A 72089-nucleotide genomic window follows, 5' to 3' on the forward strand; every position below is an offset into this window, starting at 1 on the left:
TTTCCTGTATCAGCTCAATCCTCTCATCATATTTTGTTAAACTTTGCAGCAGTGGGACCAAAATCTCTATAAAAAAGTGAATTTAAAATCTCATTTTATATCCTTTAGGAGGTTCTGAGAATGAAGCCAGGGAAACCCTCCTCAACACAGTACAAGTGGCATCCTTAATGAACGTAGTCTCTCCAGTCATAAACACACTTTAAATGAGTAATGACCTGATAAATAAAAGAAACCAAATCACACAAAGCAAAGTTTTCCTCACAGGAAGGAAATGCAGATAAAGCATACCTCATAGTCTCACAATTAGTCAGAATAAACCAACATATGAGCCTGACAATTCAAAATTCTAAAAATCAAAGTTGCAGAAGCAAACACTTTTTTCCACAAAAGTAAAAGTTGTTTTACAATCCTCATCAGAAGGAGAACGATTATAGTTAAATATTCAGCAGCAGCTGGATTAACTAAAGGAATAACTACTGGGTCATGTTTAGGAAGAGTGTGTAAAAACGTAAAAGACTGAGCAACTTTATACTTTCTATTTGCCTTTTTGGGGACGGCAGGCTGGGTATCAGGAAAAATGCAGGCCATGACACACCCTTCCACCATATCTGACAGAACTCGGGAAATTGGTGAAGGTTCTGGAAATTCCTTCTGTAACAGCTGACATTATTGCTGGGGGGGGGGCTGTGTTCTCCCACTGAACACACTTGCACATTCTGGAAATAGTCTAGGAGATAGGAAATTATTGATGGGGAAATTCAGGTGACATGCTGTCTTCTGAGTAAGAATCAGAATTCTGAGGGTAAAAAATATATCAGTTCCATCACATTCCTATCCTGCTTCAGTTTCTTGAATTTCTTCAGGAGACGAGGAATCCCTTTTCCATCTTACCAGAAACCACCTAATAAGAAAGATCAATAGGCTGTACAAGACCCTGAGCCAGACTTAATAAACTAATCCTGTCCAATGAAACTGGAGCAGGAGGAGTAGAAACTAAGTTTACTTTTCTGTTTCTTTTTAACACAAAAATTAAGACAAAGACATTTTTAATGGCAACAATTGCTTCTTTGTGAATAGGCACAACATTCTGGTTAAGCAGGGGCACCATCCTCTCCCTTTCTTGCAATACCAACAAAAGTAGCTCTCCCTTGTCCACTATGGGGATCCCAACAGCGACAGAGGATATTGCTAACCCACAAAACTTACTGTGCTCCATTATTCCTAGAAATATTTTATCCAGTTGTAACACTTGAGTGGCAGAGGTGATTAAAAGATATGCCTCAGCCCGGTAAGCTGCTAAAATGAGACAATAGTCTACTCCAGGAAGTTAATATCTTCAGGAATTTCAGTCCTTTCTAATTGTTTGGATTTCTTAGTTTTTATTTTGCTTGTGTTCCATACTTTGGTGTGTGTGTGTCTCAGTGGGCTGCCTTGGATTTCTTAGTTTTTGTTTTGCTTGTGTTCCATACTTTGGTGTGTGTGTCTCAGTGGGCTGCCTTGGATTTCTTAGTTTTTGTTTTGCTTGTGTTCCATACTTTGGTGTGTGTGTCTCAGTGGGCTGCCTTGGATTTCTTAGTTTTTGTTTTGCTTGTGTTCCATACTTTGGTGTGTGTGTGTCTCAGTGGGCTGCCTTGGATTTCTTAGTTTTTGTTTTGCTTGTGTTCCATACTTTGGTGTGTGTGTGTCTCAGTGGGCTGCCTTGGATTTCTTAGTTTTGTTTTGCTTGTGTTCCATACTTTGGTGTGTGTGTCTCAGTGGGCTGCCTTGGATTTCTTAGTTTTTGTTTTGCTTGTGTTCCATACTTTGGTGTGTGTGTGTCTCAGTGGGCTACCTTCAAATAATTTTGTAAATTTGCTAAACTTGGTGCAGTTAGATCTCCAGCCACTTGACATTACTAGTAAGAATCCATCTGAAATATTTGATGTCAGCATATACCCTGCTGGGTGTGTTTTATAGCTTGATTACTGAAACTCTTTGAAAGACTAAGATGGAGTACATGCCTGAATACAACTGAAACAGAAAAGTAGATTTCTGCTAAGGAGTGGGATGGACAAACCACTTAAACTAGTGAATCATTGTGAGTGCTGCTTTAAAACCCATATGAACACAGGGAGGACATGCAGACTCCACACAGAAGGCACTCCAGCCAAGAATTGAACCTCTTGCTGTGAGGGGACAATGCTACCGCTGCACCACTGCACCATCCTCCTGTGCATGATTCTGGGCACATGATGATCAAAAGTTAGGTAACTGTACACACAGGTTCCCAAATTCCAAACAACTGGTTCAGTTCTCAGGGGGTATTGTCAATTTGGCAGTTCCCTGGAGTAGATGACTTCCCTAAAGGATACAATAATGTATTTTTTGGAGTTTAGTTTCAATTCATGATTCTGGCAACAGTTATTCTTTGGGACAAACCTTCCTGCATGATGGTTCAGTAATTTGGGGATTCAATAACTGCTCCTAGCTTGCAGTCATCTCAGACATAGTCTGCCAAAGCCCTTTGGTATTTCCTTTTGCTTTTGAGATGTATATGCCAAACATAAAAAGTCTCAGCACTGAACCCTGGGGGACTCCATTGGTGACTGGTCTCTTTCTAGAGTTAACTTTCCCTATTTTGATTTCCTGCTTCCTGTGAGCAAGCTGGCAATCCATCTAGTGATGTAAGTGTTTGTTCCTACATTATTCATCTTTTGTACTATACCTGAGTAAGGGATTGTGTCAAAAGGCTTGACCAGGTCAAGGTAATATGGTATGAACTGTTTTACCTTCATCCATTGCTTTGGTGATGAGTAAAGCTTAAAATTTGCCCATGATTTTGAGCCTTTCACACTTTCCCCCGATTCTTGCCATAAGAGGTTGAGAGATCAGAGCATATGTTTGACTGACCCTGATTTTGTGTCTAATTTTTGGTCTGTTCCTCATAATATGTGTGATTTTCTGGCAACTTTATGAGGATTGCAAAACTTAAAATAATGATAGACTCTCGAGTCTCTGACTTCTAGACTTCATATCCTTCAGAAAATGCAGGCTAATGCAAAACCTGTTATTCTAGCAGCAAAGCATATAAGAACAATGTTATATTTAAAATATGTCCCTGATTCTGGACCTTTGATCTGTATCCTAACCCATTAAGTTTTTGGCTTTATCCCTTGAGCTATGAGGTTTTGAAGTTTAAATAGGAACTGTGAGCAAAAGCTGTTCACCACTTTCAAGCTCAATCTGTTGCATTTTTTTTATTTGTTCAATTAAATAAAAAAAGTCCAACAAAAACTGGGCAACTTGAAAAATAACAATAATAATAAATAACCTAACTAAAGGCTTAAAGTCAGGCAAGAAGCTTTAATAACTTTTTATAAGCAGAATAAAAATCACACAGTTTTTTTTTATTGTTCTTTTAAATAAATTAATGTTTCTGTCATGACTTTAAAAATTTAACAAAACTGGGGCCAACTTGCATTAATAAAAAAATGAGTTAAGGTAAGGAAGAAACTGTATTAACTTCTGAAAACACAGTATCAGCAAAGTTATTCCAGTTTCTTGCCTGCATTGTCTTATTTTATTATCACCAACGTCATCATTATTTTTACTGCTGGTTCTTCATAAATGACTGCCCAGAATGTACCTGGGTGGACTGCTGCCACTTCAGCTGAGGTTCACAATCCACAGAACTGCACTGACATGCTCAGCAATATGACTGTTATTAATTATTAATTATTAAATAACAGTGAAAACCATAAACTATCAGAAGTTGGAATGAAACAACGAGGTGTCAGTTGTAAAAAATAAGCGCTTTCTTTCCTTTATTGCCAAGCACAGAATGAAAGTGCTTATTATTTTTTACAACTGACACTTTGTTGTTTTATTCCAACTTCTGATCATTTATGGTAAATAACAGTGCAAAATACCAGAGCTGGATCATGGTTAAATTGGGCCCTAGGCAGGGTAATAGATGGGTTCCTATTATATACTCGAAGAGGCGTTTCTTCGAATGCCTCTTCATCGACTGTTAAATAACGAAAACATAAAACAGTGAATGGTCATATAAGCAATTTCTTTCCCTGGGAAAGAAATCGCTTGCCCACCTCTGTTACTTTGTCATTTTCCTCACTGTAGTGTGATCTCGGAGTTGGTATATTTATTAAGGGGGTGGGGTGGGGGGTGATGCCTCCCCCCCCCCACTTTGTATTGTTTTTAGTGATTTTTTTTTGTTTAGGGTAAGTGATTTCTTTCCCAGGGAAAGAAATCGCTTATATGCTCGTTCACTATTTTGTGTTTTCGTGGTTTACAGGTCGATGAAGAGGCATGCAATGAAATGCCTCTTCGAGTATCTAATATAGATCCTAATAGACTTGGTCCCCCAGAGCAGCCCTTCCTGCAGCAACCCCTACTTCTCTAGCAGCAGCCCCCTCCCCAGCTACTCCAGTGTTCCATTACTTGGCTATTTCTCCTCAGTTACCATAAACACTGTTCAAACTTGTCAGCGTGCATACTGTTTTCTTGTTTACTTTTACGATGATTACAGATATTGAAATGAAATAGCACAAGCACTGAGCCATTTGTTAAACAAACAAATACAGTCTTGCAATGAAAACAGACTCAGCATGAGCAGTAAACTTCTCTGCCCTTGAAAATCAGATTCATTGAAACAGCATGAAAACCCACATTCATTTTGCATCTGGCCAGTGGAGGCCTGAGCTTACCTTTGGGCTGTTTTCAAACCATAGGCTCCTTACACATTTTTAGGGCCATGCATGCATGTACACGTTCTTTGATTCACCTTCCTGACTGTATTAAATTATATTCCTTGTATAATACAGCACCACTTGTTAGAATATGTTTTAAATTTGTAGTTTTGAACAGTCTTCTAGTAAGCAATGAAACAAAATGTATGAACCAATAATGACAAAACTACCCATTTCAGAAAATTTCAACCGTAAAAGGCCACTGAAACTTCTGTCATTACGATCCACCAATATTAGTAACTATGCAAAATCTCTGCAGAAGTAAAAGTCACATAATAATTCCACATTAAAGGGATCTGCAACTAATGAAGAAGTTGCTGCTAGCAAACAGCTTTTTATTTCATTGTTTCATCTACAAATAAAGTGCCTGTTACCCTTGAAGAATAAATTGCCATTACATTAAAAAAATGTAATATTGCAATAGGGAATGGATGGCAAACTGATAACAGGTTCATAGTTACTAGGTAACTCCTCCAAAGGAGGACATTCTCAGGACTGCAGCATCTACTCCCTTTAAAGTACAACACAGTACAGTTACAGCAATCCATTTACATACTGTGGGAGTAGAACCCACAGCCTTCTGCTTCAAAAGTAAGTACACTACCTGTTGTGCTACTAGCAATGCAAACAGACTCAACATAAGCAGCACTAAACTTCTCTTCCCCTGAAGCTCTCAGCTCCTTGTAAAATCCACGTGACACTCAACTAAATCTCTCAACTTTGCAGCACAAGAAATCTGGAAAAAGCCAAAATTTATTTGGGGGGGACAAAGTCCCAAAACCAGGGACACATTTTAAACATTGCTTGTATAATCTTAGAAAGTTGCTAGAATAAAGTGTTTTGTGTTAACGTGTTTCCTGAAAGATAGGAAAACTGAAACTTAAAGGGCTAGCATTATTTAGTGAATTCATTTCTTACTGATTTGCCAGAAAACCACAAATTTTAAGAGGAACAGACCAAAAGTATGATCCAAATATTCTGTGAAAATCTTGACAGTTGAGAGCTATGGACACAACTCCTTGAATCACAAGTGGTGGTATGGATGGAAAATTCAGGCTCTTGTTTCTTGTACCTAAAGTACAGGGTTTGAGCCTGAGTAACACTAACCACCAGGTATACTTAACTGGGGCAGTTTACACATATGCACACACACACACACACACACACACACACACACACACACACACACACACACACACACACACACACACACACACACACACACACCTTCCAAACTCCACACATACACAACAAACTCTCCTTGAAAGTTGTACCTGAAACATTTGGGGAACAACAAATGTGATCAGCAGCCCCCCCCGGCAATTGCCTACGTCACTTAGTGCTGGATCAGGCTAGCCATTCATTTTTAGTTTTTTTCCCCCAATAGACAAGATGGTCTTGCAGCTGTAAATGTGTGGGGGGTGTGCCCCCTCGTCCTGTGTTTACAGCACCCTTGACTTAATTTTATCTTGTTTTATCAGTCTTTTTGTCTTATTTCTAAGCTCATGGTAGGCCTGTCTGTCAGGTATATTTGTGATATTGAGGGACTGAACCCAGGCTTTATCTCTTGATGTTAGTCGTGCTCTGGTTCCCATGCTTAGCCTTGAGGCCTTGTTAACTTTTATTCCTATAGTTCTGGGTGGAGCATGGATGTTCAAGATATTTATGAAGGTTAAGTTAAAGTATTTACCTGCTTCTTCTAGAGGAAGGTGCTTAAGTGGACACCAGTTGTAAAGTTTACAGGTGGAGATGAAATGTTGGGGGTTAAAGTTTTTCTTGCTCCCTATTTGATGTCAAGTTTGCTGTTTAGCTGGATTGATTCGATGTCTAAGTAGAGAGATTGGGAGACGGTCACTCAGGCTATCATGCAGGCAGCCTCAGTGATAGGAGAGGGTAGGTCTGTTTGTTAAAATCCAGTTGAGGATAGAGTATCTGTTAGAAGAGTTATCCATTATGGTTGGTATTTGAATTATTTGGGTATAGCCATGAAGGTTAATGTGATTTTTGGGGTATGAGAGTTACAAGTTGACCAGCCTATGTTAAAATCACCCAGGATTTACTGTTTCTTGAGGTAGGGCTTTTGAGGTCCAGTGTAATATGTTTTCCATTGTTGAAAGGTTGTTTCCAGGTGGCATACATATCTGTTTAACTTTTGTTTAGTTTTTGCTATTTTGTATGTAAAATTTGCTTAGTTTGTTTCTGTTTCCACTATGTATTGTACTTCATATTATGGAGCTTGTACTATGTATTATTGGAGCTTTTCCCCCCGGGCCTCCACTGAAAATGGGCTGTTTGAGCCCAGTGGACCTCCCCGGTCATCAAACTGGAAATAAATAAATAAATAAATAAATACAGGTTCCTATAAATACACTCTGTCCTCCTGATCTAATCTCTGGGCAGCTGTCAGACAAATTCCTTTTTCTCATGAAGTGTAGGGAGAAGTGCCCTCTCCCAAAGAGTACATAATTAGGATTGACAAAGAAAAAAACAAATGGTTAGATACTGAAATAAATATTCAGAAATAGCCTGAATCAACAAAGAAAGAAACAGTTCTCATTATTACACTATAAATAACCTGTTTTCATTGAAAATGTATTGCTTGATGTTGCTTACTGCTGCAGAATGCTAAATAATCGCACCAGCTTCGGCTATATCAAGCAAGCGAATACAGAGATGATGTGAGCCAGAAAGCAGGTATAAATAATAAACTTTCATTTGACCCCCATATACAGTAAAATATAAAGAAAACTCATCAAAAACTGGCACTCTTATATAGAAACAAACATTTGTTTTACTGCAGCAATCAAAACTACCGTGCAAAAACATTTTTACTTCCCTCTCTTCTTTATGATGCCCCTATCTTAACTAACTTACAAAATTCTACCCTAAGCAAGTTGGAACAGTGCTACAACAAAGTTGCAAAGTTTGCCACAAACTCTAAATATCACACACACCACTGTTAACCACTCCTAGAATTAAACTGGCTTGAACTCCCCAACCAACTTGCCTTTATTCAGCTACCACCTTGCACAACCTTATTTTCAAGTCTACTGCCTGCCCTGCACTAGCCAATCTAGTTGCACCTTACACACCAAATCCATCCCTACGATCAGAAGACAAACATCTTTTAGCTATTTCAAAACCCACAAGAAAACCTGGTCACTCTCTGTATTCATACTCTGTCTGTATACATTGGAATTCGCTACCTCTAGCTACCAGGTTTATTCCTAAATAATATGCCTAACCCATTTCAAAGCCTCTTTAAAAAATCATCTCAAAAGTACATGGCTCTGCTCCTGCATAAAGCTTGCCTAGTGCTCAGGTCTTCCTATTCTGTCACATTTCTAGCTACCAGGTCTATGCCTGGCCTAACCCGTTTCAAAGCTTCTTTAAAAAAATCATCTCAAAAGTACATGGCTCTGCTCATGCATAAAGCCTGCCTAATGCTCAGGTCTTCCTCTTCTCTCACATTTTAACCCCTCACAGACTGCAAAATCCTAAAGCTCTTCTAACTCCTTCTCTGCTTCTATACTATATCCTTAACCTGCTGCTCAGGCTGTATTGCTTCTCTTCTTCTTAACTCTCTCTCACTATCTATCTGCATCACTACCTTTCCGGCTGCTATCTCTACATCATGTATGATGAGAGTGACTATTATCGTCTGTAATGTTTTAACTGTATAGAACTGTTTAGATGTGCAGTAATATATTACACCTTGTAGCAGTTTGTTCTTTTGGGCCTATATTAAATTATTGAATGCTTAGAAAAGCGAACGAAGATTTATCGACCCCCATGTAAGCGAAAGCTTACAAACTCGAATGCTTAGAACAGCCTGTTCCAAAAAACCCCCCCAAAAAACACTTATAACATAAACTGGGGGTTGGCTTCACCCACACCCCCCAATTTGGGGGGCTGGGCCCCTTACACACCCCCTACTTAAATTTACCAACTGCGAGATCGCACTACATTGACAAAAACGGCAAAGTAACGGACGCGGCCAAGCAATTTCTTTCCCAGGGAAAGAATTTGCTTATATTCCGCTTCATCATTTTACCTTTTCGTCTTTTCAAATTCGACCAAGACGCATTTGAAAGAATGTGTCTTCGGTAATCTAATAGGAACCCGTTCTTTCAACTTATTTTTGTATAGTATTTCTAATGTAATCTTTATTGTATTGGATTTCACTGTATTCGTATTGTACTGTATGTGGAGCTTCTCTCCCCGGGCCTCTGCTGAAAATGGGTTCTGTAGACCCAGTCAGACCACCCCTGTAAACAAATGTCAAATAAATAATAAAATGAATAAATAAATCTGTGTGATTGTTCTCAAATTCTGCCTCTCACATTGTGAAACAAATGGACAATGTATGGAACAGTTGTTAACAACTTCAGCTAGGAAGCCAGGAGAATGTTTATTGACTGAGTTCTTCTGATGAATTAATATAATTCAGTACTATTCGGTATTACTTTATGCGAATATTTGCTTAAGAAATTCTTAGCAATGAGCATGTGCCAAACCCTTTCAATGTGGCACAGTGTGAAACATAGTATTTTTAAGACTCAAAATGAGAAATGTTTCTCATAATGAGGTACAACTGAGAGGTATTTATTTTATTTTATTTATTTACATTTGTTGATTCTGGTGGTGTGTGGATCAAATGTGGCCATTTACAGGCACAACCAGAGAGAAGAAAGGCAATTACAAATGAACAAAGGTGCAGATTTTCATACAAACACAGCAGCAGTTACAAGTATAAAATTTGCATGTAAAGAGTTGATGATAGATTTTACAAAGATAAAAACAGAGCAAGCATATAATATGTACATTAGACCCAAATATATGTCTATCAAGAGCAGGTAGATGAGTTAATGAGAGACTGAACTCAACAAATATGTACAGCTTGTGTAGAAATTGAAATGTATTTAATCATATCGCATTTGGACTCCAAGTCAGACTGACAACCAGTCACAAGTGGAGTCCCACAGGGATAGGTCCTGGGTCTTCTCCTGTTTGGTATCTACTTCTCAGATGTTCAGGCCAACATGGAGGGACTCTGGCTGACCAAGTTCACAGATGACTGCAAGCTGGGAGCTATTATTAACTCCCCAAGTGATGTAGACATCCTACAGAAAGGCCTCACTGAGACCAAGGACTGGTGTCGAAACCATGGCCTTAAGCTTAATGCCAAAAAATGCGTCATCATCCGCTTTGGGAAAAGCTCAGTTCCCACTAATTACCACATCGATGGGAGCCCACTGAACACTGAAGATGTTGTAAGAGATCTGGGGACACAGGCTGACAGCAACCTCTCCTTCAACCACCGCATTGCCACTGTGGTCAGAAAGTCCTTCTATGTGACACATCTCATTACCAAGGGTTTGTATCCAGGAAGAAAGAGGTCAACATCTCTCTCTACTCTTCCCTCATTAGGCCAATCATTGAGTATAATGCCCCATTTGGCATGTACCTCACTAGACACATGCAACAGCTGGAAAGGCCACAAAAGTACCTCACAAAGAGGATCCTAGGCCTTAAACACATGTCCTACATGGACAGACACAAAAAACTCCAGCTACTCTCTGTCTCATATCGTCTACTAAGAGGCAATCTCTGCTTGACTTACAAAGCCATGTCTGACCCAGCTCTGTTAGAAATGTTGCATCTAAAGAAATCCCAATCCCTCTGCACCACAATCAGGAGACTTCAACCTCATTACCACAATCGGAACATGCTGGAGGGACAAGATAATAACCCAAAGACTGCCCATGATCTGGAATAGACTTCCCATACATGTCAAGCAGAGCACCTCACTGGCCCTCTTCAAGAGAAATCATGACACATGGATGGGAAATGGAAAGTTCACCCTGGGGATCACTCCAGAGACTCTATTTGATACAGGCACTGGGAACTAACATTGGGCAGCATGATGCCAGGGCTCTTCTATGGGCTAGGCTTGTAAAGGCTCTAGGGTCATTAGCCTAATATGCACCTATGAACCTATTATAAAATAAAACTCAGACAGAGCCAATCTGCTAATAATCAGTAATATTATGCAGCGGCCATAATAAAAAAAAAATAAATGTTGATACTGCTGCCTTAATTAAGGGCATATATTTCAAATAAATGATATTTTACAGAAGGGTAAAGTCCCCCCCCACACCACATAGTCATGGGTTTGAATCTCTCATCTATCATTTGCCTATTGTATGACTTTGAGCAAGTCAGTTAAGACATGTCTCCTGTGTCACAACTAACAAAAGCACCAAATTTACAGACAAACATGGTTTAACGTGGTTAAACCAATAATAATAATAATAATAATAATAATACTTATTTCTGGACTCTTCCTCAGGACTGCTTCCCAACCATAGATTCTGCTACTCATTATGGGATGGGGAAAGCATTCAAGTACAGTGCTTAACTTTCCACAGAATCCTTAACAGTTTCAATACAATACTCAGCTATTTTGGGACAAATAGTAATAATACATTCAGAAAGGTTTGAGGGTGGGGGGGGGTAGCATACTTCAGAATGAACTAAGATTTATAGCTAAGAAACCTAAGCAAGAGAGCAATGCAGTAAATAAACACTTGCCAGATTTTAAAGATATACCAGAAAAACTAAATCAATTGCTCACAATTGTACAACTGGAAAATTGCCAGTTGCAGTTTACAAGGTTTCCTAATGTAAGAGTCAGTTGACTTAAGTTACAGGGAAAGGAGGCAGCGTTTAACAGCGTAACAAAACTTTGTTCCGTACAGCTGCTCTTCATAAGTATCTGTCATAACCTTAGACTGATGTGGCATCTCATTTATTCTCTCTTTTTCCAGTTCACTGCACGCAACATCCATTCACCCTAACCAAATGTACTGTTATAGAAACGATATCCTAATGTTTCACAAACTGAAATATGATCTGCCCGTGCTGTGTCTCCACTCTGCAGAAAATGCATAAAAACTGCAAGCCCTACAAAACAAAACATGCACATTTGTATTCTTTGCTGACCAAAGAGGTCATCACTTTGACTTATTAAAAGGTGTCATCTGGAATAGAGTACAACAAAAAATTATCCAGCTAACACATATAGTTAGTGTGTAACAACAAAACCGACAAGAGTAAATGCTGCCGTCAAGCAGCCAAGCTAGAGCAAAATGAAAATGAGAAACGGAAAGCCGTTCTTACAACTAAAATAGATTTAATTGTGAGTATGTAAGGACATACATGACAGAAACAGGTTGGTCTGACCCCCCCCCCCTTTCCTTTCACTCCATTCCACTCTGTGGAGAGGAACTAGCATCCTACTGTACTTTATCACATGGTATGGCAAGTATCATGTCAGACAGATGAAGTCATGGCTAGTGTCATGGCAGGCAGATGAAGTCATGGCTAGTATCATGGCAGACAGAAGAAGTCGTGGCTAGTGTCATGGCAGGCAGATGAAGTCATGACTAGTATCATGGCAGACAGGTGAAGTCATGACTAGTATCATGGCAGACAGATGAAGTCATGACTAGTGTCATGGCAGGCAGATAACATCATGGCTAGTATAATAGCAGACAGATGAAGTCATGACTAGTATCATGGTAGGCAGATGAAGTCGTGGCTAGTATCATGGCAGATAGGTAAAGTCATGACTAATGTCATGGCAAGCAGATAAAGTCGTGGCTAGTATAATGGCAGACAGATGAAGTCATGACTAGTATCATGGTAGGCAAGTGAAGTCATAACTAGTGTCATGGCAGACAGGTGAAGTCATGACTAGTATCATGGCAGACAGGTGAAGTCATGACTAGTGTCATGGCAGACAGGTGAAGTCATGACTAGTGTCATGGCAGGCAGATAAAGTCGTGGCTAGTATCATGGCAGGCAGGTGAAGTCATGACTAGTATCATGGCAGACAGGTGAAGTCATGATTAGTATCATGGCATACAGGTGAAGTCATGACTAGTGTCATGGCAGGCAGATGAAGTTGTGGCTAGTGTCATGGCAGGAAGATGAAGCCATTGCTAGTATCATGGCAGACAGGTGAAGTCATGACTAGTATCATGGCAGACAGATGAAGTCATTGCTAGTATCATGGCAGACTGGTGAAGTCATGACTAGTATCATGGTAGGCAGATGAAGTCATGGCTAGTATCATGGCAGACAGGTGAAGTCATGACTAGTATCATGGCAGACAGGTGAAGTCATGACTAGTGTCATGGCAGGTAGATGAAGTCCTGGATCTGATCACAGACTGGCACTTTATAGAGTTCATAAAAACACTGGCTTTCCTTGTCCTGATTTACTACTATTATAGTACATAATTTGGAGCTTTTCTCCCTGGGCCTCTGCTGAAAATGGGCTGCTACCAAGCTGGACTTTCCTGGTAATCAAATGTCAATATATTTTATTTATTTTATTTTTTTATTTTACATTTGTTGACCAGGATAGTCCGACTGGATGCATGTCCATTTTCAGCGGAGGCCTGGGGAGAAAATCTCCAAGGGTAAGCAGATACAGCATTACATAATACCAGCATTACATATTACAAACAGACTATTTACAGTGATTACATAAGTAAGCAAGTTAAACAAGTTCCACAAGTTACAGAAAGCCAGTTTTCTATTGTATTAAAGGTGGTCTGGGTGGCTGGCCATAACTCTATTGGAGACATGGCCGAGCAAATCAGAGTAGAATCATCAGCATATTGGATACAGCTGACTTTTGGGATGACAGTATAAAGGTCGTTAATGAAGATGGAGAACAGCAAGGGCCCTAGTATAGAGCCTTGTGGTACTCCAAGGGTGTTAGGTAGAAGATTAGAGAGTTTGTTTTGCCAGAGGACAGCCTGCTGTTGACCATTCAGGTAGGATTGAAACCTTTGAAGGGCTCTAGTATCTAGACAGAGGGCAGGATTCACGAAGGCTTGCACGGAGTCTAAGAGTAGTGTAAGACTCCATGCAGCCTTCGCGATCCAGGAACAGCCCTAAATCCCATGTAAGAGACCAGCTAAAACGTCTCTTACACGGAGTGGGCGTGGATATGCTAATCACCTCACTTGCAGCCGAAAGGCATGCAAATGAGGTAGATTAGCGATCCAGGAAGCCCAAAGCAGCCCGTGTAAGAGCCGTTTTAGCTGCAGAAATGTACTCAGTTGACAACTGAGTATGTTTCTGCAACAAACACAATGGAGCCATGTCAGCTCCAAATAAAGGGTGCATATGTGTCAGGCAGCATGCCAATGACCAAATATGTGGCCATTGGCAAGGTACGCCGATGAAAATATAAGAAATAAATATTTTTTTTTTCGGTGATCGCCGATGTTTAAACGCAGCGAAGCCCCACGCAAATGGGCTGCACTGTATAAAACATAAAAATAAAGGTTATAAACCCACAAATGTGGGTTTTATGCAATACATGGATTTACAATGCAGGGACCAGCAGACCAAAAACAACATGGCCACCATTTAGTGGTTGCTAAGGGGGGAAGCTGAGTCTAAGATATGTAACTAAGCATTAGTAGGCAATCTGATGTAAATGAGTGTTAGGATACTGAATTCCACTGTCACATAGCAAATGAGCACATTCTGAGTAGTGTAAGTGATACATAAGGGGGAGGAATAGAGTAGGAGATAGGTGACATCACAGGGGGGAATGGTAGAAAGAAATGCAGTTCATTGGAGGTCAGTGTTACATGACAGATGTCAGACACATATCATGGAAAGTGGAGTGCCACAAGATAAGCATGGGAAAGTCAAGAAATGGAAGGTGTACACTGTTGCTTACACCAAAGTTTCTTGCTGGGCGTGCATGCACACGTGTGCGCGCCATGAAGCGCAAGTAGGGCAGTGCGCGTGCGTGTAAGGCAGACTGAGAATGTGGGAGCCTGTTGGCAGACTTGTAAGACTGTTTGCACTAGTGTGCGCACGTTTTAACCCAAATAAGCAGATTCTGAACCGTGTAAGCCTGTGTGCGTGTGTGTAAGCCACTGTGAGCGTGTTTCTGCTGGTATGCGCGTTGCTCCCCCCTGAGGAAACAGAAAGGAAAAAGGAAGCAACAGAATTAGTAGGAAGCTAGCAGGGAATACTGCTGGAGCTAGCAGGTGAAAACAATTAGAAGCAGGCAATTACACAGGCAGAATAGTAGCTCAGCCAAGCACTTAAAAGTCTGCAAACAGCAGTGCAGGATGTTTCTCTCAAGAGACACTGCAAGACAGGAGTAAGCTATTAGAAGTGAAAACTGAAAAAGCTGAACTCAGAGCAGAAATGCTAGGGGCTGCCATAGCTGTCATAAGGAGACATAGGCTACTTGCTGAGGGTGGTGACAATGCAAATGGTGCCAGACAACCCACAGTGAGGAGACGGAGAAGAGTGTACAGGCCCAGGGTCACCTACCACGGGTTACATGAGCTGGAGATAGTAGAGCGCTATAGAGTGGACAGAGACCTCCTGCAGCAAATTGTCGAGCTGTGCAGGCCACGCTGCACACACAGAACCAACAGAGGGGAACCCATCCCAGTGGAAACCAAGGTATGTGTTGGCCTAAGAATACTGGTACCTTCCAGAGACCAACTGGTGATATGATGGGGATATCACAGGCATTAGCCTCCAGGGTACTGCACCAGTTCCTGGATGCCATGTCAGCACATGTCGGTGATCATGTATATTTCCCCAATGCCCGTGAGGTATTGGCCAGCAATATGCGTCTCTTCCAGCAAATAGCGGAATACCCTGAGGTAGTGGGTGCAATAGACTGCATGCACATATGCATCAAAGCACCAGCTGGTGAGCGGGGTAGGGCCTACATTAACAGCAAGGGCTTCCCCTCCATCAACTGCCAGGTCGTGTGTGATGCCCAGGGCATAATAATGAATGTGTGTGCTGGCTGCCCTGGGAGCTACCATAATTCCCATATCTGGCATTTGACGCAGCTGTACCAGACATTTGCCAATGGGGACATCCCACATGGACACCTAGTGGGGGATGCAGGTCATGCACTGGAGCCGTGGCTGATGACACCCATCAGCAACGCACACACACCTGAACAGGAACGCCATAATGAGGCACACGCACAAACACGTAATGTAATAGAGCATGTGTTTGGGCTGCTCAAGTCATGGTTCTGGTGTCTGGACACATCTGGTGGAGCCTTGCAGTACTCACCAACTACATGTACCCAAATTGTCATGGTATGTGCTATGCTACATAATATGATCTTGCAAAAACAGCTGCAGCAGGATCAGCATAGGGCCGGGCCAAACAGCCCCCCACCATTGCCAAGGCCATCACAGGCAGAGCATGACTCGGAGGAGAAACAACCTGAGCCTGCCCCAGTAGGCAGAAGGAGGCGTGCCCAGTATGCCCTGGCCTTGGCAAAGAGGCAATGCATAGCACATACACTTGCTCAGTAGGAACCCTGGGAATGATACCCCCCTCTCTGACTCACTCATATAATAACAGGGATGCCTAAAATGACATAACCTGCTCTCAAACATGTACAGGGAGTGTAGTATGTGCATCTGACAGAGGCAGTCCTGCAGCACCACCTGAGGCATGAATGCCATGTGTTAAGCAATGTAACAACATGTAGTATATGCACACTTGATGACCCTGACTAACATCCTACCCTCACCAAGCATGATGCCACAATATGACGGTGAGATGATCAATTGCAATAAATGGCTGAAATATTGCAGTTAGTCAAAGGGGATCCAATGTGTGCCAGCCTGGGATGACATGCTGAGCATGACATGATGCTCCACCTGCTAGGGGTGGTGTGCACCTATCAGTCCAGGCCTTATGGATACTGGCAAAGGCTGTTGTTACCCACAGTGTGCCCTGAATAGGTAAGGCTCAAAACACAAACCCACCTCCATAGGTATCACAAGGGATAAGAACCTAGATGTAATGCTACCCAATGCCAGAAGTCTAAACAGCAAGATGCATGCAGTCTAAACTCCCCCAGTATGGAGAATGTTGATATCTGTCCTGTAACAGAAAACTGGGTCAAGGCTCACAACAGCACCCTAACACTACCAGGTTACACCTCATACTGTGCTGTACAGCCCCAAAACATGGAACAAGCTACAAAAGGAGGGTGACTAGCAATAATTGTCAAGGATAACCACACCCCATGTTGGTACCACAACAAGAAGCAGCATGGACTAGCCATGGTCAAGTAACAGTGGCTAAAACTGCCTCCCAGTTTATAGCCTGCTACAGACTACTGTCCTAACACCAGGAACTGCACCTGGTCTGTGTTGGAATACATGAATATATCAAGCCCTCCAAACCACATTATATTGTGTGACTGAAAATACCCAGACATAGACTGGGAGCATTATACTAGCTCCAACACTGTAGGACAAAAGTTCCTAGAATCCATAAACCAAAATGCCCAGGAACAACATACCACTCCCACAAGAGGAGTAAGCATACTGGATGTGATAATCAGCAACATGGGTACTGGATGGCAAGATGAGAAGTGTATCCCTCACTGGTAAGACCAGACCATAGAGTAATCACACTGGATATACACATCCTGACCACAGTCCCTGGCCAGAAAACCACAGTGAAAAACATGTGTAAAGCAAAGGTTGCACTCCTCCAAACTGATGTGGAATCCATTAAAGGCCCTGTGCAGGTGTAAAATATGGGCCACACCTCAGAACCTGTTATACAGGCATTCCATGAACACTGCCAGGAATGCTTGGATTATGCAATCCCAAATAAAACCAAGACACAATGCCATACACACAGGCATCTGGCATGGTGGACTCCAGCCATTACCAAAGCATACAAGAGAATAAGGAAGCTACTACATGATAGAGCAAACATAAAAAGGGAAGTAATCACTGATCAGTAGTATGGCAATAAAATATGTCCACACATACAATCCACTAAGGCCATTTACAACAAGTTGAATCTGTGAATCTTGAGGCAATGTTACACCTGCCCCAAGTACACAGACAACCCTGAACTCCCCCCAAGAAATACAAATATATGTGAGAGATGCAACCAATTATCCAAACCGGAGGCTGAGCTCCCTCAACTCAGTACTGTCAAAACTAGTCAGGAGGAGAAGGTAACCACACACACCACAAACCCAGTCCCACATAGACCTATCAAAACTGCAAACCAAAGACATAAACACAGAAAAACATTCCCGGAGGCCCTAATTACAAACACACCACACCAACAGAGGCCTCCAAAGCAGACACCCAAGCAACCACAACCTCCAAACATAGCACATGCAACACATAGTACACAAAGCTGGTGTGCCAAACAGTCACAGGCCAGAAGGAGAAACAACATGCCTGATACAGATGTAATAGGTGACTCCATAGTCAGACACACTGCTGTCCCGCGCACCAGACTGAACAAGGAAAAGGGTACAGTAAGCTGCCTGGAGGCTGCTACAATATGCCACATAACACAAATACGCAGGTCACCCCAAAGCAAGTAGAAATATGATGCAGTCATTGTCCATGCTGGCGTGAATGACCTGAGATGTACCTCCCCGGACTACATGAAAAGAGACATAGATGAGCTCTCCAATTATGTAGTCCAGGCCGGTATGACACTGACCGTTTGCAGCATCCTACCCTCACCAAGAATGATGCCACAGTACAAACACAGAATGATCAGCTTTAACAAGTGGCACAATTACTGGTGTCATTCCAAGGGGATCCAATGTCTGTCTGCTTGGGATGTCATGCTTGACAAGCCATGCTGCTGTTCCAGGGATGGCTTGCACCTGTTACCCCTGGGCGTCTGGATATTGGATAAGGCTTTTGCCACCTCCATAGAGCCTTTCGTAGGCAAGGCCAAAAATACTAACCCATCACCCTAGAAAACATAAGTGGAAAGAAACATAAGGGTAATGCTGACCAATGCCAGACATGTAAACCTCAATATGCATGCTCCTGAGGCCCTCCCCAGTATGGAGAACATTGATGTCCGTGCAGTGACAGAAACTTGCAGCAAGCCTCCTGACAGCACACCAGCACTACTAGGTTATACCTCATATCATGCATTATGGCCCCAAAACCTGAACCAAAACATAAAAGGAGGGGGAGTATCCATATTCAGCACAGACACCCATACGTACAGGTAACTGATAATGCACGAAGCATTGGAGACCACCCATGTGCAACTAACCATAGGCAAAAGTGCTGTACAGTCTGTAGCATGCTACAGACCACACTCTCACACACAGGAACCCCACCCAGCCATCCTGAAGACACTGGACAGTATGCATGTCTCACCAAATACCAAACAAGGTGCTCACAAATTACCACATAGGTGGTAAACCATTATGTATGGAAGGAGTAATCAGGGACCTAGGGACACAAGTGGACAGTAACCTGTTATGTGACACTCACATTGCCAACATGGCTAGGAAGACTGTCTATATTGGACACCGTATCATAAAAGGATTCACATCTACATCAACAGAGGTCATTGTGCCCCTATACTGTTCTCTTATCAGACCCATAATCTAGTACAATGCCTCATTTGGGATGTACCTTACCCGACACCTGCAGCAGTTAGAAAGACCTCAAAGGTACCTCACCAAGAGGATAAAGGGTCTCAAATATACGTCATATGCTGCCTGGCTGTAGACACCCCAGCTGAATGCAGTCATATACTGCCTACACAGAGGCGTTGTATGCCTGTTGTACAAGGCCATGTCCAACACAGGAGTAATGGACATGGTCCACTCCAGAAAACCCAAAGCCATCAGAGCTGTGAGAGTGAGAGATGTCGACCTCAACACATAATGAAATAGGATGTGCTGGAGGGACAGACACATAACCCAGAGGCTCCCTACACCCTGGAACAGAATTCCACTCCATGTTAGGCAGAGTCCCTCACTGACACTCTTCAACAGGAATCTTGCCAAGTGGATGGGTGATCGTAGATGTACACTGGGGGTCTTCACTGTGTCATGTCCAGACAGAGGCACAGTAAAGTAAATCATAAATGGCCATAATATTCACATAGCAAGGGGTGGCGAAAGCCACACACACTCTGGCTAGGCTTATAAATGCCCTAGGGTGGATAGCCTAGTATGAACCTATGAACCTATGAAGATACAAATTGTACAGGACACTAAGGATAATCAAAAGGCTTTCTTAACTGATGATAGGAACCTTGTTGGGAATTCACAGATATGCTCTGAATCACTCAAATATTACAAACAACATACCAAACACACACACATATTGCCAACATCCAACCTGACAGGTGCAGTGCAAACCCCCCCCCCCCAGAATGCAAAATATCTATCCCAGCAGACTGCTGGCCCCGTGACATTGCAGATGCTGAGGTAACAGCCAGCATCTACAAAGCAAAACACACAGCAGCAATGGTATGAGATGGTGTCCTGGGCTGAGTCCAACATGGACTCCAAGAAGAATGGAATGCCAAATCACACTAATGCTCAATGTCAGCCTTACCACATGATATGTACCCAAAGAGCAGTGTACAACAACAGTGGTCCTTATCAACAAAGGTGTTGCCTGAATGGATACTGCAAACTACCACCCCAGAATCCTGACAAGCTTGGTCTGCACAGCTATGGAAAGGATCAGCATGTACCGCAGACATAAAGATATTGGGGACCTACTGACACCGGACCCTACCCAGTGTGGCTTTTTTAAGTGCAGATCCTGCCCCTTAAACATGTTTGACTCATTTGAAACAGTCATTAAGGTCATTGATGAGGGCAATGTGGTCCACACAGCGTAGCTGGACCTTGCAAAGTCTTCGATACAATACCCCACATGTTCATTATAGATAAGCTCACCAGCTTAAATATAAACCCCTATGTCAGTAGAGGGGTTGCAAACCAGACCAAGGACAGAACTGACATTGTCAGACATGTTGCAGCCATGTCAGACTACAAACCAGATATAACTGGCATCCCACAAAGCTTGGTACTGGGACCTCCCTCGTTTGGTATATATGTCTCATAGGTACAGGCCAACATGGAAGGACTGTGTCTGAACATGTTTGCAGAGGACTACAAACTGGCCACCATATCTGACCCTCCAGCTGACACAAGCATCCCACAAAAGGGCCACATAGAAACAGACAACTGGTGCCATAGCCATGTCAACAAGCTAATTGCAGAAAAGTGTGTAGTCAACCCCTGTGGATATACAGTAAGTGGGGGACACAATTTGATAGATATCCTGCATTGGACAAGCATGTGGCTGTAGTGGTTACAGAAACATACCATATACCCACCTAATCATGAAGGTTGTCAGATCTAGATAAGGGGAGGTCATTGTGGCTCTGCAGTCATCCTTCATCAGCATTACAATTGACTACAATAGCCCCTGTGGGATGTACCTCAGCAGACACCTCCATCAACTGTAAAGTCCCCAAAAGTACCTCACCAGGAGTATCAAAGAGCTTGAACAGATGCCATGTGTTGCCTGATTAAACAAACTACAGCTCCACACACTGCCATACTGCCCACCCAGAGGCAAGCTGTGCCTAATGTATAAAGCCATGTCCAAGCTGGAATCAATGAATATGCTGCACCTTGTACAATCTGAATGGCAGTGAGCTATGCACATGAGGGACCTGAACCCCAGCACTGACATACATAGGACAAGCTGTACTGAATGATCCATAACACAGAGGGCACCCCCACTCTTGAGTAAACTCCCAGTACAGGTTAGCCAGAGAGTCACTCATCGACTCTCCTCAAGAGGAATCTTGATGAGTGGATGGGAGATGGTAGGTTTACCCTGGGTATCACTGTTATGTCATGGGTAGACGGAGGCACAGTATACTAACCATGACATATGTCATGGAAAACTCCACTTACAATGTGTGTCGAAGGACAAACACACTCTCCGACTAGCATTAGAAATGGCCTAGGGCACATCGCTAGTGTTTGCCAATGTACACCTATGTTGTGGAATACACTACCAATGTTGGACAAGCCTGGTTTAAGTAGTTCATATCTGAACATAATGCAACATGGTCAGATGTGCACAACTGGCCCCTAACCAGGCTGTTGTGCTCACTGTGAAAATGTAAAGCAGTGATAGGACTAAAGCCCAGGATACTGTCCACCACAGTGAAAGTACTGAACCAGTACACGATACGGTACTACAGTGTTAGGTCAGTATGAAAGGATGTTGACAACTGTATGCAAAGTATCCCATGCAAACCCTGCAGGCACAGTATAATCCCTGTTGTGTTCAGACACAAAGCAGTTGGACAGTAACTACACAACATGACACACAACACACAACCATAAACGTGAGATATTGTTGAAGTTCACACTCATCCACAAATGTGGTGGGCTGCAGAGTTCAACATATGGAAAGTTCACACTGGGCATGCTCGCACACTTTGATAAATGAGACATATGTCAGACAACATGCCATGGAAAGCCTGAACTGGGCATGCTCACACACTTAGGCCAAATCTCAGTTTAGCAGTTGGCCACACATATCCGGTATTTGTACGTGTAATTCCAGGAACCAACCACATTACAGCAATCTGCCCAGTGCACACAGTTAAATGACTACAGTGACATACGTGATATAGTGGATCTCTCTCATATTCAAACATCTTCCACAGATACACAAGTTGTTCATAGAAACAGGGAATGCTATGGCAAACAGTCTATCAGCAACAAATATTGTGCATCTGATAATTAAACATATGGGTGTAGAGGTCAACACTAGGCTGTTTGCCCTAGGGAATGACAGCTTAGCCAGAGTGTGCTTGGCGTCTGCCTCCCCAGTACAGTAGGCTACTGTGCCACTGTAAAGTAGGTCACATAAGTCACCGTGTGAGGCTAGTGTGCTGTGCCTCTGTCAAGCAGGGACACAGTGGAGATTCCAGGGGTTGAATTTGCTAAGCCACATCCATGTTGTTGGTGTGTGCTGGAAGAGGGTTGGTGAGGACCTCTAGCAGTAAGTGGGCATCAATAACAGACTGAGGGGAGCCTTATCTGCATTGTCTGGACAATTTCACTGTCAACACTTTGTCGTGATGATTATGAGGGATTGAAGTGTTGTGCCAGTACTGTTCAGAGATGTCCTCCCTCTGTGGGCTACTGCTCTGCAATGTATTAGCTCACTCCATCTGTTGGACAGCTCATATATGGCTGGTGTACACCTGACAGGTGTCCTGTTGTGCAGCAGTCATGGGTATATTTGGGATAGCATGATCAATGCAAACCTTCCACATGCACATAGAATGCAATTGTCAAGGATTATGCAGAGTGGCCTGTATACTCCCCCAGCATGGGTCCTTTGAAGTCTTCCACCCCAGTCTTCACAAGTGTAAAGTCTGCTTTTGATAAATACACTTTGTTTGCAGTGACAACCTTGCCTGGGGGTGGGGATGGGATATGGATGCCCAGGGAAAGGTGGGTATGGTCAGATATCAACAATGGTGGTCTACCTCAGGTGTGGAACAGTGAGTACCCATGTTGCAGACGGTCAGGTGCAATATGTATTCCCCCTTGTGGCTGTGGTGAGTGGCTCTGCCATAGCACATGGATTCACAAATTGTAGTGGCTGTAGGGTAATGTTGTAGAGACCTGAGTAGTTCCCACACACAATATACCTGTACCTGACGTTAACAACTGGAATGGTGTATGTGAACACCTACATATCTTGGCACTGTTCCCAGGGAAGCAAAGTGTGTGTCCTGGATGTGGGAGGGGTGGTCCGAACTGGTTGTGTTGTGTGTTACAGGTCCTGTGGTCATGAAGCATGGTATAGAACATAACCTGCCAGTGCGATGTGCATATCTGACCCTGAAGTAGGTGGCTGCAAATACATATATATGCTATCCCCCACCTGACAGGTAGTACTAGATGTACATACCGCTGTAGAAATAATCATGTCAGCACCCTATAAATACTGCAGGTGCAGAACAGATGCCCAGTAATTCGGATAGTGTGCTCTGCTAATACGTCTCACTCAAGTGTCATAATATAGTTAGATAGGGGTTTGAATCCTGCAAATGCTCAGTGTGTGTGTGGATGAGCGGGGTTGTTGTGTGTGCAAGTCTGTGTGAGGGAAATGTCCCTTTTGGCAACTGGGAAAACACACTACAGGATACACATTCCCCTTTCTAAACACTGATGATGTCAGCACCCTATAAGTACAGCAGGAGAAGGGAAACCTTCTAGTAATGCAAATTGTGCGCTCTGCTAATGCGTCCGTCTTGAGTGTCATAACATAGTTAAGTAGGGGTTTGAATCCTGCAAATGCTCAGTGTGTGTGTGGAGGGGGGTTAGTGTGTGTGCAATTCTGTATGAAAGAAATGTCCCTTTTGGCAACTAGGAGAACACACTACAGGATGCACATTCCTCTTTCTAAACACTGATGATGTCAGCACCCTATAAGTACAGCAGGAGAAGGAAAACCTCCCAGTAATGCAAATAGCGCGCTCTGCTAATGCGTCCGTCTCAAGTGTCATAACATAGTTAAGTAGGGGTTTGAATCCTGCAAATGCTCAGTGTGTGTGTGGAGGGGGGTTAGTGTGTGTGCAATTCTGTATGAAAGAAATGTCCCTTTTGGCAACTAGGAGAACACACTACAGGATGCACATTCCTCTTTCTAAACACTGATGATGTCAGCACCCTATAAGTACAGCAGGAGAAGGAAAACCTCCCAGTAATGCGAATAGCGTGCTCCACTAATGTGTCCGTCTTGTGTTCCATAACATAGTTAGGTATGGGTTTGAATCCTGCAAGTGTGTGTGTTTGGGTGAGGGGGGTTAGTGTGTGTGCAATTCTGTGTGAGGGAAATGTCCCTTTTGGCAACTAGGAGAACACACTACAGGATGCACATTCCCCTTTCTAAACACTGATGATGTCAGCACCCTATAAGTATAGCAGGAGAAGAGAAACCTCCCAGTAATGCGAATAGCGCGCTCTGCTAATGCGTCTATCTTGAGTGTCATAACGTAGTTAAGTAGGGGTTTGAATCCTGCAAGTGTGTGTGTGGGGGGGTGAAAGTAGGGTGTGAGCAATTACATGTGTGAAAGAACTGACCCTTTTGCCAACCAGTACAACACACCAGCTGCTGCATATTCCAATCTCTACACAGAGATGATGTCAGCACCCTACAAGTACAGCGGAAGAGGGCAAATCTCCCAGTAATGCAAATAGCATGCTCTGCTACTGCGTCTCTCACTACTGTCATAGCACAGTTAGTTATGGCATTGGATTCCAGACATGCCACATGTGTTTTTGTCACACAGAATGCCCATGTGTGTGGGTTGTTGTTCACAATAATGCATGACATCGATTAAACCAGTAATGGCAATGGACACAGATGATGTATGTGTGTGCCAAATACACATATGTACCTGTGACCTTCAATAGTTCCCATGTCTGACGCCTGCCACATGTGAATACATGGTATTTGCACTGGATAACATTATGACTGTGGTCTTCTGTGTGGGTGCTGCATGTGGTATGTGTATATACAGTGTGAGATGTATATGGTATCATCCTAGCAGCGAGGGATACACATCTGGTCTGGGGCATATAGTCTACATGTTGTTGGTGAACAGGTGCTGCATGTTTTCACCTGTTGTGGGAGTGGTAACAAGTTGTTCCATAACAATGCAGTGACTACATGCTAGGAACCTTTCAGCTAGGGTGTTGTAGCTACAGTAATTCATCAGCATTCAGTAATACATCAGCATTCCTGGTGAGGGTATGATGCCAACCAAGGTCAGGGTCATACCAGCCTGTGCCACATGCTCAGAGAGCCCTTCCATGTTCCCTATCATGTAGTCCAGGGAGGTACATCACAGGTAGCCATAGTGGCATGGACAATGACTGAGTCATATGTGTCCATGCCTCTGACTGACCTGTATGCTTGTGTTATGTGGTGGACCATAGTGCCCCACGGGCATATCACTGTGACCTTCACCTTGTCCAGCCTGGTGAGCGGGACCTCACTGTACTGGGCAATAAAGGTACCTAACACAACTGTAGCAGGTGTGTTGTCTAGCCGTACAGGCTGTGACTGTTTGGCACACAGGATTTGTGTGCTATGTGTTGCATGCTGTGTTCCAGCTTAACGTATGCCTGTGTGCCAGCTGCAGAGGTGTCTGCTGCTCAGGCAGGATGCTATTCTGAGGCTCCACGAATGGCCCAGTGTGTTCACGTGTTTGGATTGCTGTCAGTGTAGGTCTACATCAGACTGGTATTGTAGTCACTGTAGTATTTCATGCCACCTGACAGGTTATGCCAGTACTGGGTTCAGAGTGCTTAGTCCCCAGTTTGGCTATGTGGTTGCATCTCATACATGTGTTGTACATCCATGTGTAGGGGAGAGGGTTGACTGTGTACATGTGGCAGCTGTGACATTGCCACATGACCCACATATTCCACAACTGTATCATAGAGGTGACTGACAAGTGACCTTTGCACATGCTACCATAGTATTGTGATTGCCATGGTGATTAACAGCACATAGGGCCAATGGGGAACAAAGTACATAGGTTCATAGGTTCATAGGTTCATCCTAGGCTATCTGCCCTAGGGCATTTATAAGCCTAGCCAGAATGTGTTTGGCTTTCGCCACCCATTTTAAAATTATTTTGCTATGCCCTTTTTCGAGGTTAGTATACTGTGCCTCTATCTAACAGTGACACAGAAGCGATACCCGGGGTAAACCTACGATCTCCCATCCACTCATCAAGATTCCTCTTGAAGAGAGTCAATGAGGGACTCTGCCTAACCTGGACTGGGATTTTATTCCAGAGTGAAGGGAGCCTCTGGGTTATGAATCTGTCCCTCCAGCATGTCCTATTTATTTCAGTGCTGAGGTTAAAGTCTCTCGAGCGTAGCTCGATGGGATTTGGATTTTCTGAGGTGCAGCATGTCCATTAATTCCGGGTTGGACATGGCTTTATACATCAGGCACAGATTGCCTCTGAACAGGCGGTATGCCACTGAGTAGAGATGGAGTTTCTTTAACTGGGCAGCATATGGCATCTGTTTGAGCCCTTTGATCCTCTTGGTGAGGTACTTTTGGGGTCTTTCCAGTTGCTGCAGGTGTCTGGTAAGGTACATCCAAAAAGGGACATTGTACTCAATTATGGGCCTGATGAGGGATGAGTAAAGAGGCACGATGACCTCCCATGATCTAGATGTGAATCCCTTCATGATTAGGTGGGCTATATAAAATGTTTTTCTAGCCACTTTGGCCACGTGGTTGTCAAATGAGAGATTGCTATCAACTTGGGTCCCCAGGTCCCTAATTACTTCTTCTGTACTTAATGGAGTACCACCTATGTGGTAATTTGTGGGCACTTTGTTTTGCCAAAGGGATGACTATACACTTTTGGCATTTAGCTTGAGGCCATGGCTCTGGCACCAGTTGTCTGTTTCTATGAGGCCCTTTTGGAGGATGCTTGTGTCGGCTGGAGAGTCGATTATGGCACCCAGTTTGCAGTCATCTGCGAACTTGGTCAGCCACAGTCCTTCCATGTTGGCCTGTACCTCCAGAAATATATACCAAAAGAGAGGTCCCAGGACTGAGCCTTGTGGGACACCACTTGTAACTGGTTTGGAGTCTGACATGGCTCCAGCAATTCTAACCATGTGGGTTCTGTCCTTGAGCCAGTTTGCAATCCATCTAGTGACATAGGGGTTTATATTTAAGCTGGTGAGCTTATCTATAATGCCCGAGTGGGGTATTGTATCAAAGGCTTTTGCGAGGTCCAGGTAGGCTGTGTGGACCACCTTCCCCTTGTCAATGGCCTTGGTGACTGTTTCAAAAAAATCAACCAGGTTTAAGAGGCAGGATCTGCCCTTAACAAAGCCAAACTGGGTAGGATCCAGTGTCTGTAGGTCCCCAATATCTTTATTTATGAGGTCCATGATGATCCTTTCCATAGCTTTGCAGACCAAGCTAGTCAGGCTTATGGGGCTATAGTTTCCAGGATCCATTGAGGCACCACCTTTATGTAGAGGGACCACTGTTGCTGTAGGCCACTCTTTGGGCACATATCCTGTAGTAAGGCTGAGATTGAACAGTAGTGTTATGTTTGGGTTTAGCTCTTCTTGGAGTTCATGTAGGACACAGCCCGGGACACCATCTGGTCCCATTGATGCTGTGTTTTTTGCTTTGGAGAGGGTGGCTCTTACCTGAGCATCTGAGATGTCAGGGGGGCAGCACTCTTCTGGGATAGATATTTGCCCTTTTGGTGTGGGGGGGGAGTTTGCACTGAACCTGTCAGCTAGGATGTTGGCAATGTCTGTGGGTTCGGTGTATTTTTTGTCATTTTGGACTAATTCTGAGCATATCTGGGAATTCCCACCCAGGTTCCTAACATAACTAAAGAAAGCCTTGTGATTATCCTTAGTGTCCTGTGCAATTTTCTCTCAAGCTGGCCTTAGACAATTTTATGAGTGCCCATAGTTTTTGCTAATACTGATCAATGATGCCTTCCCTTTTGGGATTTTGCTCTATCATTTAGTAGCTTCCTCCTTCTATTGTATAGTTTGTTTATTGCTGGGGTCCACCAGACAGGACGTCTGCTTTTGGAGGATTGGGTCTTGGTTTTATTTGGGATCGCATGATCCATGCATTCCTGAAGGTGTTCATAGAATGCGTTTATAAAGGATTCTGCGGTCTGGGCCGTATTTTCCACAGGCCCAGGGGCTTTGAAGGATTCCACTTCGGTTTCGAGGAGTGTGAAATTTGCTTTAGAGAAGTTTTTCACTGTGGTTTTCTGGGCAGGGGGTGGGGTCGGGGTGTGAATATAGAGTGAGATTAGTTTATGGTCTGATCTTACCAGTGAGGGATACACTTCTGGCCTGGAGCATAGAGTCCCCATGTTGGTGATGATCAGGTCCAGTATGTTTTCCCCTCTTGTGGGAGTGGTAACAAGTTGTTCCATAGCATTTGAGTTTATAAATTCTAGGAACCTTTGGGCTAGGGTGTTGGAGCTAGAGTAATGCTCCCAGTCTATGTTTGGGTAGTTGAAGTCACCCAATATAATGGTGTTTGGAGAGACCTTCATATTTTCCAGTGTTCTCAGGAAGGCCAAGTGGGGTTACTGGGTTTGGGAGGGTGGTCTGTAGCAGGCTATAAACTGGAAGGCAGTTTTACCCACTGTTAGTTGCACATGGATAGTCTCTGATGCTTCGTGCTTTGCCACCAATCTGGAGGTGTGGGTATCTTTGATGAATATCGATACTCCCCCTCCTTTTGTGGTTCGGTCCAAGTTTTGGGGCCAAAAAGCATGGTATGAGGTATAACCTGGTAGTGCTGGGGTGCTCTTGGGAGCCCTGAACCAGGTTTCTGTTACTGCACAGATATCGATGTTCTCCATGCTAAGAAGAGTTTCGAGTGCGTGCATCTTGAGGTTTAGACTTCTGGCATTGAGTAGCATTACTCTTAGTTTCTTATCCCTTGTAATACCTATGGAGGTGGGTTTGTCTTTTGAGCCTTGCCTAAAAAGGCACTATGGGGGTAGCAAGAGCCTTTGCCAATATCCGAAAGCCCAGGGGTGACAGGTGCAAGCCGCCCCTAGCGAAGCAGGTGGTTCAACAGAAGGTGAGTATGTGAGGGTGTAGTGCCTGTGATTAGTTAGCACTGGCATATATGACTGCTTATGTGGACAAATGCCAGGTAAGTCATATGCAATGTGTCACAGGCAATGTACATGTGAACAGGACAAACAGTGACGTTCTGTCAAGTGAGACATGGACATACATATAGTAAGCTATGCAGATGTCACTAGGAGTCCACAGAAGCTCTGTAACTCTGCATTGCAGGTGGGATCAGTGTTCCAGGGTAACTGCAAGCAAACATGCATGCAAACAAAGCTACAATAAGCAGGGCTGCATGTAGTTCATTGTACAACAAACAAGCTGTACAACTTCCAGTAGGTAACAGTGCAAATATGCAGGCACTATACACATGTACATGGAAATACACAGGTCAGATGGCTAGGGTCCAGTCTCAGCACACACACATGTACAGACCATGTACCGTCAGGATGTACAATAACTGGATGGAAACCCAGGTGCTCATACCTGCAGTAATACACATGTCAAATGACAGACACTGAGCCTTCACTCAGTGGTTCCATACTTAGTAGGATGTATGCTACCTGGCCTGCCACCACAGTATCCCTGACATGTATGGGGACTCTCCCTCCTGTGACAGTTAGTTTTGTGTGTTGGGGCTGTCCAGCATGGTATGAGATGTGAGCTTGCAGTGATAGGGTGCTCCTGTGTGTCCTGTACCAGTTGTGTAGTACTGCACACATATCAACATCCTCAAACATCCGCATTGCAGAGTCCAGTGTGGGCAACATGCCACTTGCAGTTTACATGTCCATCATTGCGTATCAATACTTTCATTACCTTATCCCCTGTGCTACCTATGTATGTGGCCTTCTGTTGACATCCTTACCACCAGTATGCCAACATGTGCAGATGATACACTATGGTACTTACCATGGGTGTAGAAAACAGTACAAGACAATCATACCCTTACTGCATCAGGCATGCTGGGATATACCCACAATTATATCAGCACACAGTACTGTTAAAAACATGATACTATTACTACACGTCTATGTAGTCACCCTGTGCATCAGCAACATGTTAACCTGTACCTGCACTGATGTTACAGATTGCAGGAGGTGGCACAGTTTCATCATATGCACAGGGTGTGAACTTGGTATGCCTGAGTCTGCCACTGATACCACCAATTGACATGTATGTGTATGTGTGTTGGTGAGGGACAGCAGTACAAGGTGGGGCAATGTTGATGCAGTGTGTGCGTGTATGCGGTAGCCCTAGGTGTTGTCAATTTGCATGTGTGTATGGATGCATACAGTTCCACCTCATGGCTGCCATATACTGGTGTTTGTGGACAGCCACAGACTGTACCTGCCAGGTCATACAGATCAGTGTCTGTGGCCACGGACACGGACACGGTACCTGTGCCTTGCAGGGGTGCTACGGACCGTATCTGGTACCATTCCAGGCTGGGTACTGTCATCAGAAGCAGGTGTTCATTGACTGGACACAGATCCCTGTCGGGCCTGTCCAGAGCCACGTGCATGTGGTCTCCTGGGGCGGTCTGATGACAGCACAGATCCAGCATTGCTGGGGCTGCTGCTGGCACTATGGGGCGGCCGCGGCCCTGTTGTCATCTGCGATGACTGCCAGCTGCTGCTGTTGCTGGCATACGCCCACATCGACGCCTCAACCGTCCATCACCCTGGCTCATGGACATGTCGTTGTGGAACCGGTCTAATATGTCCCCACAACGTCTGTCTATGACATCGGTGAAATTACGGATGGCAGCTGCAATGTCACGCATACTGTCAGCCATGGCTGTGCGACATGCTGTCAGCTCCCTCAGACCCTGTCTGGTGTACCATTCCATACATGACTGTGCCTGCATGACAGCCTGAAACATAGCTGAGGTTGTAAGACCTCTGTGGGCACATCTGACAGGGGCAATACGCCCACGGATGCTTCCACAAGAACCCCTGGACATCTGTCTGTGTGGTACCATCTCAGGGCCATGCCCATGGCTGCTGTGTGTGGGGAAGCATGTGCCACAGATACCACATTACCCTGGTTAATGCCCACTGTATCCTGTCCATCACCTAGGGACATTGGTGACAAAGGGTGTATTGGCAGGATAACTGTGTGCATTGATGGGGTTGACAGCTGTGTACTGTCAATTGGCTGACCAATGATGGACCCTGGCATACCTTCCTGTGCCATTACACAGATGTCATCATTATCAGTACCCATGGCATCTGATTCAGGTTCCCTGCTGCATGACACCAAAGCAGCACCAGAACCTGTGGGAGGGAAACAGGAAATACAGTTTACAATGTCTACACAATGTTACCAGTGATGCACACATACACACATGCACAGGTGCACACATCCACACATGCACACATGCACAGGTGCACACATCCACACATGCACGCATGCACACATGCACAGGTGCACACATGCACACAGTTGCACACTTGCACACTACTCAGTATGCGAGATATCAACATACAGACACAGACACACCTGCATGCATACACAGAGCACTACTCAGTGAGCCTAATATTACTATTACTATCAAGACTATTAAAGGTATTGTTAATACACACTCACCAGCATGGATAGGCTGCATTGCTGTTACACCAGAGGGACCTGCAGAAGTGAGGAAATTAATGTCAGTGGGCACAACTGTGCCATTGTTACTGAGTATGATACAGGTCAGTAGTACAACAGTCGCCTTGCACATTAAATACTATGATGACAGCTACAAACCAAGGACACACCTCACACATGCATTAACTACCAGTGTACACAATAGTCAACTATACATATGGCATATTACCTGCACGCTCGTAGTCTTGCTGCTGCGTGGCTCCAGCCTCCATCATAATGCAGGTCTGCTGCTGTTGTTGTTGGCGGGCTGGAGCCACAACACTTATGAGTAGTCCCTCCAGTCTGGTGAGTGGGGGATGTGTAGCCACCCCACCACCTGTGGCAACCTGTTGCCTGTGGATATCCGACGCACGCTGATGGACATTTCTGATTAAATCACTGCAGTGATGTCGTACCTGCTCATATGTCCTATTATGCATGCCTATGTCATTTACCCGACAGAACAGGTCTTGCCACAGTGCAGCCCTCTCCTGCTGATTCTGGCTGGAGCAGGAAAAGAGTATTGCATAATCCCGCACCAGGCTCTGATGTATCTCCTCATCCTCAGCTGCAGAGTACGCTGGATTGCGCTGGTGAGCCATGGTCCTGAAAAAGGAAATAACATGATATCAGCAAAATATGTCAGTAGAATTTGGCACACATACTACACATGCTACTTGACTGTTGTGATACAACATATCTCACATATATAGCATCTGTCTGTCTATTGGTGGATACACATGTAAATGGCCAGGTATCAGTGCTCAGCCAACAACTGTGCAACAGTACCTGACACACTCCATACGACATACTACCAAACCCCAGCAGTCAGAACACTGATTCAGGTCCAAAGCACCTCCTCACTCTGGGGTTTGTATTGAGGTACTGTATGGGGTACATCATCAACTACTGTGAGCTGACCACAAACTAATTGCCCTGGATATACATATCCCACCTCCACCACCAGCACAAACGACTACAGTGAATAACATTTCAAATGCAAACTTTACACTTCGTAACACTGACATGGTATCCTTTAAGCCCACTGGGCCAGTGGAAGACACAACCCACAATGCTGACCCCTTCACAAATGATTTCTACGGACATCTCTGAGAATGCATGGATCATGCAATCCCATATAAGACCAAGACACTCTCCACAAAGGGACAGCATCCTGTCTGGTGGACCCCAGCCATAGACAGATTGTATAACAAAAGATGGAAGCTACTGCAAGACAGAGCATAATTCCATAAAGGGAAGGCATGTCTGATCAGCACTAGTAAGGAGCTATTTTCTCTTATACAAACATCCATGGGCAACTTTGAGAGGGAAATCAACAGGGACACTACAGATAACCACAAGGCCTTCTTCAGTTATGTTAGCAACCTGGTCAGAAACCCTCCAATATGCTCATAGTTAGTACACAACAACAAATAATTCACTGAACCCACAGATATTGGCAACATTGTGGCAGACAGGTTCAGTGCAGATTTTCCCCCTCCCTCTCCCCCAAAATAAGACATACTTATCCCAGCTGACTGTAACCTCCCTGTCATCACAGATGTCCAGGTGAGAGCCGCCCTCAGAAAAGCAGAAAACACAACATGAATGGGACCTGATGGTATCCCCGGTTGCATGCTACATGAACTCCAAGAGGAGCTAAACACACATATAGAAGTGCTATGTAACACTAGCCTGACTACAGGATATGTACCTGTACACTGGCGTACAGCAGCAGTGGTTCCACTCCACGAAGGAGGCACCTCTACATACCAATACAATACAACACAATACAATACAATACAATATGCTATTGCCCCTGGGACTATAGCAGCATACTGTTCTGCTACCCTGACCATTGTGACACATGTGATGGTACCTGCTCCTGTCAAACAGTTACACAGGGTGACTCATATGGCATATTACCTATCTGACTAACATTCAGCAGGGGTATGTGTGACATGTACTCATGGGGAGTCTTGCTTCTTAACGCTGTGTGGTTTATTGCAGGGTATGTCTTATCTGTGGGTAGGAACCTGTACCTCTGCCATGTGCTCTCTACTGCAGTGTCATGGATGACACACAGCAGTCATTTAGGTTGTGGATGGTGTGAGGTGTTACTATGGTTGTTGGACATCTGTCATGGGTGTGACTTAAGTATGTAAATCCAGGAGTGGCAACCTCTATGTGGGTAGTATGTGTGTACTCTGTGGTGCTGTCAGTCACTGTGCATTGGTAATGTGTTTGAGTGCATTGTTACAGTGTTGTACATGTCACTGTGTCCTTCTCCATATCTGTAGTTGTCATGTGAGGTACATACCGTGGCAGCCATTGTGTAGTGTGGAGGGGTACACTGACCTACATGTCCATAGCTGACACACCATGTCTGCTGACACATACCATGTGCAGGTATTCCAGGAATAGTGTGCCACTGTGAATATCATTGGGGGACTATTGTACACATTTATGACCCTGTTCACCCCTGACACACGCAGTGATGGGCAGCCAATCACATATCTGGTGGTTACTGGTGTAGGTGATTTGAAATGGGGTATGGTACTCCAGTTTTGACACTGGTGTTCACTCCATGCCTTTGTCACCAGGCACCTGTTGCAATACAGCTGTACACATGTGCCTCACTCAGAATATATATACATCTCTCTCTCTCTATATATATATATATATATATATATACATATATGTATATATATATATATATATATATGTATATATATATATATATATATATATATATATATATATGTCTGTATACATATACACATATATATTGATGTACATATATTGCTATAGATATGGAGGGTGACAGAGAGGGGTGAGAGTGACAGAGGGGTGGGACAGGGGAGTGTGAGATCGTCATATGCAGTCATACCTGTAGATAGTCAGATCTGTCTGTCTATGTATATGTATCTACATATATCCATATCTGTATGTGTGTATTACATATATATGTTTGTACATATTCTATCTATCTACATCTGTCTATGTATTCCTACATCCCTCTCTATGTATGTATACATATATGCATATTATATATATATATATATATATATATATATATATATATATATATATATATATACATACATACATATATTGACATACATACGATCCATATGATAGATAGGTATATCAACATGTTTGTTTACAAAACTGTATACACACACTAACATACTGCTAAACATACATAACTGTGAAACCTACTTTGTACATTGCACTACAACCTACATTCAACCTACATTGATATGTGCACATAGATGCCCTCACATACATGTGTATGTACAGCCTTCACTGATAGTTGCTGTATGTCCCCTGCCCTATGCACATCTTCATATACATATGGATACAGACCAATGACACATATGGAGGGTTCACAGTATGTAGACTTTTATAGTATTACTTTACATTACCTGTGTTTGTCACAGCTGCTTGTGTTGCCGTCTGGTTTCGTGTCCTGCTGCCCCACTTGCCAGATGTCAGCTTTCAAGTGGTTGTTGCTGACTGGTTTTGTTTGTGCATGTTTATTTATTATTTCTCTCTCTCTCTCTCTCTCTCTCTGTCTCTCCCTACTCCACAGGGTGCAATGAAAGTATTGCATGTGTGGACTGGGAGTACAGCATGCTTTTGTAGGTATCTGCATATGTCCATGTGATGGCCTCTGCACCAATTGTTAGCCAGCATTTGCTAATTGCATGCAGCCAGTTGTGTACTGATTGCAGTTCTCACTGTGATTTCAGGACAGTGCTATAAAAAGGTATGTGAGATAGGCGTAGCCCTTTCAGATTTTAAGGTTAGGGACCATGCTGGTATGCTGTGGACACTGTTCTGTGAGTGTAAAGGTTAGTATCTCTCTCATATTTCCGGCTGTGTTGTAGATTAACATTTCTCCATTCATTTCTCCAGTTTCCTGTACTAAGTGTGTATGTACACTGACACCTAAGATTACTAGTACTGTTAATGTGGATGTGTGTGCTTTCCTGTGGGACATGTGGCGTAACTGGTGTATAGCAGTGGCTCTTGCACTTTGTTGCTATGGCTTCAATATTTGCCCTTTACATTCACTACTTGTATGCCTGCTAGGTGTCTTGACTGTAGTGTGTTGCTGTGGCTTTCCTATTTTCCATGTACATTCACACCTCGGAATGCTTGCTATATCTGCTAGGGTGTTACTGCATGCAGTGTGGTCTGGCCATGGTGTGGGCCTTGACATCTGTTAGGGTATTTGAGTATGCTGCTGAGCAGGCCCCAGAGACTCTCAGGTGCATCTTTTATCTGCCTCATGGAATGGTACATATCAGTGGGGTACACCCATTAAATTGTCTGGTATTCTGCAGTTGTGACTGTGGGATAGCATGAGCATATGTATTACTACACTATTTCTGCCGTGCAAGTGGTGCATACTTTCAGTACTTCATAGTTACCATTGCATGTGTTGTAACACCTTTCTGCCTACTGTTTGTACATTTCACAGGGAGTCTGTGGGGCATCCCTGTAACTCAGTCACTGTTGCTATGTCTAGGCTCTTAACTATTCAAATATGGCAGTGTCAGACCTCTCAAGTGTACAGATATTTGCAGGTTGTCCACATTTTTGCCTTATATTTTGGTCAATATCTCATAAACAGCTTTGTCTGGCAAATCACTGTGGGCTCAAGTCAGACTATAGTGACAAACATTTAAATTTCAGACTTCATACCCTTCCAAACATCCAACAAAATGCAGAACCTGTTACTCTCTGAACTGTCTAAGTTTATTTATTTATTTTATTATTTATTTTACATTTGTTAACCGGGATGGTCCGACTGGATACATGTCCTTTTTCAGCGGAGGCCCAGGGAGAAAAGCTCCAACAGAGTTACATTGATAATTAGGTACAGTAAATGAGCTGAAAGAACTTAACAAAAACATAGGCTATTTACATACAAGTACAAGACTGCCATTACTATTTCTGAGATTACTACAAATGTAACATTAATAACATATTAGCAAGGACGGTAGGCAGTATAATGACATAGAGTTAGACAGGATACATATTTCTTTATCACAGTATACAAAGTACTTATCATCTTAGCTAGTGGTTTATGTTTTAGTTAATGGCACAGAACTAGTCTGGGTTTGAGCAAGGACATAGCCAGTGTGACTTGAAGTGGAGTTTTAGACTATTTTTGAATTGACTTAGAGAAGTTGCAAGCGTGATGTTATTTGGGAGAGAGTTCCATATTTTACCAGTGGTGTTGGCAAATAGCGCGTCACCACCTAGGTTGAGAGATTTTGTTGTTTGGACAAGGAGTCTGTTTGCTGAGCGAAGGCAGCTTAGATTGGAGTAGGGAGTCATTAAGTTTTTTAGTGCTGGGGTATTCTCAGGTTGTTTAAGGATTTTGAAGGCCTCTATGAGTTGGGACTGGTGAAGAAGGTGTGGAAATTCTATCCATCCAAGCTTTTTCAGGTTAGTACAGTGGTGTGTTCTGTAGGGTAGGCCTGTAACGAACCTGGCAATGTGACTATAGCAGGATGAGAGCTTGGCCAGATCAGATTTGTTAAGGTGAGTGAGGACAGGAGAGGCATATAGTAGGGTAGAAGGTGTGACGGGCTGTGGCTGCCCTGGCATTCGGGTAAGGAAGGCTTTAATTCTATATAGGGTCCCAAGTTTCTTGTTGACCTAATTTAATGGCTTGGTTGATATGTATATCAAATCTGAGTTTATTGTCAATGTTTACTCCTAATAGCTTTGTATAGGTGTCTGGGGAGATGATGGTCCCATTATTGGATTTTATAGTGAAGTTTTCAGTCGGAGATCTATTGGTTGGGTAGAAGAGAAGTAACTTGGTTTTGTTTGGATTTAAGATCAGGAGATGGTTGGCAAGCCAGTTTTCGACTTTGGTGAAGCTATGTTGGGTGGTAGTTAGTAGATTTGCAAGAGAGGCATTGGAACATATTATAGTCGAGTCATCTGCATATTGAATGCAGGTGGCTTCAGGGATGACTGTTTGGATGTCGTTTATGAAGACTGAAAGAGGAGAGGTCCTAATATGGAACCTTGAGGAACTCCTATGGTATTTGGTAGTAGGCAGGAGAGCTTGTTTTGCCACATTACTGCTTGTTGTCTCCCAGTGAGGTAAGCTTGAAACCAGTCAAGGGCTGGAGTATCTAGATACAGGGTTTTTAAAGTATATAGAAGTAACTGATGGTTTACCATATCGAAGGCTTTCGATAGGTCCAGGAAGAGAGCGGAGGATATTTTTTTATTATTCCGGTTAAGATTAATGTTTTCAGTAAAAGAGAGGAGGGCAGTGGTTGTACTATGATGGGGTCTGAATCCATGTTGAGAGTCTGTGAGTAGTTTATTTTGGGTTAGATAGAGCATTAGTTGGTTGTTGTAGCATTATTTGGAATGTGTCCCTGTTTTTGGCCCTTTGCTCCACATTTTTTATTACTTAGTCCGGATGTGTTCCTGTAAAAGGTTGTGGGGTATGGGCAGTGATTATCCTGCTGTGAGTATGTGTGTGGCTTGCAAGGTGCTACAGTGACATTATTACCTACTAGCTACCAACTAGCATGGCTGTTTCTGTTCACACACTACTATTATAGAAATCCACTACATTTGACAGTAAATATACATGACATGCTTTGTGTACTACACATCCTATATTCCCTTTACATTCATTCCTACTATTACATTAACCTCAGTGTCACTGCTTGACAAAGGCACAGCAAAATAATGGGCATAGTATCCTTCAAACTAAAGGGGTGGCGAAAGCCACAAAACTCTGGGCTAGGCTTATAAATGCCCTAGGGCAGATAGCCTAGTATGAACCTATGAACCTATGATATATTTATTGTAGCATAATGTTCTTATATAACAGTCATGGCTTAGTGGTAAGTCAGGCAGACTACTGTTTGCAAGGTCTCGGGTTTGGGACTGACAGTGGGATTTTATTTTGCTTTTGAGCAGACTATAGGGCTTGTCATTCAGAGTGACTAAGGCACTTTTAAGCAGTTGTAACCGGGTTAGCGCTGGTTTGCACGGAGCTCCCGCATGTGCACTGGCGTTCAGCTCCGCACACAACCTCTTACAACATCTTAAAAGTGCTTACTCTTGCGCACACCCGCGCTATTTTCTTTGAAAGAAATGAAAATGGGGAGACAGGAAAGTGGTGAAAAAGGGGTCACAAAGAGGGTAAGACAGTAGAGAAACAAGCTCAGGATGTAGGTAAGGCCCATAGCTGCCCATTTCTTCATCAGCAACAGCTGTGCATATGTTTGTAATTTGGTGTGACATTTGAAACCTTCCACCCCTGAGAGAGGTGTGAGGACAACAATAATACTTGTTGTACAGCCAATTGTAATTGACAGTTTCCATGTCCAGCAGACATGTGTGCGAAATGGGCAGCTATGTATGGGGCGTAATTTTTTTGTGGGTACAGAGTGCCCTTTTTTTTTTTTTTCAGGTGAGAGTGGTATGTCAGGTACAGGAAGTCGGTGTAGCTGGGGAGGTAGGTTGGGTAGGTCAACAGACAAGACAAACAAGACGCATACAGGGCCGGTGTATGACACATGTGGGGGGGGTTACACAATTGATGGGGATGGATGTTTGGATATCTAGAGCCCATGAGCCCACAGATGGCAACAGTGGAACTGATATCCCCACCCATGGGCAGTTGCCACTGTGCCTTCACAGCCCAGGACGGGGCTGTGCTGGGGGCTGTGTAGGCCGGGCAGCAGGCACGCCCGTTAGTTGTGCCACCTGTGCCTCAAGCTGGTGTAGGGGCCCAAGAACAGCTTCCTGGATCTCCCTACGCACCACAGTCCGGACACTACGGAGGGTGAGTGGTTGTTCTCCTCCAGCCACACTTGCAGAGGGGGGACGAGCCCCATCCCCTGCAGCGCTTCCACCCACAGGTGGCACAGGGCCACCGGAGGAGGGTCCGGACTGGGCACTTCTGCCAGGTGCACTCGCCAGCTGAAGTGGGTCCGCTGGAACCCGCCTTCCCTGTCGTCCTATGTTTTGCATTATGTCATGACAGTTTGGGTTAGTAACGTACAATACCATTCACAATTAGTTGTAACAGCATGCATTAGTATTCCCATTAACCAAACACCCAGATATTCACACCATTGAACAGCGAGCATAACACATGCATATTTTGAACAGCAATACACAGTCCAACAACATGCAGGGTTGATTGATGGCAACAGGCCATCAGGTTTGGATGTATGAACAGGGCAGATGCATCAATGTACATGCAAATATGTATGACCCAACAGGAAACATGTCCATGGGTGTTAATTGTGATTGCACATACCAATTTCACATGGAATGGATTATATGTGGTTATAGGGTGGGGTGAAGAAAATATAATTAACACCTTCCAATACCAATACATATGCTGTACATTTCTAATAGCTGCAGATATATACACACTACTGTTCTAACTACAGTTTCCTATGTGATAACTACTTCAGGTTGGTGATAGGAATGTTACTGCTACATCAATATACATTTTCATTTTTATTCATACACATTCATATCTGGCTCTGTTCAGCTACATCATCCTGCTACATTTGCTTTATATAGCTAGACAACTGTGGATGTTTGGTATTTCAGACAACCATACTATCTGCATATTGCATACTGAGAGCAACATATCCATATTTTGGGATACACATTCCAGCTGCAGTAACATTTTCAACACATTTTGCAGTTTGGTTCTGCTTGTCACATTCATTTCATTCTGTACTGACTGCAGTATACTTTATTCAGGAGTTATTACTACTTTATTGGTGGATTCATAACTCTTTCTTGCACTCTCTCACTTGTTTTATTTTTACAATTCAGGATGGTACTTAATTCTAGGCTTTATTGACATGTTTTACCTGTAGTTATTACAATCCTTTCCAACAGTCTCACTTCTGTCATGTTTCTGTATTTCAACAGGGATATATTTCACACATGTGTTTTACTCAGCTTCTGCAGCTGTACTTTTCAGCCTGCTGCAGGTTATGTACTATTATATTACAGGTGGGACATCTTTATTTCAGACTTTTTCATTTTTCTGTTTGGATTACAGACTGCATCACACTTTTGTAATCAAGCAATACTTGCAAACCCTCTTACACTGTTACTTGCACATTTTATTACTTAGTGACTACACTGCACTCTTTTGCTAACTGTCATATTTTTATAATTATTTACAGTTACAGGGAGAGGATTACTGACCTGCCTGGTGGCGCAACCGCACCAGCCTATCACCATAGGCTCTACGGTTCACAGAACGGACACCTGCAGCTGTAATATAAATAAAGTAATATTGGAATACACATCTCCATAATATCAGCTAGGTTAATTTCTTACATAAATAATTAGATGTAACTTACTCAGTAGTGGGGCGTTGGGCATTTGCCGGGCCTCCTGGATCCAACGGTACAGTTGGTCCTGCTTCCGTCTCTTCAGGTCCGCATGGTGGTGACGGACCTGCTCACCAGTCCTTGGTATCCCTGTGGCACTGGTAAGATCATGAGCCAACCCGTCCCACGCCTCAGCCCTATATGCTCCCCACAGGACCTGGCCCTGCATGAGTTGGGCCTCATGATTGTGGACAAGGAGCCAAACCATATATTTGGACTCCTCAACGCCCCACCTCTGTGCTCGAAAGCAACTACCCTCACCTACACCTGACATTCTGGCTGCAAGTTGGTTCTACAATCGGTTATGCTGTGTATTCCCGCCTATGGGGCTTATATATGCCGTTTTTCCCGCACTTATCTGTGATTGGCCATTTTGGAATTGTATCAGCTTCACAAAACCTGCTTTGTCATGCTCCTCTTTCTATTCATTCCTATATATTTGCTATTACTGCATTTCTAAGTGCAGCTGTCATGGCTTAGTGGTTCAGTACCTTGACTATGTTGCATGGTATCCTGGGTTCGAACCTGGCCACTGCTTTTTATATTTTATGACTGTCTACACAGGCTAGGAGGTGTGTCTGTGTAAAGGCAGTTTTGTTACAGCTTGCTCAACGTTGCCCGTCGGTTAGCTTGTTGGTGCGGCGCGCAGCTCCGCGCAAATGGGTTACGCTGGTTTACGCTTCATTTGGCTGTCAGCACGCATATTACGCTCAGCTCAGCTAGGGGCACAAAGTTCCAGCGTGTTAAACCGCTGCTCACCTACGGGCACTCATTTTACACCTGTTAAACCACTGCTCACCTACGGGCACTCATTTTGCACCTGTTAAACCACTGCTCACCTACGGGCACTCATTTTACACCTGTTAAACTACTGCTCACCTACGGCAGATGCACTCAACTTGTTAAACTCTAGCTCAGCTATAGGTACATCTGGCATTTTTTATTTTGTTATCTCACATTTCTTCAAAATAAATGGCCCATTTCATTACATTTTACATAAAATATAATTTTATATGTGTACATATATGTCAGGGACTTGTTTCCTGCTTATTTCACTAAAAATAAAAATTGATGTTGGGGATGCTCGAACCATGACTGCCTGCTCTTCAGCCGACGTCTCTACCGTTACAGTATTGCTTCTTGGCTTACTTTGCATATGTAGTTCTTATATGCTTTTCCACTGACTGCTAACTGTGGCTAAGCTACAGGCACACCCGCGCAAACGAGCGCACTCACGGGCAAATATCTTTACTATTTAAAAAATATATATAACATGTTCATTTATATATTTTATGTTCATAGTCTGTGGGGGCATGTGTTGTGTTGTGTTTATTCACATTTACACGGACTCTGTCGTGGGGGTTTACTTTCAGGACTTTTACTCTTCTGGGGACGTGTCCATTTGCAGGGCTTGGCCTACGGACACGCCCCCTACTGTCTTCCACGGACCGTGTAAGCCTTAGGTGTGATTCAGCATGCCCTCATGCATATGCATGACATGCTGACGTCACACCGTTTAACTGCAGCCTCCGTGTAAGCCTTGTAACTCTTACACGGAGGCTTCGTGAATCCTGCCCAGAATGTTTTCAGGGTGTGGATTAAAAGTTGGTGATCAACCATATCGAATGCATTGGAAAGATCCAAGAAGATGGCTGAGGATATAGAATTATTGTTGCAATTATGGTTTATGGTGTTGGTAAAGGCTAGGAGGGCTGAAATAGTGCTGTGATGAGGACGGAAGCCATGCTGAATGTCTGCCATAAGGTGATTCTGGATTAGGTGGTGCATGAGTTGTCTATGAATACATTTTTCCATAATCTTTGCAAGTGGAGAGAGTATAGCTATTGGCCTATAATTAGAGAATTCAGAAGAGTTACCTCCTTTGTGAAGTGGGATTACATAGGATATTTTCCAGATGGTGGGAATATTAGCTTCTACTATGGTTCGATTGATTAGTATTGAGATGGGGAAAGCAATAGCATCAGCTGATTTTTGTAGGTACTCGGCAGGGAGTTTATCAACAGAAAGTGTAGTGGGTTTTAATTTTTTGATCAAGGTACGGATAAGTGAAGTGGCGACTGGTTGGAAGCTGAACGCGAGTATGTTTCTAGGGGTGTTACTTTCAGGACCAGGGGAGCTAGGAGGTAGTTGGCTAGCTAGGGCTTGAATTGTCTCAGTAAAGAACTGGTTAAAACTGTCAGAAACATCTTCAGGGGTTTTATCAATAGTAGCAGCAGGGATTGGGTTTGCAGTTTGTCCATGATATTGTAGATTATTTAAACCTGCCCAAAACTTCTGAGGGATATTTTGATTTACTGTCTGTAAATTACAGTAGTATTGCCTTTTGTCTTGTAAAATGGATTTTCACTTTCGTTCCTGGATTGCCTGTATTTAATTTGATCTTGGAGGTCTCTAGAAGAACGCCATAAAGCCCATGCTTTGTTTCTAAGGGTAATTTTGAGTTTAGACTCTTTAGAAAGCCATGGTGAAGTTTTTGCCTTTGTTCTCTTTGAACGAACAGGTGCATGCAAATCAAGGATCTCAAGGAATTTTTTGTTAAAGTATGCTACTGCTTCCTCTAAGGGGAGGTGTTTTAGAATAGACCAATTACATGAGTTTAGTTCTTGTTGGAATTTGGCAGAGTCAAAGTTTTTATTGTTTCTAACCGTTCTGAGTAAGAGTTGTTGGGAATTAATGGCTTTGTGCTTAATTACATATATGAGAAGGTGATCGCTTAGGCCATCAGGGAGGGTACCAGAGGTGTACAGTTAGGGGTGACTATTTATGAGTACCCAGTCAAGTATGCTTTCTTTTTGGTTGGGTTTACCTATCCTGGTAGGGGTGGATATGATTTGTGTAAATGCGTGCAGGTTAATATGGGTGGCTGGGGATTCTGAGGAACAGGTGGTGCCCCAGTCTATGTTAAAGTCTCCAAGTAGTAGGGTTTCTTGGGGGTAGTGACATGATAGCCGGTGCAGGATATCTTCAAGTGTAGATATATTGTTACCTGGGGGAATGTACATATAGATGATATTAATGCATTTATTTTTATTAAGTTGCAATTTGGTGGCAAGAATTTCTGAGTTATTAATCTGAAGTGGTTGTATTGCATCTATGGTGACATTCAACTCATATTTATAGAGTACAGCTACCCCACCCCACTTCCTGGAAGCATGATCCAGCCTGTGTATGTTGTACCCAGGTGGTAACACTTCATTGTCTGTAGTGTTAGGTTTTAACCAGGTTTCAGATAAACAGAGAATCTCAGGGGAGTGGACATTCAGAAGTGCATGCAATTCATGTACCTTGTTATTAATGCTTCTAATATTGAGATGATAGGCTAGGAGAGAGTTTGTTGGCCTATTAATTGTAGGTTTGTAGCTTAGATTGCAAGCAGAGGGGGTATTTGTATCTGAAGTGGGTGGGCCAGGGTTGGGGTGAATATCACCACCAAGTATTAGGTTAAGACTATACTTGGTGATGAACTTCAGGAATTTGTTTATGAGTTTGTGGTAGTGTTTGGATCTAGTGCTAATGTGCCTGGGGTTGAGATGTTGATAGACTGAACAAGATGTTGGCTAGGACCTGGTACTGTAAGTATGGTTGAAGGTGAGAGGATTTACAGCTGGGGTGATAGTATGGCCTTTCGGGACCTGAAATCCTGTGAGAGACTGGTTTTCATACAAGGTAAGGAGGTATGGTGCAAATAAGAGGGGTAGTAAAGAGGAGTATATCATTATTTGTGATTCAGCTAGTGAGTTAAGGAATTGTTTTACCTGGTGATGCAACACCAGAAGATAGAGTGGTGAGGTAAAGGTACTGAAAGAGGGATGGGAGAATGCCAGATGAAAGCTAATAGGTGCTATTAAAATGTAGGTAGAAGAATGGGGGTGGGAGGAATTATCCCAGATGAAAGCAGATAGGATCTAGAAAGTGGGGGAGTGGCTATAGTACTATAAATTTAGAGGTATACCAGAAAAACTGAATCAATTGTTCACAACTGGAAAATTGCCAGTAGCAGTTTACAAAGTTTCCTAAGGTGTCCTAAAGCTATAAGGTTCATAGGTTCATACTAGGCTATCTGCCCAAGGGCATTTATAAGTCTAGCCCAGAGTTTTGTGGCTTTCGCCACCCCTTTAGTTTGAAGGATATAGGTTCATAGGTTCTTTGAAGGATATAGGTTCATAAGGTAGGTATTATAGCTCTTAATGTAAGAGTCAGTTTACTTAAGTTCAGGGGAAGGAGGCAAACACTCAAGTAGAAAAAAGAGCCCTATGGCTGACCAAAATGGTGACCTGCTTAATTACACAGCACTGTAAGTGAAAGCTTAACAAATGCTTTTTGTGTGCAACCTACTCTGCTTAAATGCTGAGAGAAACTGATTTTGTTATGGTGACTAATTGCAGTCCTGTAGACTCTGTTTTGTAGGGAACTGTAGAGTTCAACAAGAAAAAGAGAAAAGCAGAGATTCTACCGTAAGCATGAAGGCAACAACAGGCAGTTATTTTATAATAATACATTCAGAAAGGTTTGAGGGTGTGGGGGGGGGGGGGGAGTAGCACACTTCAGAATGAACTAAGATTTATAGCTAAGAAACCTAAGTAAGAGAGCAACGCAGTAAATAAACACTTGCCAGATTTTAAAGATATACCAGAAAAACTAAATCAATTGTTCACAATTGTACAACTGGAAAATTGCCAGTAAAAGCACTTCAGGTATAGCTAGTCCAAGTTATTCAAGTCATAAAAGCACTTCTTCAATGTGTGTGTGCAATTTAAACATTAAAAACACATGCAGCAAGTAGGAGCTCTGATTATACACTTTCTCTAGGTACAGGTTCAGTTTAAACACAAATATTACCACAAAAATTCAGTAAAATCACTAGCTACTTATAGAGCCTCTGCAAAAAATAGAGCAGTCTGTGCATAATCAGAATTTAGCAGGAGGTCATTCAGTTACACAAAAAAACAGTAAAAGATCTATACAATGAAGAAACTTACACTGAGTCACACCAGGTCACCCAAGGGGGGAAGAGAGAGGGAAATCCTAAGCACCTAGATTTGAAAATGATGCCTGTATTGAATTGTAGCAGTTTAACCTGTTTGATGAAAGAGGGGGTGGGGGAACAGTAGGAGTGGCTACCCTGATTGACTCAAGACACCACACCAGTAAATAAAAGGAAGTGTTTACTACACTTAAGGCTGGAAAACTACATTTCTTCAGTTCTAGGTTTTGTTGTCTATATAAGCTATATATTTTTCTATCTATGTACACACACACACACACACATATATATATATATATATATATATATATATATATATATATATATATATATATATATATATATATATATATTTATACATATACACGCACACATAATACATACATATATATTTATCTACACACACACACACACACATATAAATATAGATATATTACACACACACACACACACACACACACACACACACACACACACACACACACACACGTATATATATATATATATATATATATATATATATATATATATCAGTAAGGGACCTCTATTTTAGTAACGGATTCTGACTACTTCCAAATAAGTTAAATAATGTTGTAGGAGACTCACTCTACTCCCAATATGTTGTTAAACTCTGGAACAGTATCCCCACACAAATAAAACTCTCTGAAAAACTTGACAGTTTTAAACCACCATTTAAACAACATCTTAACCAGTACTGGTCCTGCACACACTCATCACCAGGTTAAGACTTTGTGCTCACCATACAATACTCTCCAGATAATCTCCTTAAACAGACAGTTCTCAACCTCTCAGTGAAATGAAAACATGTTTATACATAACTGTTGCCTAAAGCCGTATGTGGACTTGTTCTACCGCAGTCAGATCTTAGAATGTACAAATGTAAATAGAAATGTAACTACTCTGTTTATACCTGCAACTTACTATAATGCAATGTAAACAAATGCAGCTTTTCTCCTTGGGCCTCCACTGAAAATGTGTATTACCCAGTCGGAATTTCTTAGTAAACAAAATGTTATTTATTTATTTTTAACAGAACTCAAACCTTCTAAAAAAATACAGTTTTAAAAAGTGTTTCCCCACATGGAATCCTGACTAAAAATGAACTTAAAACATTTTCATCACAATCACTAAAACACAGGTCCTAGTGCTTAGCAATAATTTCTGACAGGAAAAAAAATTTTACTTCACAAAAATTTGTAAAGTGGAAAGTATTCCCCAACAGAGTACATGTCTAGCAGCACTAGATGATGTATCACTCGAAAACCAGAGGAAGAGCACACTTTTGACAGCAAGAAAGCTCTGAAGGATTAGTGCCCTGAACACAGACTTTCTACAGCTGTCCTTGAGCTGTTAGCAGTTAGGGTGTGTGGAAGGCGCCTTTAAGCTTTGGAAGATGGAGAACAGTCATATCCTTGGCATACAACTCAAAATGCAGGCTACTGCAATAGTGATCTAATTATGCCCATTTGTTATTTATATCATTTGGTGCAGCAGTTAGCATTGTTGCCTCACAGCAAGAGGTTCTCCCGTTCATATTCTCGGCTGGAGCGCCTTCTGTGTGGAGTCTTCATGTTCTCCCTGTGGTCGAGTGATGTCTAAAGACGTGCAGGTAGATGCGTGCATGAATAGGTGTGCCTTCTTTGAAGGTTGGGCATTGGGCTGGCAACGCGACACCGTAAAAGTCCACTCTCAATCACTAGCAGACCGGAGTTCTGCTGTGGCAACCCCTAACCAAGAAAAGCCGAAAGACAGTCATACACTGAACAAGGCAAATGTTCTGCAACAAAGTTCTACTTATGTTGATAGGTATAACACATTCACCTCCATCCACATCAGAAATATACCTGTCTTCAGGACTCTCCATTCACAGCAGAATGTTATTTACAACAGCAACAAAGTATGAAGTTCAGTCTGCTTCACAGACTGTGGTGAATGACAAAAGCGTATTTCTGAAGAGGTGCAGAAAATGTTAAGATTGCTGCAATACCTTCTTAAAACAGATATTTGTAAATCTGATGGAAAGATTTTCTTTCTCAGACTACCAAGAGCAACAAATCCTGAGAAGTTCATAAGTTCACAGGTTCATAGGTGTTTACTAGGCTAATGACCACAAGGGCCTTTTTAAACCTAGCCATACATCCCAAATCTCTGACAAGTTCTGATACCCTTGATAAGTGTAAACATGGGCCTGGGAGATAAACCATTTACAGGTTACGTGTGTCCATTAGAGATACAGGTGCCAGACCAGGGATGAATTTCCATTTTCCCATCCAATTATCCAAGTTGCACTTGAATTGAGTTAGGGGGGAACTCTGCTTCACATGGTTGGGGAGCCTGTTCCATACACGGGGTAATCTCTGGGATACATACCTATCTCTCCAGCAGGTCCTATTTATATCACAGGCAAGGTTTAAGTCTTTAAAACAGGTAATTCTGGTGCTGTTTGTTTTGTGGATATGCAGGAGGTCCATTAGAGTGGGGTCTGACAGTGCTCTGTATGCCAGACATAGATCTCCCCTCAAAAGCCTGTAGGAGACAGAATACAGGGATAAGGCCTTGAGGTGGTCTGCATAGGACATTTTACCTATGCCCTGCATTCTTTTAGTGAGGAACCTCTGTGGATGTGCCAATTGTTAGATATGCCTGGTTAGGTACATACCAAAGGGGGCATTGTACTCAATAATAGCTCTGATGAATGCAGAATACAGTGGAAAAAGGACTTCCTTGGACTTAGATGCCATACCTTTGTTTATAAGTTGCACAACATAGAATGATTTCCTCACCACGGTAGACATGTGATGGTCAAAGTTTAGATTATTTTTTTATTTTTATTTTATTTATTTTACATTTGTTTACCGGGCTAGTCCAACTGGATATATTTCCATTTTCAGCAGAGGCCCGGGGAGAAAAGCTCCACATTTAAGTTAGTACAAACAAGTCATTTTATAAAGAAAGCAAAAATGGTTAGTAAAAAAAATACATACAGAATTAAGGTGCAAACAAAAATATATAGGAGAAAGTTTATGCTATGCAAAGTTTGAGCAGGAACCTTGGCACTTGCAAAACTAAAAGAAAAAAACATTGTTTTTTTCAGGAGGCAAAGCCCTCCAATGGACCCCACATGCCCTATAATTATATATATATATATATATATATATATATATATATATATATATATATATATATTTATTTATCTATTTTATTTTATTTATTTTATTATTATCTATGTGTGTCCTTAAGTCCCTGACTACTGGGTCATCTCTAAGTGGTTTATTGTCAATATGATAGTTGTGACATTGCCAGCCCAGCTATCTGGAATTTTGTAAATAATCATATGTCATTTGTGAATATCAACATGATTCATATGTTTGTCTTACAATTGTAAGAACTATATGTTATGTGTATATTAAACTACTGCTGCAGAAGTGTGTGTTGAACAGAGTTTGTATAGTACTGAGCTTCAAAGATGTGTCCACAGTGTACCCTACTGGAAAAAAAAAGAAATGTATATAAATTTTATACCTGTGCAAATGTGTTTTAATAGTAGAAACTGGAAGATACAGAGTTAACTTGCAAATCAAGAAAATAAGTTGAAATTAAAGTGTTTAACGATTGTGTTATCTTTCAGTTTCAGTTCAATAGCAGACATAATGTCTAGAGCTAGAAGTTTTTGTATTGTCTTGAAACAGAAATAATTACTAGGTTTCAAATATAAAAGCATTTTATTGTTTTACTACTTCCAAGTTCTGCAAACTTCCAAGAGATACGTACTTCTCACACAGAGATGTTAAAATTCTATTAGTTTCTGCTTTAGCCTGGGAACTGAAATCAGGTGACAAAAAGTGATGTCATCCAGGCTAACCCAGCAGTAATGTTTAATTTTAATTTAAGAACTCTCTCAGAGACAGACTATGTATTTTGTATGCTGTCTTTGACCTGGAAAAATCCATCATCACCATCATCTGCACTTGCCTTGCTAATAGTAAGTAACCAAGGTACAGTAATTTATTTTAGCTATAGAGAGGAATACAGTAAATATTAGTTTAGATATTTTCTGTATTTATTTGAGACTGCCTTGCAGTGTTGTTTTAAAATAGTTTCTGTGATTCTGAACTTGGAATGAACTGTGTTTGTTTTCTGAGTATTGTCTTGTTCTTTTTTTATTTATTATTAAATATATTTAAACCTATCTTTGTGGCTGATATTTGTGAGACTTATTTAAGCTCTTAGAGTACTTGCATATGTATTTGGTGATACTGTACAGGCCACAACAGACTACCATTTGGATTAATAGTAACATTACACAGTAGGATTGGACACCCTTTGTAAGGGTCTTATAGTAGCTGATAAGTAAGAGTGATTGGTGGCAGCTGGTACTACCTTATAGTCTGGGAAGAAGGGGCATAGCTAGTAAACCTATGCCAGCCTTTCCCAGGTGTGTGCTTGTGTTTGTATATCAGTCAAATCTCAGTGTGTGTGTGTGTGTGTGTGTGTGTGTGTGTGTGTGTGTGTGTGTGTGTGTGTGTGTGTGTCAGCCACTTGGACAGGGACACGAAGCACTGGTTGGACAGAGAGGGTGCTGGAGGTTTTAGCTTGGCCATTCAACTGAGATATTAACCCTATAGCTCTGCCAGTGGGGAGTCTTATTGGTTATCTGGAGAAAAATGGAGAAACCACCCCAGACTGACTGTGATCTCTGTGTGCTCTTAAGAGAAATTGTACTGTGTGTGTACTTGTCATCCTCCCATTTTGTATGTCCCCCACTGTTACCAGTGTTGAGGATTGAGGCTCCTTGATTACTGTGTCAGTGCAGGGGCATCACATATTAATTGGTGGACAGTGGTGAGATATCCACATCACATATTAATTGGTTGACAGTGGTGAGATAGCCACATCACATATTAATTGGCTTGTAGTGGTGTGGATATTGAATTCCTGTAGCCTGTGTACAGTGGTCACTGAAGGTATTTGTACTCGCAATCAGCCATGCAGTGAACATTCAGAGTTTATATCACAATTGTTTAGCAATGTCCCAGCAGCTTATTCCCTGCTCAGGTTCAAGAAATCTAAGCAGTGTTATAGAAGTTTGGGGGCATGTTCACTGGGAAACCAGGGTGGACCCACCTGGTGCAGCACCATGTGGATAAAGGACCCCAAAGGCCTATCAAGCAGGCCCCTTTTAGGGTGCCTGAGAGAGTCAAACAGACTCTGAGGGAGGAAATACAGCAAATGTTGGAACTAGGAGTAATTCAGAAGGCAGCAGTCCCTGGGCCTCCCCAGTGGTGCTGGTACTAAAAAGGATGGCAGCACAGGAAATTAAATAGCCACACAGAATCAGATGCTTACCCCATGTCTGGGACAGATTAAGCCCTATTGCAGCTGGGTGCAACTAAGTATCTTACCACTATTGATCTTACCAAGGGTTACTGGCAGGTGCTCTTGACTTCCAGTGCTAGAGAGAGGTCAGCCTTTGTGACTCCTTTTAGCTTGCATGAGTTCACAAAGATGCCCTTTGGGATGTAAAATGCCCCAGTGACTTTCCTGAGCCTGATAGATCATATTCTAGCAGGAGCAGGAGATTTTGCCCTTGCTCACCTAGATGATATTATCATCTACAACCATTCCTGGCAACAGCACCTTCAGCATGTCAGGGAGGTGCTGGGCAGACTACATAGGGCAGGGTTGACCATTAAGCCCAGTAAGTGTCAGGTGGGTATGGCAGAGGTCTCCTACCTGGGACATAGAGTGGGGAGTAGTAAGATCAGGCCATAACCTGACAAAGAGGAAGCCATTCAGGCATGGCATGCTCCTGTTATGAAAAAGCAGGTGAGAGCTTTCTTAGGGACAGCAGGGTACTACAGAAAGTTTGTCTCAGTTATAGCACCATAGCTGCTTCCCTCACAGACCTGACAAGGAAAAACAGGCCAGATAAGGTAGTGCGGTCCCCAGCATGTGAGCAGACATTCCAGAAGCTTAAAGGAGCTTTGGGAGGACCCCATCTGCTAGCAGTCCAGATTAAGGCAAATAATTTGTTGTGCAGGTGGATGCTTTAAACCATGGGGTGGGGGGCATACTTAGCCAGGTTTCCTCAGAGGGAGAAGAACACCCAGTGGTTTATCTTAGTCATATGCTCCAACCCAGGGAGGAATGCTATGCAGCTGTAGAAAAGGAATGCCTAACCATAGTGTGACACTGAAGAAACTTCAGTCTTATCTGTATGGAAGGAAATTTACTGTAGTTACAGACCACAATCCCTTAACTCATTCACTTAAATGGAGCTCAGGAAATGGGAGATTGGAAATTCACCCCAGGGATCACGTCAGTCGCCCTGCTAGACAGGGGTCCAGGGAAGTAAATATTGCGGGAAGAAATAGACAGGGAATTGTTATGGCTAGGCTTCTATAGGTCCTAGGGCTGATAGCCTAGTACCAACCTATGAACCTAAGTATAAATGTCAAACTTTTCAGCACAAACTATTTTTAGAGTGATAGTATTTTTTACATTCTAGGTCTTAAACCGAATTTTATAAGTCACATTCATTTGTAATATTTTATAAACAACTTTAAAATATCTCAGCAACCATTTAAATTACACACATACTGTTAGCAGCATTTTATTCATCTAGCCGAGAGCTTTCATATGAGGCTATAGAGTTCTATTTGTGTTACTTGATTTTTGAGATAATTAAAAAATGTGAACATTTTATATATATATAAATTAATATCATAAAATCAACAGTTAATATCTATTTACCTGCACTAGACATTTGTCAAATATTAATGCAGTTGTCTAGAGCTAGAAGTTTTTGTATTGTCTTGAAATATAAATAATTACTAAGTTCAAATGTAAAACTGTTTTATTGTTTTACGACTTCCAAGTTCTGCAAACTTCTGAGAGATATTTACTTCTCACAAAGAGATGTTAAAATTCTATTACTTTCTGTTTTAGCCTGGGAACTGAAGTCAGGTGAAAAAAGTGATGCTATCCAGGCTAACCCAGCAGTAATGTCTTAATTTAATTGAAGAACTATCTCAGAGAGAGAGAGAGACTATGCATTTTGTATTTTGTCTTTGACCTGGAAACATCCATTATCACCATCATCTGCACTTACCTTGCTAATACTAAGTAACCAGGGTACAGTAATTTCTTTTAGATATAGATAGGAATATAATAAAAATTAGTTTAGATGTTTTCTATATTTATTTGAAACTGTCCTGCAATGTTGTGATAAAATATTTCCTGTGATTCTGAACTCTGAAGTAACTGTGTTTGTTTTCTATGTAATGTCTTCTTTTATTTTTTATTATTAAATATATTTAAACATATCTTTGTGGTTGATATTTGTGAGACTTATTTAAGCTCTGGAGTACTTGCATATGTATTTGGTGACACTGTACAGGCCACTCCAATAGCCTTGCTTGGTCAGACTACCATTTGGATTAATAGCAACATTACACAGTAGGATTGGACACCCTTTGTAAGGGCCTTATAGTAGCTGATAAGTAAGGGTGGCTGGTGGCAGCTGGTACTACCTTATAGTCTGGGCAGAAGGGGGCATAGCTAGTAAACTTGTGCCAGCCTTTTCCAGGTGTGTGGTTGTGTTTCTATAACAATCAAATCTCAAGGTGTGTATGTGTCATCTACTTGGGCAGAGACATGAAGCACTGGTTGGACAGAGAGTGTGCTGGGGGTCTTAGCTTGGCCACTCGACTGAGATCTTAACCCTATAACAGTGCCAGTGGGTTGTCTTATTGGATATCCAGAGAAAGAGGGAGAAACCAGCCCCAGACTGACTGTGATCTCTGTGTTCTTAAGGGAAATTGTACTTTAATGTGTGTGTACTTGTCATCCTTCCATTGTGTACGTCCCCCACTGTTCCCAGTGGTGAGGATTGAAGCTCCTTGATTACTGGGCCAGTGCAGGGCTGTCACAATAGTTAGGAATATACGAACCAGCTGTAGTAAACAATCGGGAACAGTGTTGCAAATTCCAATAGAAAAAAGGCTCACAAAAGTAGAAATGCTTAATTTATTTAAATAGGATAAAAGCGTTCAGGATGTACCCTTCCTCAGTTATCAAAGAATATATTTCACATAAAGTTCATCTCATTTTATATTCTAAAAAGCATAATAGCAAATGACACAGCCAAACAATAAGAATACATAACATATTAACAATTAATTAACTTAAAAACAAATATTGACAAAAAATATGACATGCAAAAAATAACTATATATGCTTATAAAACATATTAACACATATTGAAGATGAGTGTTTATAAATTTCCATATTACTTATATTTCATTTCCTTTTCAACTAAGTAAGGCTTTATAGTAACCGTATTGTTTAGTCCAGGAAACTTATCAGCTTCTAATCTGGTTATCCATTCCCATTCATTTAATGTTATATTAGCATAAGTATTTGCCATGGGCGTACCCATGGCTAATCCAGAAGTTTGCAAATATAGTTGCCCATCAAATAGAAATGCATTTTAGTTAACACTATTTCTATCATACTACACAAATTTTCTATCTTTCTACCATCCATTTCTGAATTTTTTGCATAAAAATTCACGTACTGAATTAATGCCAAACACATTTGGAATCACAGTAAATAGGGAACTTATATCGTGTGACCATCAAAAAATCATCATTTCCATGATTGTTTTTATACCACTGGTACAGCTTATTCAAAACATCTCCTGTGTCTTTGATGTAACTTTTACAAAGTGGCAAATATTTACTTAAGATGCCTTGTACATACACTAACAGTGGTTCTGTAACCCAGCTCCTTCCTGAAACAATTGGTCTCATTGAGGGCCGGGATACAGACTTATGCAGCTTTGGAATGCCAGATATAATAGGCATTCGTGGACACGGTACTGTCAAAAAATTAAACAATTCTAGTGTAATATCCCCCTGAAGTTGTGCATCATAAACAAACATATTAACTTCAGATATTAACTTTTTGACATCTTCAAAACTTATCTTCTTAAACATATTAACATCTGACAGAAACTCTAACATTAATTCTATATAGAAATGTTTACTAAACACAACAGTTGCACACCCCTTATTCGCTTGTTTAAGGATGATTTGGTTATTACTATTTAATTATTTTAAAGCTTGATATTCATCATAAGTAATATTATAAGAATTCCTCTTCATTTTAACCTTGCTATCATAAAGTTGGCATATCTCATGCTCGCAAACATTCAAAAAAGCTTTCACAACAGGGCAGTTAACTGGTATAACTGTACTAGACTTTTTAAAATTGCATATATCTTCAACTATAGAATCTTTAAAAATCAGTTTTAAACTGACATTCCTACAGAATATTCTGAGATCAGTTAGCACCTCTACAACAGTATTACATGACATTGGTACAAATTGCAAGCCCTGTTTCAATAGACTAATACAGGCTGGGGACAAAACAAAGTCTGAAAGGTTAACAACAGTGTCCACTATCTCACTTTCAGGTATCAGCGTCGCCCCTGCTTGCTCAGTGGTAACTGACTGCTGTTCTTCCTTTTCTTTCCATTGTAGCTGGAACCTTTACTCTGCTACAATCGTCCTCTCGATTGTGGACGTCTCCATACTTCTATCTTCTCCTGTAGCCAAACCGAAACAGTAACTTAAAAACAAATATTGACAAAAAATATGACATGCAAAAAATAACTATATATGCTTATAAAACATATTAACACATATTGAAGATGAGTGTTTATAAATTTCCATATTACTTATATTTCATTTCCTTTTCAACTAAGTAAGGCTTTATAGTAACCGTATTGTTTAGTCCAGGAAACTTATCAGCTTCTAATCTGGTTATCCATTCCCATTCATTTAATGTTATATTAGCATAAGTATTTGCCATGGGCGTACCCATGGCTAATCCAGAAGTTTGCAAATATAGTTGCCCATCAAATAGAAATGCATTTTAGTTAACACTATTTCTATCATACTACACAAATTTTCTATCTTTCTACCATCCATTTCTGAATTGTTGCATAAAAATTCACGTACTGAATTAATGCCAAACACATTTGGAATCACAGTAAATAGGGAACTTATATCGTGTGACCATCAAAAAATCATCATTTCCATGATTGTTTTTATACCACTGGTACAGCTTATTCAAAACATCTCCTGTGTCTTTGATGTAACTTTTACAAAGTGGCAAATATTTACTTAAGATGCCTTGTACATACACTAACAGTGGTTCTGTAACCCAGCTCCTTCCTGAAACAATTGGTCTCATTGAGGGCCGGGATACAGACTTATGCAGCTTTGGAATGCCAGATATAATAGGCATTCGTGGACACGGTACTGTCAAAAAATTAAACAATTCTAGTGTAATATCCCCCTGAAGTTGTGCATCATAAACAAACATATTAACTTCAGATATTAACTTTTTGACATCTTCAAAACTTATCTTCTTAAACATATTAACATCTGACAGAAACTCTAACATTAATTCTATATAGAAATGTTTACTAAACACAACAGTTGCACACCCCTTATTCGCTTGTTTAAGGATGATTTGGTTATTACTATTTAATTATTTTAAAGCTTGATATTCATCATAAGTAATATTATAAGAATTCCTCTTCATTTTAACCTTGCTATCATAAAGTTGGCATATCTCATGCTCGCAAACATTCAAAAAAGCTTTCACAACAGGGCAGTTAACTGGTATAACTGTACTAGACTTTTTAAAATTGCATATATCTTCAACTATAGAATCTTTAAAAATCAGTTTTAAACTGACATTCCTACAGAATATTCTGAGATCAGTTAGCACCTCTACAACAGTATTACATGACATTGGTACAAATTGCAAGCCCTGTTTCAATAGACTAATACAGGCTGGGGACAAAACAAAGTCTGAAAGGTTAACAACAGTGTCCACTATCTCACTTTCAGGTATCAGCGTCGCCCCTGCTTGCTCAGTGGTAACTGACTGCTGTTCTTCCTTTTCTTTCCATTGTAGCTGGAACCTTTACTCTGCTACAATCGTCCTCTCGATTGTGGACGTCTCCATACTTCTATCTTCTCCTGTAGCCAAACCGAAACAGTCCTTGTAGAGTTGAAAAAAACCTCAACAGGCTGAACTTTATTTGAAGCCTCGCTCATTGCTGACGATGATGCTGACATTGACGCCTGCGTCAAGTTAACTTGATGCTAATTGGTAGAATCATTTTCAGTCACGTCTGACCTATGTGCAGCATGGGCGGTATTTAACGTTGTAGACATCCCCTGGGTCATCTTAGCCATTTCATTGGACAAATTCAGATTTCTGCTGATTTGATTGGTGGACTGACTACTTGCTTCCCCAAATGTGTCTAATTCATACATAGCACCTCACTGGGAATGCTTAATTGTAGAATTAAGACTTTTTTTGTCCTCTTTGGGCCAAGAGAAAATATGGCCCAGATTGTAATCATTAATGTCTCTAAGCAGTTTATGTTGCTTTACAGCCTCTAATATTTTATAAAATACGCCAATCCTTTTCAGCATATATTGATATGGATTTACTATACAATCTTGAAATACTGAAATGCTGAATTTCAGTATTTCGAGACTGAATAGTGAAAAACCCACATACACGAAAACCCATAATCACGAATATCACAACCGCGACCATTCACACACACACACACACACACACACACACACACACACACACACACACACACACACACACACACACACACACACACACACACGCAAACCAGCACATAATCATACACATAAACACCTACCTAACTAAACATAACAACACACACAAACACACCTAACCTACCTATAAGCAGGAGGGCAAGCCCCCCTGCACTCTCCATGTAGGGGCTGCGCCCCCCCACCCCTTCTACTTATATATTCTAACTCTGAGGTCACACTAAACACACCACAAAAAACACCACCACACACACACTCACACACATACTAAAATCCCTACCCAATATCTTCAAACACACAACACTTACCTGAAACCCCAGATAAATCCACAAACCGTACCACACATAATGAACACGACACCACGATAGCAGCGGATTTGACATTTGCAGATTCGACACTTCCGCATTCGGCATAGTGCAGTTTTGGGTAACTTCACTTCCCACTATTCGGTCTCGACATACTGAAATTTGGCATTACAGTACGTCGAGATTGTCTAGTGTATCCATTAATATACACCAGCTGATTTGGCAAAAAATGCTGAACTCACAACCTCATTCTCGAGACTAACAATTTCTTCTGTGTCATTTGCTATTATGCTTTTTAGAATATAAAATGAGATGAACTTTATGTGAAATATATTCTTTGATAACTGAGGAAGGGTACATCCCAAAAGCTTTTATCTTATTTAAATAAATTAAGCCTTTCAACTTTTGTGAGCCTTTTTTCTGTTGGAATTTGCAACACAGTTCCTGGTAGTTTACTACAGTTGGTTCGTATATTTCTACATTTGGAGGAAACTTATTTTGAACTTACTATGAGCGCTGAGAATCATGACACAGCCTTCTTGTTTGGTGCAAGGACTTGAAAATGTTTCAGCAATTCATACTAAACAGACAATCCGATGGCTGCTTACATTGTCTGGTAACCCTCTGTTAACGAAAATTGGGACAGTAAGTGAAATGAACCAGGAAGCCGCTCCCCAGCAGAATGGTAATGTTGACCATTTCATTGTTAAATTGGAAAGGAAGACTCAGGCATACATGAAGCTCCAATGGCAGCAGCTGTGCTTTCAAGCTTATTTGGAGTTAAATGTAGTGCTGAGAGATCTGCGTATATTAAAGATGCCAGCATATGCAAATCAATATCCAGAGTTATTAAAAAAGTGGCAACAGTTAAATTCAAAGCAAAGTGCGGCTTATATGTGTTTAATGAACGACTTCTTCACAAATGTAGAGCAGGGACTAACAGAAGAAATTGATAGTCTCGAGAATGAGGTCGTGAGTTCACCAGTTGCTGGCTTTTTTCTTTTTGTTTCAGCATTTTTTTGCCAATTCAGCTGATGTATTTCAAAATATGCTGGAAAGGATTGGCATATTTGATAAAAAATTAGAGGCTGTGAAGCAACGTAAACTGCTTAGAGACATTAATGATTACAATCTGGGCCATATTTTCTCTTGGCCTAAAGAGGACAAAAAAAGTCTTAATTCTACAGTTAAGCATTCCCAGTGAGGTGCTATGTATGAATTAGACACCTTTGGGGAAGCAAGTAGTCAGTCCACCAATCAAATCACCAAAAATCTGAATTTATCTAATGAAATGGCTAAGATGACCCAGGGGGTGTCTACAATGTTAAATACCACCCATGCTGCACATAGGTCAGAGCAGGATGTGACTGAAAATAATTCTACTAATCAATGTCAAGTTAGTTTGACACAGATGTCAATGTCAGCATCATCGGCAGCAATGAGCAAGGCTTCAAATAATGTTCAGCCTGTTGAGGTTTTTTCAACTCTACAAGGACTGTTTCGGTTCGGCTACTGGAGAAGGTGGAAGTATGGGGACGTCCACAATCGAGAGGGCGATCGCAGCAGAGGAAAGGTTCCAGCTACAATGGAAAGGAAAGGAAGAACAGCAGTCCATTCCCACTGAGCAACAGCAGTCAGTTACCACTGAGCAAGCGGGGGCGATGCTGATATCTGAAAGTGAGATAATAGACACTGTTGTTACCCTTTCGGACTTTGTTTTGTCCCCAGCCTGTATTAGTCTATTGAAACAGGGCTTGCAATTTGTACCAATGTCATGTAATACTGTTGTAGAGGCTCTAACTGATCTCAGAATATTTTGTAGGACTGCTAGTTTAAAATTGATTTTTAAAGATTCTATAGTTGAAGATATATGCAATTTTTAAAAGTCTAGTACCTTTATACCAGTTAACTGTCCTGTTGTGAATGCTTTTTTGAATGTTTGCGAGCGTGAGATACGCCAACTTTATGATAATAAGGTTAAAATGAAGAAGAATTCTTATAATATTACTTATGATGAATATCAAGCTTTAAAAAAAATAAATAGTAATAACCAAATCATCCTTAAACAAGCGTATAAGGGGAGTGCAACTGTTGTGTTTAGTAAGCATTTCTATATAGAATTAATGTTAGAATTTCTGTCAGATGTTAGTATGTTTAAGAATATAAGTTTTGAAGATGGCAAAAAGTTAATACCTGAAGTTAATATGTTTGTTTATGATGCACAACTTCAGGGGGATATTACACTAGAATTGTTTAATTTTTTGACAGTACCGTGTCCACAAATGCCTATTATATCTGGCATTCCAAAGCTGCATAAGTCTGTATCCCGGCCCTCAATGAGACCAATTGTTTCAGGAAGGAGCTGGGTTACAGAACCACTGTCAGTGTATGTACAAGGCATCTTAAGTAAATATTTGCCACTTTGTAAAAGTTACATCAAAGACACAGGAGACGTTTTGAATAAGCTGTACCAGTGGTATAAAAACAATCATGGAAATGATGATTTTTTGATGGTCACACGATATAAGTTCCCTATTTACTGTGATTCCAAATGTGTTTGGCATTAATTCAGTACGTGAATTTTTATGCAACAATTCTGAATGGATGGTAGAAAGATAGAAAATTTGTGTAGTATGATAGAAATAGTGTTAACTAAAATGCATTTCTATTTGATGGGCAACTATATTTGCAAACTTCTGGCGTAGCCATGGGTACGCCCATGGCAAATACTTACGCTAATATAACATTAAATGAAAGGGAATGGGAATTTGTATAGCAGTAAGAACCGATATAGAGATCAGGTGTTATTCTATCAACGTTTTGTAGATGATTGGTTTTTGGTTTGGAGAGGAAATGGGGAACTTTTGGAAAAGTTTGTTGAATACGTAAACAATACCACTTGGTTTTTAAAATTTACTATGCATTATTCTAAGAGTGTGATATCATTTTTGGTTGTGCAGCGTACTAGTGTATCTGGGTGATTAGTACCTGTTTACAATAAGCATGTTCAGGTGAATCGATACACACGAATTGACAGTATGCATGCTAAGCATGTCTTCCATGGCATTGTGAAGGCACAGTTTATGCGAATAGGTAGATTGAATACAGAAAATGTGAAACGTAAAGAGCAAATGAAAAAATTAATGCAAAATTTCATTAGTAGAGGATATAATTAAAACTTTGTCCTTGAAATAATGAAAGAAATATTCGATGGTAGGATAACAATTGTCCCCCACCCTTTGTTTAGTGATAGAATGATATACAACTTATGCAGGGTAAAACATAAAGGTATAGTAGCCAATGTGAGATATATAACTACATATAATAGAATGACTACAAATACAGAAGCTGTTATTAAAAGGAACAGGTGAATATTAACTTCAATGCCAGAACCTGAAAATTTATTGGGGAAAAGGCCCTATTTCACATATAGGAATAGTATAAATTTAAGGAGACAGCTCTGTTATAAAGATTTTAAGACAGATACTAGGACATATTGTACTGTTAAGAAAGGGACACTCCCCTGTTATAATTGTAGTTGTTGCAGTAACATTTGTCATTTATCTGACTTTGAGAACCTGGTAACTAGAAGTATATTTAATATAAAATGTCAGGCAACTTGTAATACAACATTTGTTGTTTACTTAGGTACATATACAAGATTTACAACATGTTTCTATGTGGGCAAATGCTCCAGGCGGTTAATAGACCGAATTATAGAACATAAGTCAGATATAAGGAGAAATGTGATGACAAATGCTTTAGCTAAGCATGTTACTGAATATGGTACTTTACATACCTTTAAATTTAAAGTCCTGGAAGTTGTTTATAAGAATATAAGAGGGGTGATATGAATAATAAATTGTATATAGCTGAATATGGGTGGATAACCAGATTAGAAGCTGTTAATTTTCCTGGACTAAACAATATGGTCACTATAAAGCCTTACTTGGAAAGCAAATGAAATATAAGTAATATGGACATTTATAAGCACTCATCTTCAGTATGTGTTAGTATGTTTTATAAGCACATATAGTTATTTTCTGCATTTTATATTTTTTGTCAATATTTGTTTTTTAAGTTAATTGTTAATATGTTATGTCTTCTTACTGGTTGGCTGTGTCATGTGCTATTATGCTTTTTAGAATATAAAATGAGATGAACTTTATGTGAAATATATTCTTTGATAACTGAGGAAGGGTACTTCCTGAAAGCTTTTATCTTATTTAAATTAATTAAGCGTTTCTACTTTTGTGAGCCTTTTTTCTATTGGAATCTGTCACAATAGTTACCAGGGATGGATGACTTCCCAAAGGATACTGTTATGCAGTTCTTGGCATTTAGTTTTAGTCTATGGCTCTGAAACCAATTGTTTGTCTGTGTCAGCCCCTCCTGAAGAACATTTGTGTCAGTGTGAGATTCAATAACAGCTCCTAATTTGCAATCATCCGCAAATTTAGTCAGCCAAAGACAACTGACACTGGCCTTGACTTCTGAAAAGTAAATGCCATAAAGGAGCGGTCCAAGGACTGATCCCTGAGGGACTCCACTTGTGACTGGCCTCTTTGTAGAGGTGGACTCCCCAATTCTAACTTCCTGAGTCCTGTCTGTGAGCCAGTTAGCTGTCCACTGGGTGACATACGGGTTTGTACGTAACCTCTTGAGTTTGTCAACAATGCCCGAGTGAGGTATTGTGTCAATTGCCACGGGCAGGTCAAGGTAGGCAGTGTGAATGATTTTGCCCTCATCCATTGCTTTGGTGACCTTCTCAAAGAAGTCTACCAGGCTGAGTAGGCATGATCTGCCCTTGACAAAACCAAATTGTGCTGGGTCCAGTGTATGGAGGTTTACTATATCTCTATTGATCATCTCCATGATAATTCTTTCCATGGCTTTACATATAAGACTAGTGAGATTTATGGGTCTGTAGTTTCCAAGATCTGTAGATGGCCCACCTTTGTGCAGAGGGATGACTGCTGCCTTTCTCCACTCATGAGGCACGAAGCCTTTTTGGAGGCTACAGTTAAATAGTAATTCTAGAAGCTCTGATAGGTCATGTTTCATGCTATTTAAAAGTATAAATTAGAAACAGATACACTGAACTCCTCTCAAAAAAATGCGTAATTTTGAGTTTACAAAGACTTAGCTGGTCGAATCATACATGCTAGGACAAAGTAAAGTGCTGATGTCCTGGATAGTTGCTTCTCTAGACTGATTACCATCTGTATGGTTGGGAGTGCCAACAAACCTTACGTACTTGGCCCAAAATTCATGATGTACAGGATTTTCACTGTGGGTCCTGTTAACAGTTCAGGTTAAACACATGGCTGCTGCTGTAATTCATCATTACACAGTTGCAATTCCTCAAATTGAGACTACAGTTGTGATACCTGAATTGTTAATCCTCCCCCTGCACTTGTAATCTACTGCATAACTCGAGTATGTGTGTGTCTCTTATGGTTTGTGTTTCTGTCACTGTATGAAGTTTCTTTACTATGTCGACTATCCGAAGGGAGTGATTTGGGGTTAAACTACCAACACTGTTAACAGCACATTGTTTAGCTATTGTCTGAAATGGTGTGTGTGTTTGTGCAGGGTAATAATTTGCATCAGAATTTGAAACAGTGGTGTTAGAATCAATGTTACTCCCAATCTGGTTTTCCATGGACAGCTTCCAAGCTGTGAGCTACACAATCTGGATGCTGGAAAGCTTGCGTGTTTCATCTACTTGGTTAGATGTAACCCAGCCCCACCATAAAACCTGGATCACTGCTCTACCTGGGTAAGCATAAATCAATCTCTAGCTGTATCTAATGCCACTTGCAGTTCCCCTGGAAGATCGTGACAGTCCAGTACAGCTAAAACAGGCATCTCTTGCCTCATTGGAGTGTCTTCATTCTCCTGCAGCATGTCCATGCTTTCAAAGTACTTTAAAATTTTTAACACAAAACAGGTTCCTTTTTGGACTGTCTGTGGAATGATGGCTTCAGAATTATGTAGTCTTGCAAGCAACCTTCAGGTGAGGAAATGTCTTCTTGGTAACGATGTACTAACCTCTTTTTTCCCCAAGCTATTCCATTTGCAGGCATAAAGAGAAAAAGATAAGGGAAGGCAGCCTTCCTGCAGCATTCCAGTGTTGGCAGCAGCGGAGACACTCAGCACTAAAGCTTCAACAGCAGCAACAGCACAGAGATGGGGAACCACATCGGAACTGCTTGGCAGGTGCATTTCTATGCTCTTATTACGTCACTGTAGGGCATAAACTGCTTTCACTGGAAGATTGTCTTCTCCCACAGACTGCCTGAAAATGGGACTCCTGTCTGCATGTCCTTTAACAAATACAAGAAGTAAATGAATGAATTTCTTAGCTGTATTTCTTCCTCACCCATTAACTTACTTGGTTAACCGATCAGGTTATGAATACAAGTTGAACCAAAGAGAATGAAACTACAAAGTGATACGTCACCATGTTTTTGTGAATGGCTTAAAACTTTCAGCTCATCTTAGAGAGCTGAAAGGTACAAATGGTTGCAATTAATTTTTGTATGAAAACAAGAAGGGTCCAAGGCATGTACAAAGTGACAAAGTGTAAACCCGATGTATCAAGAAAATGCCAACTTGAGAAAGAATGCAATATGAAATAATGGATACACAAAAACAGGCTACAAATATCTATGGAAACAAGAAATCAAACAGCATGAAAAAGATGACTCAAGAACCGTTTAGAAGATTACAGCTTATACAGAAACCGTTTGGACAGCTACTTGTATAACGAAAGTTCAGATTTTAAGTTTGGCTCAATTAAATTGCAGAACCCTGATGTTCTAGGTACATTTCTTCTCAGTAACAGCAGAATAGTGCAACTGCAGATTTTGTTTGATGAACAGGCACACATTTTAAAACTGTGGGACAACTAGAATACCTGGGAAACGAATTCATCAGTCCAGAATTCAGACTTTTTTATCTATTTTACTTACTTATCCTTTGTTAACTGGGTTAGTCCCCTTAGGCTAGTCGTCTCTCTTCACAGGAGACCTAAGGTGTTATTTATACTGCTGAAGGAAATCTTGCCAGTGCATCAGAGAACATCCCCTACTCTTTTTGGGATCTTTTACATCCACATGCACCATACCTCTCAGCTTCTTAGAAGAAGAAATCTGGACAATGTCAAAAATAATGGGGGGGGGGGGGCAAATGACCAAAAAGAGAGTGAGTTTTTTAAATAATGCTGTTATAAACAGGTTATGCATTTTCTGACGGGTATGAAATCTGAAGCTCAAATGTATGTCATTATTTAATGACTTCAGTTCTCAAGGAATTGCCAGAAATTCACAAATTTTATTAACCAGACCTCACTAACCCTCTTCAAGAGAAATCTCGATGAGTGGATGGGAAATAGAAAATTCACCCCGGGGATAACTCCAGTGGCTCGACAAAAGCACTGGGAACTAAGGTCGGGTGGCACGATGCCAGGGTATTCCTATGGCTAGGCTTGTAAAGGCCCCAGGGCCATTAGCCTAGTACACACCTATGAACCTAAAACTATGAGGTGAAAATCTGGAAAGTTGAAAGGTAAGACCACAGTTGAATGTCTCATCCAAAGGACAGCACACTCAGGAGTGCAGCACCCCCCCTTATGCTGCACTGCAGTGTCAGCAATCTACCTGGTGTGGGAAAACAACCCATAGCCTTCTGCACCAAAGCAAGTAGGACCACTGACACTTCCTCAAACACTTCAAAGACAGAGAGGAAGGGAGAGGGATGGGGACAGATCCTCCTCTGTACAAACTCTGATGTTCATTATGTCTGATTGCCAACGTTATCAGTTAGACACCTAACACACCCAGGAAAAAACAAGTTAAAACCTTTGTGTGTACATCTTGCTAGTCTCTAAGAAACATCTCTGTACTGCCACTTTAGCTGAACACCGTTATGCTCTACAGATGCTCAAGGCATCAACTAATACATGTAATTTGTCAAAAGTAACTTCATTGTGCCCAGCTTTACAAATTCAGCTGTTCACTCAGATAGTGTGTGTAGATGTTTAAGAGTATACACCCCTTCAACTATGCACAATTAGAATGAAGTGCAACCTTTCCTCTGTACAGCTTCATTCAGATTTAATCATCCTACATCTGCATATATAATTAAAATATAATATATAAATAATTAAAAGAATGTGTGCTCTGATAAGAATTAACCATCATTAATGCACAAATAAATGGTCTTTTCACCATCTATATTTCATGGGGTAAAACTGACACTACACACAGTTTACAATATGATTCTTGGAAAACATTCACTAAAGCCATAACATTTAAAGTGGTTGGGTGCAGTCACTGTGTGACCTTGTAAAAATAGTCAGAAAAACTATGTTTTGGTTTGAGTAAGAGTCCTTAGTGACAGCTCAATAAATGTTTCCCTTCCTGTCCCGTAATTACATTACATCCATTGTTTTTGTACAATCCCACTGTTTTGACCAGGGCAAAAGGAAGTCAAACACAAAAATACTAAGAGGTCAGTTAAAATGAACACAAACCGGAGATACACCTGGAAACAAAATGGAACCAACAATGGTGTTAAAAAAAGGTTTGTCATAACATATCAAAAATGTGGAGAGAAAAATAAAAGTGTGTCAGGAGTGTACCATAGTAACGTTGTCATCTCTTACACGAATCACTACATGGACAGACTGTTCCAGTATTGCACTGCTCTGTTCCCAGACTTTACTAAAACAGTCACTGCATATCTGACTGCAATGCAAACCAGATGCAGTAATACCTTTACCCTCCTTACCGTCCTCAAATCGACTTTTCAAACAGACCTGAGCAGCATGTTCCTTTTACTGAGATTAATGCACTTCAGGAACGTACACAACACTTGACTTTGGACATAATGAGCTATGAGTGTGTTTATCTTCATGACGTCAAGCTATTTTTGGATATTTGCTTCCTTATGGTTCTTGTTGACCCTTCCTTAATGACTAGTTTGTCTACAACTATTTATGCTTAAACCAGTCGTGACAATACTGTCCCCTTTAAAACTACACTACCAATGGTTGGTCAGACTAGCTGCAGTGAACACAAATTATCTTGGTTTCTAGTATGGCACTACCAAAGGTGTTTCTTTAGTAGAGTATCAGTGGTCTGAACATACACACTGACACCTGACAAAACAAAATTACTAAGGCAAGAAACATTACCTAGGACTTTTGTCATAGGGGACTTCATTGTATGACACACAGATGCCCCACTCAAACTGAACACAAATTAAGGTTAGATGCTTATCTGGAGCCAGGATCTGCCAAGTTATGCATACACTCAAGTCACTACACTCTTCGGTTACCAGTATGATTGTATCATAGTCCATGTGGGCATTAACCACCTGAGACGTACTTCCCAGGAATATATGAAGAGGGACATAATTGATCTCTCTGAATGTCTTTCAGGCAGGTATGTGCCTTGCATTGAACATTCTACCTTCACTAAGGATGATGCCACACTAAGAACAAAAGATGAATAACTGCAATAATTGACGTAGCTTCTGGTGTCTTTCCAGAGGGATTCGATATTTGTCAGCATAGGAGGTTAGGTTAACAAATCACACTGCTTTGCAAAGGATTGTCTGCACCCATCTCCTCAAAGCTTCGGAATATTAGACAAAACATTATTCACTCCTTAGAGCATTTAGGCAATGCCAGGCTGACATACCTACCAATGTGGCAAATCAAACCCAAAGAAACCTAAAGATGTTACTGCTCAACACTAAGATCCTAAACAAGAAACTGCACCCTACAAGCTTTTCTCACTCTGCAGAATACAGACATCTGTGCAGTTACAGAGACACTGTTAAGATCCACAGAAAGTACTCCAGCTGTGCAGGACTTCAGTGCCTTCCACACATTTAGACCATCAGCTGCACAGACAGGGACAAAAAGTAGGGGAGTCTCAATCTATTAGCAACAGGCATAACTTTACATTTGTTATATGCCCTGGAATTTATCCAAGTGCAAATCATCATACATACAAAGTCTCATACCATATCATAGCAAGCTATAGGTTTACCCTCTATGTCCCAAGAATACCATAGTTTGAACCTAGACCTACTGGAGACACTTACCATTAAACCAAATACTCTATTCATGGGAGACTAACTACTCCTCTATAGACTGGGAAACACTGCCTGATACTCACAGGCACAACAATTACTGGACATTATTAACACAAACATCACTGACCAGATAGTGCTCACACCTACCAGAGGTTCAAACATACTGAACCTGGTACTCAACCACATGGGAGAGCTCTGACCTCTGCCCCCCATGACATGTCATCACTGGTGAAATGAGACCACAATGCTGTCCTCTGAAATAAAAATCAGCTCTCTAACCCTAGCAAACCTTGTAACAGTTAGGTATTATTCCAAATCAAACTACATCTGGACAGTGCAATGGTGTAGTGGTAACATTGTCACCTCATAGCAAGAGGTTCTCCAGTTCGATTCTCGGATAGAGTGCCTTCTGTGTGGAGTCTGCATATCCTCTCTGCATTCATGTGGGTTTTCTCCAGGTACTCTGGCTTCTTCCCATGTTACAAAGACATGTAACTGGAGTGTTTCTCCCCAGGCCTCCGCTGAAAATTGGCTTTGTTCCAAGTCAGACTTTTTCGGTAAACAAATGTTAAATAAATAAAATCTTATTAAGCAATAGTTTGTCAAAACTCAATGCCCCTCCAAACCTAGAGTTCACAGCAACTTATGCGGAATTGTTCACACAGACCCTGTAAAACTATGTAAATGGCTGTACAGAGGCTGCTGTACATACTAGACGTAAGCCCAAAACAAAGTAAAACCAACCACATTGATAGAATCCTAACCTTAATAGGGTATATAACAAAAGGAAAAAATAAAGCCATGGCTAAAATCAGCAGGAGTAGCTCCCACAGTGATAGCAGTTCTCTAAACCAACAGGAAACTGGAGGCCAATTATGAGGTCAAGATAGTATCACAGGCTAAAGACAATCACAAGGCCTTCTACAGGTATGTCCAAAACCTTGAAGGCAACCAACACAGTCATAGGGGACTTCATTGTATGACTCAAAGATGCCTAATTGGTGGTTAATGGTTCCACCTTCGCTGAGCAGAAACATAGGGAGTTTGCTGGCTGAGAAATTCAGCTCAAACTTCACCCTATTTCCCCCCATGAAAATACTTACTAGCATAACCTCCCTCAACTATTAACAGAGAGAAGCTCCTGGTGATATTCACAAAGGCTAAACACACAGCCTCAACTGGCCCCAATAATATCCTGGGATTCCTCCTCAAACATTACTTATTAGGACCACTTGAGTCACTTCAACTATGGCCTCAAAACAAGCTTCGTACCACGAGAATGGAGAGCTGCAATGGTTATCCCACTTCACAAGGATGGGCCATTAACAGACTCCAGAAACTACAGACTCATTAGTCTGATTAGTATAATATGCAGAGCCATGGAACAAATTATCATGGAAATGATCAAAGATATAGTCAACCTTCAGACACTGACCCAACCCAATTTGGCTTTGTCAAGGGAAGGCCATGGCTACTAAACCTGGTCGACTTCTTTGAGCAGGTCACCAAGGCAATGGATGAGGGGAAAATGGTGCATACCACTTACCTGGACCTGATTAAGGCATTTGATACAATACCTCACTCTGGTACAGTTGACAAACTCACCAAAATTGGCACTGCCAGCTGGCTCACAGGACCCAGGAACTCTGGATTGGTGAGATCATGTCTGCTGAGAGATTGGTCACCAGCGGGGTACCTCAGGACTCTGTGCTGGGACCACTCCTATTTGGCATCTACTTCTCAAAGGAAAAGGCTAATGTCAAGGGCCTTTGGCTAACCAAATTGGCAGATAGCTGGAAATTGGGGGCCTTCATAGGTTCCCCCATGACACAATCTTACAAGAGAGTCTAACACAGACAAATTACTGGTATCAAAGTCACAGACTAAAACTCAACGCCAAGAAGTACATTTTAGTGTTTTTTTTTGTGAAAACTATTTCACAGGCTAATTACTCCATCGATAAGATTCACCTAAGAGTTGGCTTGGTTGTCAGGAATCTGAAAACATATGTAGGCGGTAATCTGGCCTTTGATCAACATGTGACCAAGGTACCATGCATCTTAGCATGGATAACCCTTCTTTTAGATTAACTCAAGTCTGTAAGTGTGGCTGTCACTTTGGGACATTTTTTTCCTATTAGGAGGGTAAAACTTCAATATCTGAAGATGTACAGAGTTTGTGTTAGTATTAAATTAATAGGTTTTAGGGGGTACTGGGTGTTTTTTTTTCATTTGAGGGCTTTCAAAAAAACAAAAAGTTTTGTAAGATGTGACATAGCCTCAAATGGATATGAAAAGAAACAACTATATAAAAGTCAACCTGCCAAACAGTGTATGCATGTAACACAAAAGCTGGAACAAAAAACTGTTATACATAAAAGGTGGGAATAACAACTTTTTAATACAATGATGCCTTCTGTAATGTCTCTAAATGTCAATAGTCTCACAAATCACTACTCCATATTTTATAATATAGTTAAATCATAGGATCATAGGATCACAGGGGATTACTAGGCTAATGGCTTGGGGGCCTTACAAGCCTAGCCAAGAGTTTATCCCCAAAAAAGAAACCTCAATCAGCACCTGTTACCCCTGTCAATGAGGGACACAGCTGAACCCCCTGGGTCAAATTTGTGGTTTCCCATCCACTCATGAAGATTGCGCTTGAAGAGGGTCAGCGAGGTACTCTGTTTGACATTGATGATCCAGAGGGAAGCAAAATATAAGAAAACATCATTGTTGTTGGTGGGTCTTAATGCAGAGAAAGCATTGGACAGAGTAAGCTGATACTTTATGAGCAGGGCAATGTAAGCATTTGCATTTCCTGAAAAAATTATAAGGATGATTAGGAGAATATATGAGGGATTGGAGGTGAAAAGAAAGTGGGTGGGGTCCTCTCTGGTAATTTCTGCTTGAGCAGAGGAACCAGGCAGTGGTGTCCTCTTTCCCCTTTATTATTTGCATTATATTTATAACCATTGGCAAAGAAAATAAAGGACTCAGACATTCAAGGATATCATTGGTATGGTATTCAAGAAAAGCATTATTTGCAGATGATATTTTATACCTGACAAAACCAGAAAGAGTTATTACAGTGTTGTGGAGCATTTTGAGACAGTTTCAAATCTTTTCGGGATACAATATTAATTATTGCTCGTGTTGTGTATTCAAATAAGACAACGAGGCTTGGGTGTTTGTTTAAGATGTTTATTACTCACAAACACCTTGGGTTGGCTGACTGGAACATAAAACTTAAATGAACTAGCTAACTGACTCACTGCTATACACATACATGCTTTCACTGCAGCTGCTTACACAAAATGGTGCTCTGCTTGCACATGTTCAGTACTTATATGCACGTGCTCATGAAGTGTGGTGGCTTTAAAGGTACAACACACACACTATGATCTACATCTTCCCTCTTTGACAATTTTGTCATGCACATGCAAAATGACATTCAGATAGGCATGCAAATTATACAAACACAAGCACTATCAATCATGTCCAGGTTGCCGTGTATCTAGGATTAAGTCTTGAGATATAACCTGACAGCGTTATATAATAATCAGTAATGGGTTTAACAACAGGGACAGTTACTGAGTAATTGTCTTTATTAGGAACTTCAGG

Source organism: Protopterus annectens, chromosome 2.part1, assembly GCF_019279795.1.
Source record: "Protopterus annectens isolate FY-2018-M chromosome 2.part1, PAN1.0, whole genome shotgun sequence".
Classification (NCBI taxonomy): Eukaryota; Metazoa; Chordata; order Ceratodontiformes; family Protopteridae; genus Protopterus; species Protopterus annectens.